Here is a 72,089-nt window from a genome sequence, read left to right as displayed (position 1 = left end):
TCATCTACAGAGTCTCAAAGTTGGAAGCAAGGCAAAACTTGTTTTGGAGCAAAACAAGGGAAAGGAGGAAAGTAACACGGAGTTGTGAAATCCTGGATTGTCACACGGAGTTGTGAGATCCGAAGCAGCAGTGTCGGAAGACATTGGGCGTGATTAGTGCGGGATTTGTGATCAAAGCACTAGATCACGGGATACGTTTCTACCAGATCGTAGAAGACGGGGGGAAAGTAGCACGGAGTTGTGAAATCCTGGGAAAGTAACGTGGCGACGTGAAACCCGAAGCAGCAGTGTTGGAGGCATTGGGCGTGATTAGTGTGGGCTTAGTGATCAAAGCACTAGATCACAGAAATTCATTGTATCTTGGAACCAAGAAGTGGTGGATATAGTGAATTGGCTCTTGGAGATAAGAGCAAGTGGAGTAGGAGGATTACATCACCTCGCGAACCACTATAAATTGCCTTATGTTCTTTACTGCTTTCTTTACTTACTGCTCTTGCTTGCTTCTCACGAGAATAATCTTGACACGATCTACACACACACCGTATCGTTTATTATTTCTGCTGTGCACCGGACTCTAACAATCTAGTTAAGAGTCTTGGTTTATCTCTGGCTTACCAATTGTTATATTGTGCAAAAAGTTTGAAAGTCTATTCACCCCCTCCCCCCCTCTCTAGACTTTCACCTTACCTCTTTTGGGACCAACAATTGGTATCAGAGCAGGCTGTCTATTTAGGCCAATTTGCTATCTAAAGCTCGTTGCCTAATTGGGTCAACTTTGTTTCTAACTGCTAGGCAGATCCATCTTACCCAGTGTGTGTAAATTGGATTATTTATCTCTCGTACCCACCGAGTAGATGAATAAGGATTTAGCTCAAAATTTGTTATTCTCGCTTGATAAATTTGATGATTGGAAAGTGCGTATGCAGGTTCATCTATCCGCTTTACATGATGAAATGTGGGAAGTTATCTCTAACGGTCCGATCGAAATATTGAAAGTAAATACGGCTTTTCTTCTATCTCCGGATGCTCAACAATTTGTACCAAAGCCAAAACCAGAATGGACGTCGGATGATAGAAAGAGGAACAATCTTGACAACATTGCCAAAGATATTCTGTTCAAAGCCATTGATGATACAATATTCCCAAAGGTTCGAAAATGTACAAGTGCAAAAGAAATTTGGGATACTCTCATCAAGATCGGAGAAGGAGATGAACAAGAGAAAGATAATAAGCTCACAATTGCTATGAAGAAGTTCGAGGACTTCAAAATGCTCTCAAACGAATCCATTGTTGATATGGAAGCTCGAATTATCAAAATCCTTGGAGAAATTAATGATCTTGGCAAAAATATTAGCCAAAAGGAAATTAATCTCAAAATCCTACGAGGCTTATGATCTACATGGGACATGAAAGTTACGGCTATGCGAGATCACCGAGATCTAAGAATTTTGTCAACCGACAAATTATTTAGTGATCTAAAAGCATATGAGTTTGAAATGAAGGCCAAAGATGATGAAGTTCATGAAATTCGAAATCCAGCTCTAATGGCCGAACAACCATCAACCTCCAGGTCAGTAGATAATATTGATTTTATAACTGACGAACAATTTGCTCTTTTTGTGAAAAAGTTCAAAAGGTTTATGCCAAAAGGAGACAACAAAAATTCTGCTCGTGGAAAATTCGTCTCTCGCACGACACAAGAAGAGAAAGTCGAAGAAAACAACAATTTATGCTACAATTGCCGCAAACCCGGACATTTCAAAATAAATTGTCCGTATCTGATCGTTAGCAAGTATCAAGGCATAAATGTTGAATCTACACCGAATAAATCCGAAAGCAAAGATCAAAGGTTCAAGCGCGACAAAAGAAAAGATCTCGTTAGCAATGAACCAAATGAAAATGATGAGTCGAATGGATTGTCATCAAGTGATGAAAGTTCAAGTTCGGAAGATGACACGGCTCTAGTATGTAAGTCAATTGAGTTGAGTTCAAGTGAAGATTGCTTTATGGCTCTTGGAGCAGAGGAAGAAGAGGTAACATCTAATTCTTTCAATTCAGTTAAATCCTCTTTTTCTCGTGAATCTATTGACAGCCTAATGCGAGATTGTCAAGAGATTATGCTCACTCATCCTCAACTCAAGGAGCGCAATAATATTCTAATTCTTGAAAAAGAAGAGATGAATAAAAAATTGCAAGATGCTTTACTTGAAGGAGTAACTTGAAGATTGAAAATATTCAACTTCAAGAAGAGTGTAAAGCAAGAGAGGTTAGAGAACATAACCTTCGGGCTACCATTGCTACGTTTACTAATTCATCCAAAATTATGGATAAAATGGTAGACATGCAAAAGCCATCAAGAGATAGAACCGGAATTGGTTATGACTCCACATGTTCTCAAACCCCTCAAAATCTGACTAATCTTACTACTCCTTTAACCAATAAAGTGCAAGTAGTAAAATTTGTTAAAAGTCAGTATAGAACAATGAGACAAGGACTTGGCTATCATGAGAAAGCAAAGTTGAATGTTGATAGGTCGAAACAGTTCAATAATACGGCAAAGCAACAAAAATTCTTCAAGCAAAGATATGCCAAAGAGTCAAGTGCAAAAAGAATTTTTAGAAAAGAGGGAAGCTTTTCTAGAAATAGAGATGGAAGATTTTATTCCACTCAAAAGGATTGGTTGTGTAAATCTTGTTTTAATGCTTCTTATAGACCAAAGCAACAATCCTCTTCCCAGGTGCCTAGATATAAAAATGTTTTTCAAAATCCGGCGCCAAAAATGTTTTCAAGAGTTAATCATGATTATCGTGTTTCAAATGGTTACAAACCACCTTATCTTAATTCAATAGGATCTAGGTGGGTTTGGTTACCAAAAACTACTAACAACAAAGGGCCCAAGCAAGTGTGGGTACCTAAAACCAACTAATCTTTTTTGTAGGATGTGTAGTACATCGATAGTGGTTGCTCACGTCACATGACTAGAAGTAAATCATATCTAGTGAATTTCAAGAAAATCGATGGACCAAAAGTTATATTTGGAGGAAATCAAAATTATGGAACTACAAAAGGAGTTGGCACATTTGAAAGAAATGGTTTGAAGATCGAAGATGTTTCAGTTGTTGAAGGCCTAAAATTCAATTTGTTTAGCACTAGTCAATTTTGTGATAAAGGCTATCTTGTGGAATTTTCCAAAGAAAATTGCCTAATAAAAAATGAGCTCTCAAATGAAGTTGTGCTCACTGGAAAAAGGAGAAAGAACATGTATGTTGTTGATTGGAGCACAAGCAAGGATTCAGTATGCTTAATGGCCAGAAATTCGAATGAAGCAAATTGGGAATGGCATAAAAAGCTCAACCATTTAAACTTCAAGACTATCAATAAGCTTGCAAAGAAAAATCTAGTTGAAGGACTACCAAGTATTATCTTCAAGAAAGACCAAGTGTGTGATGCATGCCAACGCAGAAAGCAAATCAAATCATCATTCAAGTCTAAGATGCACGAATCAACATCAAGACCGCTAAGCTTGTTACACATGGACTTATTTGGACCCGTTGATCCAATAAGTGTAAGTGGTAAGAAATATACTCTTGTTGTTGTTGATGATTTTTCTAGGTACACTTGGACCGTGTTTCTCAAGAAGAAAAATGAAGTTGAACAAGTGTTGCCGAAGCTGTTGAAGCAACTACAAAATGAGAAAGAATTGCAAATATCAAAAATCTGAACCGATCGCGGAACTGAGTTCGTGAATAGCGTGATACAAGCTTTTTGCAATTCACATGGAATTTCTCATCAATTATCTGCCGCTAGAACACCACAACAAAACGGTGTTGCCGAAAGAAGAAACCGGACGCTTAAAGAAGCCGCACGAGTGATGATTAGTGCAGCCGGTCTCCCGAAAAGATATTGGGCGGAAGCTATTAACACTGCCTGTTACACTCAAAATCGAAGCATGATCCACAAGCAGTATAGCAAGATGCCATATGAGCTATATAAAGGCAGAAAACCAAATATTAGTTATTTTCATATTTTTGGATGCAAGTGCTTTATTCATATTAATGACAAATCGCATCTAAAAGCTTTTGATGAGCGTGCAGACGAAGGAATTTTTCTAGGATACTCGACTACCAGCAAAGCATTCAGAGTTTTGAACAAAAGAACAATGGTGGTTGAAGAAACCATACACGTTGTATTTGATGAAAAATCACACGTCAATATTGATGCTCTGGACGAAAATGGCGAAAATATTGAACAAAATGTAAAAAATGTAGTGCGGGATGCAATTGGTATTGAATTGCAAATCAACCCAGGGATGCAGTTGAAATGGAAATTGCAAATCAACCCAGGAATGAAGTTGAAGTGGAAATTGCAAATCAGCCCCTGGATGCAATTACTGGAGAAGTTGAAAATCTACAGAATGAAGCTGAAATTCGAACCACTTCTCAGCCAGTAAATCCACCCAGTACCATGCACCCATTTGAACCAGACTTAAGATGGCTCAAAAATCACCCACCAGAATTAGTGATCGGAAATATTCGAGATGGCGTGAAAACAAGATCATCTACCATGGAAGCATTGTTCACATGTTATCTATCTCAGATTGAACCAAAAGAAGTGGACGAAGCTCTAAATGATCCAAGTTGGATTGACTCCATGCAAGAGGAACTCGATCAATTCAAAAGAAATGACGTTTGGGAACTTGTTCCAAGACCAATGAACCACAATGTTGTAGGAACCAAATGGGTCTTCCGGAACAAAGCAAACGAAGAAGGCGTGATTGTTAGGAATAAAGCAAGGCTCGTTGCAAAATGATACTCTCAAGAAGAAGGAATAGATTTTGATGAAACCTTTGCACCGGTAGCCAGACTCGAAGCTATAAGGATTTTCCTTGCCTACGCCGCACACAAAGATTTCACCGTTTATCAAATGGACGTGAAAAGCGCATTCTTGAATGGACTACTCGAAGAAGAAGTTTTTGTCGAACAACCCCCAGGTTTTGAGGTAAAAGGCGAAGGTGACAAAGTCTACAAACTTAAAAAGGCATTGTATGGGTTGAAACAAGCACCTAGAGCTTGATATGATACCTTGTCAATGTTCTTGATAAGCTGTGGATTCACCAAAGGCCTTGTTGACAAAACTCTCTTTAGAATTCAAGATGGTGATCATATTTTATTAGTGCAAATTTATGTTGATGATATTATCTATGGTAGCACTAATAATTCTCTGTGTGAGAAATTTTTGAAGCTTATGCAGAATAAATTCGAAATGAGCATGATGGGTGAATTGAATTATTTCTTGGGCTTACAAGTCAAACAATTGAAGGAAGGAATATTCATCAATCAAGCAAAGTACACTCGCGACTTGATAAAGAAGTTTGGCCTTGATGGAAAATCATCGATCAAAATTCCAATGAGTACATCAATAAGGCTAGACAAGGACGAAGATGGAAAAGATGTCGACCAAACAAAATATAGAGGAATGATTGGTTCACTACTATACCTCACTGCAAGCAGGCCGGACATTTCTTATGCTGTGGGAGTGTGTGCAAGATTCCAAGCAAATCCAAAAGAAAGCCACCTCACCGCAACAAAGAAAATCATAAGATACTTGAAGGGCACAATCAATGTTGGATTGTGGTATCCTAAAGGTACAGATTTTACTCTAACTGGTTTTTCAGATGCGAATTTTGCAGGTTGCAAAATAGACAGAAAAAGCACCTCCGGAACTTGTCAATTCTTGGGAGGAAGGCTTGTTTCTTGGTTTAGCAAAAAGCAAAATTCCATCGCAACTAGTACCGCCGAGGCCGACTATATTGCTGCAGGAAGTTGTTGTCCTCAAATATTGTGGATGAAGCAACAATTAAAAGATTATGGAGTGAATTGCGACGATGTTAGCATATTTTGTGACAATACAAGTGCGATCTCTATCACTTACAATCCGGTGCTTCACTCAAGAACCAAACATATCGACATACGACATCACTTCATAAGGGATCATGTTGAAAAGAAAGATCTAAAAATTGAATACATCCCTACGGAGAACCAAGTTGCAGATATTCTCACGAAGCCTTTATGCGAAACAAGATTTTCTACATTAAGGCATGAGTTGGGAATGCTTGAAATGAGCTAAGTATCACTGGACTTAATTTCATGATTTAAATTTTATACTTGTGCTCATATATACGTTTATACATTTGTTTGAAAATTGCATGAATAATTTAGTTTAATGTGTTTAGAATCTATTTGTAAAATTGCATGTGAAATTTAACGTGAAAATATGTGCCATGCAATTCATTTTCAAAAATCTGTGGTTATTTGATTTAAATGCTTATCTATGTGTTTTTAATTATAGCTATGGCATAATACGTATGTTATGAATATTTGCTTATGTTAAAATTGCCATGCCAATATGTGTGTTATGATTTAATTGCTAAGTGTTTTTAATTAGTTATTTTAATTGGTATCTAAAATAATTTGGCTAGTTTCTAAATATTTGATTATTTGATTATATGTGTGTTTTAGAAATTACCGTATATGTGTTTGTTTATTTTTGGTGTTTAATTGAAATTTGACTAATTTTCTAAATCTGTGTTTATTTTAATCGGGAGTTTACCGTGTATATGTCTGTTTATATATGGATGTGATTTAATTGCTATATTTAAAATTCCATATATATGTTTCGAATTATGTGAGATATCCGAAATTATGTGTAATTTGTATGATTATATTTGACTAACGTGTACATGTTTTTGAGATGAAAATGGAAGAGATCAGATTGGATTGAAACCTCCACCCCTTAAACCTCTACCCCATAAAACCCAATCCCATTAAAACTCTTCACCTTTCAAACCTATACCTCTTAAACTTCCACCCATAAATTAAATCCCACAAAAATCTCACCCTCTCTCACAAAATCAGATCCCCCTCATTAATCCTAATCGACACCCTCTCTCTCTCGAAGATCTCAATAGTCACCCATGCCTCAAATCTGAGAAAATCTCCTCTTAAACTCCAGTAGTTACTTGTCTAATCTCTACTTAGCACCGTCCTCCTCAACCAATAGAAACTCACCCAAATTTAATGGATGTCAATCATACCTGTTCTGAACCCAACTGTCGTCCATAATCCCTAAAGCCTTAGACGTTTTTCAAGCCTATATATACCGGCAATCCAAACCGTGCAAGTAGTCTATTTTATTTTTTTTGCAGGAGAACAATGGTGTCGAAGAGTGAGAAGAACAATGAAAAAAGAAGAACTTCCAAAAGAATTTGGAATCAGGTGCGACTCCAAAAATTACGGGCAAGAAGGACTGAGGCTGGAGGACATCTTGTTGGAGACACTGCAAACAACCCGCTTGTCGTATCTGAAGAGAAAAGCTTTGATAAATTTACGCCTGTCTCACCACCACGAGAACCAGGGTTCATCTATGCTGAAGAAGGAGATGCCGAAAAGAGTCTGTCACCGCAATGTCAAGGCTTAGCCGAGCAGGAGAAGTTTTCACCTGCTGTCCAACCGGACATCTACCAAGAGATCCTGAACATGAACAACACTGAGTACCTCCACTATCTGAAGCAGCTGACATTTGGACCGGTCTTGCCACCACCTGGCTTTGAAGGGCTCTCTCATGAACCTCTTGCACCACCAGTTCAGTATGATGCACCACCGGCCGCAGAACCTGACCTACCACCAGTGCCACCAGAACTCGTTCTGCAATCTGCTCCTCCACTGGTGAATCCCCGCATCCGTCCACCTGTGGACTACACGAGTTTCTTCAACGCAACGTACTCGTCCTCAAGCTCGAACATGCACAGTGAAGATTCAGGACCAGGGTACTGCCTATCTCCTCCACACACTGCCTCGGACAATAGTGAAGATGAATGTTGTTCCACTAATCGCAGTTGATGTGGTTGTATTGTCAAAGAATGTCTTTTGTGATCCTCTCTTCGTACTCCTGATTAAAGGAGTTTTAAATAAAAATGTTGGGTTGGCTGTGTTTGGAACAAATCGTATCTCCTACCCCATTTAAAAATACCATAAAATGAACAAAACTTCCTCATCACGTTATATGGTTAAAAGTAAAAAAAAAATGGACCCTACAAGGGATGAATTAAGAGACCAAATTGATGGTGAAATCAGACAATCAATTGGGGGGAATACTTATATGAAGCGCCAGTACACGATAACACCCCTATGTTGTCACTTCAAAACACATCTCTGGAAGCTAATTTAAATACAGAAGTTATTTCAAGAACAGAGGTGATTGAAGAAGAAATTGAAAATCATCTTGAAGAAGCCGAATCACCAGAAGAAAATTTGCAACTCACTGAAAATCCAGTTCTTGGTGATTCACGAAGAAATTTATTCAAGAGTTTACACTCTTTGAACATGAGTGGAAGCCGAACCCGAGAAGAAGATGAAGATGATCTGTTGGTTTCTTTGTTTGCAAAAGTCACTGAATCAAGTGATATAGTGTGTCAAAAGATTGGAAATACTCTCACCGAGCAAGGACATCTTTCTTTGCAACATTATGAGGACACACGAACAAATTTGAAGGAGCTTTTGGAGTATCAAAACACTTTGCAGACAAAAATTGACAGAGCCGAACGACATTTGAAAGGAGATCTTACTGAAGGATTATTGGAAATAATCAAGCTTATGAAGAAGGAACGAGAAGCCACCGAAAAGATTAACAGTGAAAAACACTTGAGACAACTTAAGGCCACACAAGATCAAGAGACATGGATAAATCACCTTGAGGTGGAATTATCCTCCATGGCTAATAAATTGTCTGTTTTGCAAGATGTTTCTCTCAAAATACATGATGGTGTTAAAGTTGTAAAAGCCAATCAAGAACAGGATTCTAAATCCCTTAGCTTTTTGGTTGATAATGCCATAAGGGGGGAAGAGATGCTCAATCATCTGGCTTTACAACAACAAGAATTCATTATTGGAAATTAATCACAACAGCCAGTTTTGACCGCCGCACCAACGAAAGGCCGAGGCCGAGGACGTGGTCAACAATCCCAAGTTGGTTTCGCTCAATTTGCAAATCCGAGTCTTGGATCAAGCTCATCGAAAGTGGCCGAAACTCGAGGATGGTTCGAATGCTCAAAGGGAACCGCAACACCACAAAAAAATCTGGACATCCGAAAATGTGCCGAGTATGGTGAAAAGATGGCCAAAAGCTGATCAAGCTCAATGGATTTCGGACAAGAATAAAGAAGAAGAAGCGAAAAGAAAGCGAACCGAGATGTGGTACGAGCTTAGAGATCATACCAACAATAATGGAGAAAATTTGGGACTCCAAAGAAGTTTTGAAGAATGCATAATTTGGTGGGAAGCCGGAGTTCTCCCAGGCATCAACATTAAAGATGCATTTGGACACTATATGGTTGGGAAAGTGACTAAAAGGTTCAAATGTGAAAAATTCGAAAACGATGTCTGCAAGTTGAGAGAACATATCAAGGATATATTGAAAGTAGACATGGGAGTCAAGAAACCCAGAAGGTAATGAAAAATAAATTCCTCACGAATATGATGTTTTGAATTTCTATGATTTTGGCTGGTGATAGGATAATAGGGCTAGCACCCGACCCGGATCATAAGTGTGCATCTGACCCGGCACCATAGTTGACCCGACACCGCATGGATGCTCCAACGGTTAGAATTCCAACAGGTGTCACATCTAATGTCATTGAAGCCACCATTGATGAGAGAGAGTTAAAGCCTCAACGCCTCATTCATGACTCTTCATATTCTTGCCGTTAGCTCAGCTCCCCAAGGATGTCTCTTCATGTTGTTACCGTTAGGACCTAGCATAAATAGAACTTCCCTCAGCTGAGCAGGACATACTGTACTTTCTATACTAAGACAAAAGGCAATACAACTATTGTCACTCTCTTATTCGTTACTCTTATATTATATTTCCGGTAACATTATTACCGTCATTGGTGCTTTCATTGAGAGCCTGAGTCCAATACTCAAGCAGGCTACAACACAACTCTTTTTCTCTTTCAACAGCAAGCTTGAAAGAATGACGTCCCGCAGCTCCCACGGTTCTCGCAACGTGAACAATGGCAACGCCTCAGGTGACCTCCGTGATCAACTCAACAATGGAGGAGACCTTCGAGACCAACTCAACAATGGAGGAGACCTCCGAGACCAACCCCACAATGGAGGGGCGAACCAAGTCATGAACTTCCAGGCGACTGCCGATGTCATTCAGCAAGCAGTGGCGGCGGCGCTAAATCAGGTGGCGGTGGGACTGCAAGGTCAAGTGCCCCCGCCGCGGCCCCAGGAAATAAGGGTGGAGACCCAAAGAAGTGCACCGGCCAGACGACAACTAGGCCCATCCCAATCTGCACAGAACGACTGGGATAAAGGGCGCCCGTGCGGCAAAGATTAGGATCACGGGCCGAGGGATCCTCTACCAGAGGTCCTCGCCAACACGAAAACAGAGAAGCCGAGAGATCACCCACAGAGGAGGTGGGCGAGTCTCGAGAGCCGACCCCACGCCAACACGTTGATGAGTCGGCCTTACGTCGACACTTGGAGGAGCGACACGTCGAAGAGCCGGCTCCGCGACGGCACTCGGCGGGAAAGCGACGCGTTGATGAACTAGCTCCACGACGACACATGGAGGAGCGGCAGCCGGCCCCGCGCCGGCACCCTGACGAGTCGGCCCTGGTCGAGAGGCTGCAGAGAAGAATCGAGGAGTTAGCAAGAAGGGTGGAGGCACGGGAGCAGTCGCCGGAACCCGAGGTACGGATGACAGCACCATTCTCCCCAAGCATCATGGACGTACCTTTGCCGAGGGACTTTAGGTTGCCCGCTATCAAGGAGTACATGGGGGCCACTAACCCACGTGTCCACATGACGAGGTACAAGGCTGCTATGGTAATGATCGAGGCAGGGGACGCCATCATGTGCCGAGCGTTCTTGTCCACCCTGGATGGAGCGGCCCAAGACTGGTTCAACACCATCCCAGATGGGTCGATCCAAAACTTTGGGGAGTTGTCCAAGAGCTTCCTAACATACTTCTCCGGTAGCATACAGCGTAAGAAACCCTTCTCTCACCTCTGTGTAGTGAAGCAAGATAGAGGCGAGAGCCAAAAAAACTTCCTGATCAAATGGAAAAAGGAAGTCAATAATGTCTACGACTTCGACTCCAAGGCGGCGATCCCAATATTTATCCATGCCTTAAGATCAGGGTATTTCCACAAGCAGCTGAACGCCCACCACCCCCGTTCTTACGAAGATTTGATGAGGACAGCTAGCCGCTATGCCGAGGCAGAGGACGTCGACAGGAAAAAGAAAGATGAGGAGGACGACAGGAAAAACGGGAAACCTGGGAAAGCTAGTCCGCCCAGCCAGGCACCACTCTCGAACCACCCGACCGCAGGGAAGGGCCGAGACTACGAACGACCTCGCCTGGTCCCCTTGCGTAATTTAACTCCTCTTACCCATCCCGTCAGTGTCATTCTAAAGCAAGCTGAGGAGATGGGAATGGTAGAATTCCCCGAGGAGTGCTTGAAGGTCTCCCCAAAGGCAGACCAAACAAAGTACTGCAGGTTTCATAGGCATGCCGGACACGATACGGATGAGTGTCACGTTTTGAAGAGACAAATAGAAGACCTCATCCAGCAGGGCTACTTCCGACATTTCGTCAAGCAATCCAAGCAGCAGCAACAGCCGTAACACAATCCACCAAAAAATGTCTGGATGAATGAGGATGGCACCGAGCCGTCCACCTCAAACGCCAAAAAAAGAGACCACGACCAAATATCTGAGCAGAGTGATAGCGAGAAAGAAACCGAGGTGGCGCCCAGACGACAAAAGAAGCACACCATACACTTTATCTATGGTGAACCCGCTGGGGGCGACACGCCCGCAGAAAGAAAGAAGTGGAGCCGACAGATATACGTGGGAGAAGTGGTGAGTCTTCCTAGAGAAAAGAAACAGAGACAGGAGGCCATCACCTTCTCTAATGATGACCTCCCAGAGGGCCCGCTACCCCATCGTGACGCCGTGGTGATTGAGATGGACGTCAACGATGTCATTATCCGTCGCATCTTAGTCGACACGGGAAGCTCAGTCGATGTGATGTATTACGATGCCTTCACCAAGTTAGGGATACCTAGGAACCAGCTCAAAGAAGTACGTACCCCACTCTCTGGATTTACAGGTGATTCAGTGGAGACGGAGGGGTCGGTGGCCTTACCAGTGGAGATAGGCACGAGCCCTAACATTCGCAAACTTGACATGGAATTCATCGTGGTAAGACTCACTTGTGCGCACAACATCATTTTGGCGAGGCCGGCACTGGAGGACCTCAAGGCCATAGTGTCGGTGGAACACTTGTGTATGAAGTTCCCTACTCCGAATGGGATAGGGGTCGTCAGAGGAAACCAGCGAGCAGCCCGCAGTTGTTACGTAAAAGCATGCAAAAAGATTGGCGGAAAGAATCCACAAGTCCACACCATTTGCAAGGATGATCGATCGGGTACGGAACTCAAAAAATTTAATTAGATATTATCAGTAATACGATGTAGTCGTGGCCCGCCCAGACCTGTAAACAATATTTAGTAATCATGGTCATCCCAGGTTACTTCGCTCTCAAATAAAAAGGTTTTCAAAACCACATTCAATCAACCACGGTCGTCACTACACTCTAAAAAAAAAAAAAAAAAAAAAAAAAAAAAAAAAAAAAAAGGCCGAGGCGCGGTGCCTCGGCTATCGGCTGAGGCCGAGGCGCGGCGCCTCGATAAAAAATAAAAAATAAATAAATAAATAAATAAAAAGGGGGCTGGGCAGCGTCTCAGCCACTCCTGGTCGAGGCGATGCCTCGGCCACTCGAAAAAAAAAAAAAAAAAAAAAAAAAAAAAGAGTCGAGGCGCACGCCTCGGTGGTAAGCTGTCGTAGGCTCCCAAATTAAAACCTTACAAACGTAGTAGCGGGAGTAAGGGTCGATCCCACGAGGAGTAACTAGTTTAATTTTTGTGCTCAAAGAAATAGTGGGGGGTTTGGAATATATCGAGAATAAAGATAAAATAAAAGAGAATTTAAATAAACAAGTAATTTAATAGAACGAATAAAGAGATGAAAATAATATATTGAAACGCTTATAATAGAGAACATTGGTTAGTAAAGATCCACCACCGGAGTTTAACGCTGATCATTGATTCATGAAGTAATTAATATGCAATTGAATATTTGTCGTGAAATTATTTCATTTCCGATTTCCCTTAGTTGTAGGTAACTAAAGCACACGCGGTTTAATTACCCCTAACTACTAAATAACCTAAGACAAGCGCTATAGATTTAATTTAATAGCAGCAATAAGAACTAGGAAAACCGACAAACTAAATAACACAAGCACAAGCAGTTGCATTTAACTTAGGAAAATATTCTACCCGAGTCCAATTATCACTAAGCCGTCAATAATTAACCCAGTTGCTACTGAATATTAGAATAATTTGTAGCACAACATTATCTAATATAGCAAATAATTATATCAAATAAATAACTAGTAGGCCTCCCTAGCAATTAAATGACACAATTATTTCAAATAACTTAGAAGAATATTTAATACTCAATTGCATAAAAAAAATATATAATAAAAATAAATAAATAACCTTACAGCGTAATGAACTCCGGGGCTTCAATTCACTAAACCAAACAAGAAATTAGCCGCGAATGGACATTGATAACAACCTTAAAGAATATTCGAGCGGGGAAGAAATGAACATTTTACAATAAGAAACTTCTACTATTTATAGCATTCGAAAAATAAACCTAAACTATTTCCTACCACTTGTTTCCTACTTTTGTGCCATATGTTGAAACTCCTTGTAATAATGCCTTGGAATAGCTCCCATTGACTTTATTTTTGCTGCTGCACCATATGTTTTGTTAGGAAAGCAAACAAATTAAAATATTATATTTATTTAATTTATTTGTTGATTTCTAATATATATATATATATATATATATATATATATATATATATATATATATATATATATATATATATATTTTTATTTATTTATTTATTTATTTATTTACTAGTAGTACGTAATATATATATTATATATTATATATATTATATATTATATATTATATTATATATTATATATAAAAAGAACTAATTATTAGATAATATTAAATAACCAATGCAAAATTATTATAAAAATGTACCTAAAATATGAGTGTAAAATATGCCTATCAAATTCCCCCACACTAAAACGTTTGCTTGTCCCCAAGCAAAAATATTATTTGCGAAGTAAATAGAAATGAAATTCCCAAAACTCATAACATATCATGAACAACAATCTGAAGCACCCTGCAATTAATAAGTTAGCACCCTGTTTGAAAATAGAGAAAACTAAGTAAGTAAGCCTCATAGGAATATCACTCATCACTCAAGTGTTTGATGGGTATAAATTTCACTCAAGTTCATTCCTATAAAATTGATCTACCATAGGCTTGCATATCTTCTCAATCACCACTACAAGAGTCATGCATGACACAAATCATAAGGACTTTTCACAGGTTGTAATGGGGCTAGGGTTAAGGTAGGGAATTTTTAGGAAATTAGCTTAAACAAAAGCTTCAAACTAGAGGAACAAATAAATACAAGTAATCCAACACCCTCAATTTCCAATCAAAAAAACACATCCCATTGAGGTACAGAATGCTTCCTCAGTATTACCAGAATTTCCCCTTACTTCATTTATTTAGAAGTAACTTCAACTCAAAATCAATTGCTGATTCTTTTTCATTTTCTCATAAATTTTCAGCAATATTCTTCTTTTTCAAACGTATATTCTTCATTTTTCCATTTCATTTTTTTTCAATTTTTCATGCTTTTTTTTTTTTTTTGAATCGTGAACTGCTTCCTCTTTTCTTTTTCATAGAAGACCAACGACATATTGGCAACGAAGATACAACTCACCTCACTCTCAATCATATTAATAAGAGTAAGTGATCTCCCCCACACTTATCCTTCCCAACCTCACGTAGATTACAAAAATAATCCAAAATTTGCTCCACTAGTTATTCAGCTGGGTGAAGGCATTATTTTAGATATAAAAGGCTTGTAATGTGGTCCAAAATAAAGAAAGGAATGGCCATAAAGCTCAAAGTGGTTAACAAAGGGAAATAAATCATAGGACAAACCGGTTATTTGGCTAGTGAGGCTCAAAATCAAATAATGGCCTTAATCACACTTGAATCATGCATGGTCTAATTAGCTTTAAAAGAGAATCAAGGCAAGTTCTAGAGAAATAAAATTATGGGAGAAATCACACAATAGAAAGAAAATAGGACCGAAGTGTCAGTCAATGGCTCAAAACACTCACAGGTTTATTGCTTACTTAATCTAGCCACTACACATCGAACAGGAAATGCTAACAAACTAATCACAACTTGCCAAACTATTTATTCAATCATGTTATGAATTTCAGGAAAGGAATTTTTAAACTTTAGATATATTCATATATATATATATATATATATATATATATATATATATATATATATATATATATATATATTGTACTTCCTAACTTGTCGTCTAGGTGGGCGCCTAGTCGCCTAGGCGACAAGACGGTCGAGGGGCGCCGCGACTTAACAGGGCGCCGTGATAACTTAGTTATCATCATCTTCAATGTCCTTTGGTGAATCTAATGATGATGATAAACTTTGGTGACTCAAATAAGCATATCCTTCTTAAACTCTTTTTGTATTTAAATAAGATAACTTAGTTGTTGTTATAGGTGATTAGCCCCATTCGTGGTTTCTTTCTTGCTGTTTGTAACTTTTTAGTTTTCTTCCGGGGTGCATTGAGGTAAGATCTCTCTTCTTTTTTTCTTGCTTTCGGCTTTCGTTTGCGCACCCGGTGATTGCCCACACTGTGGTTTGTATTTAAATTAGTACAATTGTTTTATAAATCTAATGCATATATCTTATTTTATATATATATATATATATATATATATATATTTGTTTTCCAAATAGGCACCACTAATCACATATAACAAAATGAAGAAGGATATGTTTAATTGTTTAGAGTTTAGACTTTAGCATGTTTAAACTTTAGATATATTCATATATATTAATATATATAATTATATATAATATATCTAAGTATATATATATATATATATATATATATATATATATATATATATATATATATATATATATATTGTACTTCCTAACTTGTCGCCTAGGCGGGCGCCTAGTCGCCTAGGCGGCAAGGCGGTCGAGGGGCGCCGCGGCTTAACAGGGTGTCGTGGCTTAACAGGGCGCCGTGATAACTTAGTCATCATCATCTTCAATGTCCTTTGGTGAATCTAATGATGATGATAAACTTTGGTGACTCAAATGAGCATATCCTTCTTAAACTCTTTTTGTATTTAAATAACTTAGTTGTTATAGGTGATTAGCCCCATTCGTGGTTTTTTTCTTGCTGTTTATAACTTTTCAGTTTTCTTCCGGGGTGCATTGAGGTAAGATCTCTCTTCTTTTTTTCTTACTTTCGGCTTTCGCTTGTGCACCCCGTGATTGCCCACACTGTGGTCTGTTTAAATTAGTACAATTGTTCTATAAATCTAATGCATATATCTTATGTTTTTTATATTTGTTTTCCAAATAGGCACATGGAAAATTCAAATGATCCATCTGTTTATACTACTATTCAGGGTAGTGATAGGACTACTTCTCTTTGTAAGAGGAAGAGGGACGTCATGGGCATCACTCAAATGAACAAAATTACTAATAATGATGAAGAAAATGTGCACCCGCATAGTTTGTCACGCGCAGGGTATCAGAAAATGGAGGAAAAATGATGAAAGAGAAATTGAAGCAACAAGAAGAAGCTGCAATGTCTGACCTGTCCATAATAGTTTCAACTTCATCTTCACCACGCAGACACGAAATGTAGAAAAGGGCTAGAATGGATAATTCGGGAAATTTTATCACCGAAGAGAGATTTACTAATTATATATTGAATATGTTATTTGAATCAAGGAATAAGGTTCAAATTGACCACTGAACGTAACCTGAAAATGCAATTAGGTCACTGAACGAAAAAAAAGTGCAATTAGGCCATTGAACACTCAAAAAATGTGCAATTAGGCCACTGAACTCTCCAAACGTATGCAATTTTACCGGATAGCAGGTTACCATCAATTTTAGCAGGTTACCTGCTTACGTGGCAGCTTAGTTGGCATTTTTAATAATTTTTAAATAATTTTTAATAATTAATTTTAATAATAAATTTTATAAAAAATTAGAAAAAATTAAATAAAAAATAAAATAAAGTCGTTTTTATTTTTTAAAAAAAAATTTAATAAAGAGTTATTATTAAAATTTATTAAAAATTAATTAAAATTTATTAAAAATGCCAACTCAGCTGCCACGTAAGCAGATAACCTGCTAAAATTGAGGGTAACCTGCTATCAGGCGAAATTGCACATTTTTGGAGTGTTCAGTGGCCTAATTGCAGTTTTTTTTCGTTCAGTGGCCTAATTGCATTTTCAGGTTACGTTCAGTGGCAAATTTGAACCTTATTCCTTTGAATCAAATACAAATACTTAACATGTGTTTTATATGGTATAGGATTCTCTAAAAGTGGCATCTTCTCTAGGAGAATTCACACAATCCGAACGAATGAACAGATATATTGTCTGCTACATTGGAAAAAGATGAGCATCCGGGTCACAATCGTTATGCTATGGACCCCTGTCCAGCATGCATGCTGGACACGGGTAACAGTGCTGTTAGGAACTGTTATCTCCTTAAAAAAAAAAAAAAAAAAAAAAAAATTCAGACCGCTTCGTTGTAGGAGTATATGTTCATAATTTTATTACTATATGTTAATAACTGTACATTCATAACTCCATAACTGTACATTCATAACTCCATAACTGTACATTCATAACTCCATAATTGTACATTCATAATTTTCGAAGCTCTATGTTCACAATTTTAGAGCTCTATGTTCATAATTTTATCACTATATGTTCATAATTGTAAGTTTATAATGTCAAAGCTCTTTGTTCATAATTCGATCAATAACTGTACATTCATAATTCCATAACTGTAGATTCATAATCTCATAACTGTACATTCATAACTCCATAACTGTACATTCATAATCTTCGAAGCTCTATATTCACAATTTTAAAGCTCCATGGTCATAATTTTATCACTATATGTTCATAATTGTAAGTTCATAATGTTAGAGCTCTGTGTTCATAATTTCATAATTACATAACTGTACATTCATAACGGCATAACTGTACATTCATAATCCAAAAAAAAATAACGCCGTTAACACCGTTAACGGTAAAACACGCGTGAATCTTTTTTTTTTATAACTAAATGACGCATTTTTAAAAAAAAAAAAAAACAACGTCGTTTTGGGCCCGTGTCCACAATTCAATTGTGGACACGGGTCCAGGGCATAATTTGCCATCCGGGTCATGTTAGAGTCGTGGGGCACGGAATTGGAGTAAGGGAGTTCTTTGGGCCTTTACCACGCCATGAAAACTTGGGTTTTTAACTGAAATGAGCATTGGGAAGTGTTTGTGGACAATAATGGGAGGTCAATTTTTTTTGGACAAAAATGGGAAAACCGAGTTTGGGAAACGCGGTTGAGGTCAAACCCGCGTTTCCCAAACTCGGATGGAGGGGTCGCATACGCTACGGACAACCGCATTTGGAAAATGCGGTTGTCGTATAATATACGACAGCCGCATTTCTCAAATGCGGTTGTCGTTTACACATAGCCGCATTTGGGAAATGCGGCTCTCGTATATTACACGATAGCCGCATTTCCCAAATGCGGCTATGGTATTCCTTCATCGCCGGCACTCCACCGGCCGGCGTCCTAGCCGGCGTCATAAACGCGTTTGGGAAATGCGTTTTTCGAAAAAATGCATTTCCCAAACACGTTTATGTCCATGACACGCCGGAGTTGGCTGCTGGCACAACAGGGTGGTTTTTTTATTCTAATATTTTTCTAAATTTTTCTAAATTTCTTTGTTCTGGGCACATAATATTTTTCTAAATTTTGCGACTCTAATGCGCGTGTTAGTATCCGATAGTCTACATTTACATATTTATACTTTTTTTGAAGTTGAGTAGAGTAGACTAGAGTTGTGATTGGAATTTGTGTGTATTAAACTACACTTTACGAAATTTAATTTAAGGACACAATGCAGAACAAGAATTTTGAGGCCGTTTGTAGTATGTAACTGCAACAAAATATATGCATCTAATCGGTGGTTTTTAAGAAAGTCGTAAAAAACAAAGCATAAAATTTTGTATATGCACGTTTCATGATATTGTATTTAATTAAAATTTTATGCGTAATGTTAATAATAAAATTGTCGATTACATGGCATATATAAATCATATAATAAATGATTACAAATTACATAGTTTGGAATATAAAATTGCATAGCTTTTGAAAGACTAATATTACACATTGAATATTATTTTGCATAAATAAACAAATATTCGTTACAAATTTCACAAAGGTAAACCCATGTGGCAGCGTATTACCCGTCAGCTTATAACATGTGGGCGACGCCACGAATGAATAATATCCCATTTGGGCTTAGAATTGAAGGAGTATGTATGCGGAATTGTGAGGCTGCTGTCCCCGACGAATAAATAATGTCCCTCGTGGATTTTGAATTGAAGGAGTATGTCTGCAGAACTGTCAGGCTGCTGTTCTGACAAAAGAATTACCACTCGTTGTCAATGAAACTTTGATTGACGTGCATTTTGTCAACGTAACAACAACCTAGCAATATAAAGTGAGAGTTATAGAAAAAAAAAATTAAGAAGTGGTTGTATTAAAAATTTAGGATAATTACGTCGAAACTCACCGCAAATCCAACCAACAGTTTTGTGCATAACAAGAGCAATCGATTGTGATTGTAATCACAAGCACTTGCTCTAACCTCAAACCCAACGAACAAAAGAATAGCAATGGCGGAAAGAACCTTTCCCTTCCGGATCGCTCGAAACTTTCATCTCTCAGATTTATAGGCATTCGCGAGATTTAATTGCATGACATTCAACATTATCCACCGTTGTATCAGGGTGTGATAAAATTTCAAATATTTTGAGAAATTTCCAATAAAAAAATAGAAATTTACAACTCCGGAATTTAGAAAAATACAGCATGAAATTCAACATGATTAAATATCTTGTTGAAATTCAAGAATACAAAGAGAACAATTTATAGTCCAAGATGTGTAATGCATCCAAAAAAATTTATACTGTATTCTAATTAAATTTACATGGCCTGTCAGCCCTGAGATGACAACCCATGCGTTGTCATCTCACGGCTGACAGCCCATGTGGGCTGTCAGCCGGGCTGACAGCCCATGTGCGATGTCAGCCCGGCTGACAGTCCCGTATGGGCTGGCGCCGAGATGACAGCCCCTTTGGGCTGTCATTTCTTTGGCAGCTCAAGCCCATGTGGGTGCCATAATGAGATGTTATCTCAAACATCTCATTATGACAACCCATGTGGGTTGATTCATGTATTGTTTTTAACCGTGCAGTGTGTTGAGTTTTTTGAAGTGTGGCTTTTACAAAGTGCTCTGTAAAAGTTGGCACTGTGGAACCGGAGTTAATTAAAGGTTAGTGTATTTTAGCATTTTTTATTTTTTAAAGTTGATTTTTGTTAGTTTGTAACGCGTTTTTTATCATAGTTATATCTGATATGTATTTTTTTTTTGCAGGAATTACGTTAAGGATAATGGCAGGCATGAATTTCACTTCTGTATATGAAATTATTTTTTATTGTAATTATAATTTTATCATGTATGAGATTTTATTTTCTATAGGTAACTAGGTGGTTGTGTTGATATGTCGTCATTCCGAACATGATGGGCATAGAGATGATGTGGATTTCAACATTGCTCCTCAAAATGCCGTGTTCGTCTCTGCAACATGTTCATTCGAACAGTTAGTCGCCGAGATTAAGAATTGTTTTCAAATTGGAGACAATGTTGGTGGTATATTGTTATGGGGAAAATTTCAGCCAAATCAATCTCTGAGTGATGTAATATATCCATTTCCAATAACCGATAATCAGACATGGTCATATTTTTTGGGGGTTATGTCAACGTTTGGGGCGCTAGTGGTTTTTGTGAAACTTACACTGCCTTTCCATTCAACATTGAACATGAACATTGTTCAAGGGGGTTCTAGCGTTGACCGCACGCCCATTAGAACATGTGAAACACGAAGGCGTAGTGTTGGTCGATCACGACAAAGCACGCAGGCAGAGCACATACAGATAGTACCAATGGATCATCTTATTTGTGACGCGAATAATGTCATTTTAGACGAAGAAACAAACACAAGTGGGGATGAATGTTTGTTTCCTTCCGATGATGATGACGACCCTGATTATGAGCCCGTTGAAGAGGTTGAATCGTCTGCCAACACGTCCATACATGATACGGGTGCTCGTCCGCCAACACATGATCCGGATTGGTACAATGATTATACATCATACGGGAATTCTTTTCAAACTGCTAGTTCGTCCATTGGAGTTGGAATGGTGTTCGACAACTACCGACAGTTAAAGAATATGGTGACACAACACAATCTTGACCAACATACGCAGTTTAAAATGGCGACCAAGAAGAGCAAATATTGGAAGGCTACCTGTTTATATCCCCAACAGTGTGCGTGGATGATTAGTGCTGCGCAGATCCAAGATTCCGATGCATGGAAAGTTAAAAAGTTTCATAATATCCACGGATGCCGTGTGGACTATACGGAGGGCGGAGATGACTACAACCTTACCAGTAAAGTGATTGCGGAACTAATTTTGCAAAAAATTGCAGATGATCCGCGATACCAAATTAAATACGTCATCGAAGATGTCAAGGCAAAATGGGGTATTCGGGTTGATTACAAGAAGGCTTGGTACGCAAAGGTCATCGCGTTGGAGACGCTGTATGGAAAGTGGGATGAGTCCTACAACATATTGCCACAGACGTTAATGGCCATACAGCAAACAAATCCAGATTCCGTTGTTGATACTGTGTACACGGAAACGGGAGTCCCGAATGAGTTTCGATTTAAGTATGTGTTTTGGGCATTCAAACCGGCAATTGAAGGGTTTAAACACTGTTTACCCGTACTTACGGTCGATGGGACGCATTTGTACGGAAAGTATAAAGGACACCTTCTATTAGCAGTAGCTATAAATGCCAACAAAGAAATACATCCAGTTGCATACTCAATTGTTGACGCTGAAACAGGAGATAGTTGGAGTTGGTTCCTGAGATTGCTGGCTGAAAATGTTTTTGGCGATTTGGAACACATTTGTATTATCTCGGATAGGCATGGTGGCATCGACCATGCATTTCGGGAAGTACCTGAACTGGCCGAGCCGCGGGTCCAGCGTCGATACTGCCTCCGACATTTGTGGTCAAATTTGATGACCAAGTTTAAGAACAAGGAATTAAAAAATCTATTTTGGCAGGCTGGTTGTGCTATGGATGTTCGGGGGTTTGAGGCGGTAATGAGTATAATTCGGGCAACTGATGAGGCGGCATATAATTACTTGATGGCAATCCCTGCCCGGTTTTGGGCCCTAAGTCACGATGGGGGATTTAGACATGGATTGATGACGACCAACAGCTCGGAATCTTTCAACAACAGCCTAAAGTGTTGCCGTCTTCTGCCCGTCTCGGCTATAGTGAAGCTAACGTACGAAAAAGCTGCTTTAATGTTCGCCGAGAGGCGTACAGCTGGAATGGTAATGCAACAAGGGGGGTTGCAATGGCCACGTAATATTCTTGATGAGATGTTGAAAAGGGAAAGCCACAAGTACCGCGCCATTGTAAAACGCCATGACGACCTTGACGGTATTTATTCGGTTGCGATTGAAGGTGATATAAATCGGTACGGGAGACCGAACTTCGTGGCGATTAACATCAACGAACAGGTTTGTAACTGTGGCCAGTGGTCTGTGGACGGACTGCCATGCATTCATGCACATGCGGCGTGTCATTACGTTGGTAGAGTCCCTGATGCTATGGTTCCGGATAAATATTCTCTTGCTAAGTATCTCCTAACTTATGAAGGAACCATCATGCCTTTATTGTCTGAAAATTATTGGCCAGTCCCATCTTTTACGACGTTGCCCCCAACAGTTCGACCTGCTGCTGGTCGACCAGGTCGTCGTGCGAGCACAAGAATTCCGAACGAAATGGATTTGAGGGGAAAGCGTTGTAGTGTTTGTGGTTCAGCCAACCACGATATTAGACGATGTCCACGATTGCAAAGGGATTAATGTGTAATATTAATGTACGATATGAGTTCACATTAGTGTTTTTCGTTGTTATGTTTAAATACTAAAAATTGGCACCCAAAAAAAAAATAATTAATTAACTCAAAAGAAAAAAAAAATAAGTGACTAGTCATTCGGACTAGTCACTTTGCTTGCTGTCAGTGTACAACTGACAGCAACGTGATTACTCACGTCGTTGGCTGTCAGTTGTACACTGACAGCAAGCAACAGGGCCGGACTGTCACAATTGTCACCAATTGTGACAGCCCGGCCTTTATTTAGTTTTACCTTAGTTTTATTTTTAGTTGGCCCCCAATTGAAGGGGGGCATTTTTTAATAAGGTGTAAAAAAAAATTTATACTAATTTCATCAAATATAGATATTGATAAGTGCAATATTAAATTAGAAATTCAATAATACATTACAACTAGTAGTAGAAAAGTATTTACACATTGATTATGTGCCACAAGGTGGTCGTCTGATATTACGCGCTGGACGACGACGTTGGTAGTGGTGTACTTGAATTCTGGACTGTTGCTGTTCTTGGGTATTGTTCACCACTTGAGATGTATTTATTGTAGCATCTTCGTCATAATAATTCTGAATTGCATGTTCAAACGGCTCATTAGGCCGGAGATGCGAAGCGCTTCGAATTCGTCGTTCGTCATGCACCGGAGGGGCTTGCGATGACGACCCAACCGCATACGAATTTGTTTGGTCCGCACACGCTTGTGGGGTCATGAATGATGCACCGGCCATTGTTGATTGGTTGAGATCTAATTGAGTGATATCGCCCATATCATATGCAGTATGAAATCCCTGCTCCTCAAAATTAGGACCTCGGCCGTCGGGTTCATCATCGTCTCCTTCAAAATGTACGTCATCATTAAGATTCAACTGCGGAATACGGCGGCGGCGTCGACCGCCTTGGGCACGACGACCCCGGCGATTATCATCGCGACGCCGATCCGGGGGGCGCACTTGATCGGTGGGGACATAAAGAAAATTGTCATTGTCCCTAGGAAAATCCATAACATAACCATAATTTAGCCGAATAAGTTCATGTCTTGCAATCTGTTGCATTGCATTGGTACGACTGTTGCTTTCTCCATGTTCGACTGCAAGTTCCCCGTGGATGTTAATATGTCGTAACGCTTCTACCTATACAATTTATAAATTGTTAACAAAAACAATAGTGCAATTATTACAGGTCTTTAAATAATTTCGCGAATTGATCAATTTTTTTAATATGTATTATTCGAAATGTTTGACATATTTCCGAAAATTCTTCATTTTTTCGTATATTATTTTTTGAATTATTTTAAATATTTTTGGAAATTCTTCCAAATTTTACAAACTTATTTTTCGAATTATTTTACATATTTCCGGAAGTATTTAAATTTTGTACTATTCGAAAAAGTTTGAAAATGAATCATTTTAAAGTTGTAATTCATATAAAACATTATTACCGTTTCAATGTATGATGGCGTCGTCTGCATGTACCCCTCGGAGTGACGATGTTGGGGATTACCGATAACTCGTCGACCAACTAGGTAGAACCAATGCACATAAGCCTGGCTTACATATGGGCCAAGTGGTGCATGTGGTGGCATATGAATTACGTACTGTGCTCGGTCTTCCCACATAGCAACATATACGTGATGGCGAACATCCCATTGTTCATTCCTAGTACGACCATCTAATCTGTGTTGTTCGGGGTCATACTCTACGTGTGTTGGAATGTCTTGGTAACCACCAAATTACCGACAAACTCGGTCCGGATAGTGCCACTCTATGGCATAAAAAAACAGTAACGGAACACGTGCAGTCCAAACATCTCGCCCTTCCCGACAAAAAATTGGCAACGCATCAACGTTGTATGGCGCCCACACAAACTGCAATTATAAATTTGAAGCTATTTCTAAATTAAATTATATCTCATCCGTAATATAAAATAATAAAATTTAAAATAATTAAATTTTTAAAATAATAATTTAAAAAAAAAATCGTCTCCGCCGGAGACGAAGTTAGCTTCTTCGTCTCCAGCCATGGAGACGAAGATAACCTCTTCGTCTCTGGCCGGAGACGAAGGAACCTTCTTCGTCTCCACGGCCGGAGACGAAGGGGTTATCTTCGTCTCCGTGGCCGGAGACGAAGAAGCTAACTTCGTCACCATGGCCGGAGACGAAGTTAGCTTTTTCGTCTCCGGCCATGGAGACGAAGATAACCTCTTCGTCTCCGGCCATGGAGACGAAGAAGGTTCCTTCGTCTCCGGCCACAGACGAAGAGGTTATCTTCGTCTCCATGGCCGGAGACGAAGGAACCTTCTTCGTCTCCAAGGCCGGAGACGAAGATACCTTTGCTTCGTCTCCAGCCAGAGACGAAGAAGGTTATCTTCGTCTCCATGGCCGGAGACGAAGAAGCTAACTTCGTCTCCGGCCATGGTGACGAAGTTAGCTTCTTCGTCTCTGGCCATGGAGACGAAGATAACCCCTTCGTCTCCGGCCATGGAAACGAAGAAGGTTCCTTCGTCTCCGGCCAGAGACGAAGAGGTTATCTTCGTCTCCATGGCCGGAGACGAAGATAACCCCTTCGTCTCCGGCCATGGAGACGAAGAAGGTTCCTTCGTCTCCGGCAGAGACGAAGAGGTTATCTTCGTCTCCATGGCCGGAGACGAAGGAACCTTCTCCGTCTCCAAGGCCGAAGACGAAGATACCTTTGCTTCGTTTCCAGCCGGAGACGAAGAAGGTGGAGACGTCTCCGGACGTGGAGACGTCTCCATCGCCGGAGACCGGCGTAAATTTTTTTTTTTTTTTTTTTTTTATTATTATTAAGTAAAAATTTGAAATAATAATTTGAAAAAACAAAATGTTAAAAGGGTGTGCCCGGTTAACGAATTTACTATACTCACGTTATCCACTTGACATCTATCTAGTTCATCACGATATGCTGCATACGTGTGATTAGAGGTAGATTCCCATGTGTGCGGACAATGCCATCTACATTCAAAATATCCATGCGTTACAAAACATTGTGCATTTACGGTTAAACAATGTCATAATGTAGATAAAAATTACCGGGCACCATAAGGTCTGGACAAATTATTTAATGGGAGTACTCTGGCGGGTCTAGTGCAAGGCAAGTGCTCCCATGCCCATAATTGAACCAAAAATTAGACATCCTCCAATAACAGATTGGTCAAAATTTGCAGCCCGACAAAGACATCTGTATAAGTATGCTAGCACACCCGAACCCCAGCTATATTGACCAGACATTGTAAAATCCTCAATACAATCCAACAGACATAATTTAATACTATTTCGACTCGTTTATGGAAACAATAATCCACCCAGAAATAATAAAATTATGCCACGCACGTACTGTTCCAGTTCTTCATCATTGACATAGTCGATATTAATAGTATTCACGTGTTCATTTAACACAGTAATATTTAAAGATGATTTGGTATACGCACCATTTCTTGGAGTAAATCCTAAAAAGTTCTGAATTTGCAATAAACGTTCTTCTTAATTTTTTTCAATTTGTCCAATCAACGGCCTACCGTCAGTTTTTAACCCGAGCAAAACTTCTACATCTTGGAGAGTAATGGTTACCTCACCGAACGGCAAGTGAAATGCATGTACTTCGGGCCTCCACCGTTCAACCAATGCTGTGATCAAATGATGATCAAGTTTCAAATCACAACCTAATCGTGTAAGTGCTAAAAATCCTGCCCGGCGTAACAATTCCTCCACACGATCGGTCACACGGAGGCTTCTAAAAGCATTACGAGCATAATGCACACATGATAACAACGCGTCAAAATCTTCGTAGGCCCACACAGACTCTGATCGATGGAGCTTTTGAAATGTTAACAGACTTGGATCGATTGGACCGGGATGTAAATAATTTTCACTCATTTTTTTTTTCAAAAGAAAAAAAATAATATATAAATTCAGCAAATTGCCAATTTTCGTGTATGATACTTTGGAGAAATTAACTTGCACAATAATTTTTCAAGACATGGTGGTTTTACATAAAGATCTTCTATTTATAGGATGTTTTATTTTTTTTTAAAGCTTTCTACACACCATATTTCTGACTGACGCGTCAGTAGGTAGCCTGACGCGTCAGCCAGAAATGGCTCGTGCATGGGCGGTGGTGACATGGCACGTCAGCCTAGACTGACGTGACATGTCACGTCAATGGGCGGTGGTGACATGGCACGTCAGCCTAGACTGACGTGACATGTCACGTCAATCAACGGAAGGGACTTCACTCTCAGTTTGACTGCAAACTGAGAGTGAAATCCCGAAACTGAAAATACCCTTTTATTTTTTATTTTTTTTTTTTATTTTTGAGGATTAATATGCCTCTATCTAACATAATATTGCAAGTAATAAAAAAGGAATAATAATACATTCACAAATAGAAGTCGATAGAAGTCAGTAACTAAGAAGATAAATTATTTTTGCATTCAATTAAATTCCACAACATATTAATACATCATTTTAACGTATCCATATACATATAGATATCTATGTATCTATATGTAGATACTACTAATTCTATTACAGAATTTTAAATATATAGATAGTCATACGAACAACAACTGCAGTTTCCAATATCGGTGACTTGCATTAAATGCACCGCACATTGACACTGTTATAGAAATAAACCAAGTTCGGGTTGGGGTGGCAGTGAGCGATATTATACTTGAATACTTGGCCAACACAACCGCGTTATATATAATAAAAATATATCATTTTCAATTAAATTTCAACAACATATTTTTTTTAAAAAAATATGTCGCGAGATTTAATCGTATGACGTTGGTTAATCGTGAGACTTAATCGGATGACTTTGACTAACAACTGTCTGAGAGCTGCATGATTTGATCCTGAACGATTGAAAATACAAATTCATTACATTCAAAAACAAAAAAAAAAAAAAAAAAAAAAAAAAAAGTGACAATTAATTAACATTAAACATTTACTATTATGGACTACATATATTTTCTACTTAAACAAACATACATAAAAATTTATTTATTCTACTTACCATTTCTTTTTCTTGTTTCTCATAGCTAGAATATATAGGGAGCTCCCTGAGTTTATCATGGACATTTGCTTTGCTACACACCTCAATTTATAGAGTTGGACTAGTTGTAGTCTTATTATATAATATAAATTTTGTCAGAATTTAAAAACCAAAAAAAAAAATAAGGATAAAAGAAGGGTGAGACGCGCTAGGGCGTCTCACCCTTCAGCATGGCGGGCGCGTGTAACACACACGCCCGCCAAGGCGTGGGGCGATGATAATGGGCAACGGCCTTCTGGTCGTTGCCTATTATTGTTTTATTTTTTTTTAAAAAAAATATAATATTATAATGTTTTGAATATAATAATTTTTAAATGATTTTTTCAATTAATAATTTTAGTTATATTTGCTCAAATTTGTACCTTATAATAATTTGCAGAAGTCAATAGTTATATTCAAAACTGTCCACTTGTACCCCGGTTCACATGTTTTTGATATAGATACATTTGTCCGGACATCTAGCAACCCTACAACCCTGCATATTATATATACCTCCCCTTCTTGCTACTATATGTTAAACAATGGATCTATTCGATGATTTCGAAATAATTCCAAGTCTCACTACGCTACTTTGTCATCGACTGTTGTATCAGGCAAAGACCATCCACGGAAGAAAAGTAATGTTTGCAAGGGTAGATCAAAGACCCTCCGATACATTTGTATCTTATCCCACTCGGGGTTGGCAGCGATATCTACTGATGCTAGGTATACCCGTGCCCGAATCAAGGAATTTCACAAATATAGAAGATGCCAAACGATATGCTCTAGTCATATTTCAATGTCTTCGACAAATTTGTTTCCCACCATGTAAGTTTAACCACAATTTCTATTTTTTCTTAGTGTGTATATCATTCATTTGTGTTTTCTCATTCCGTTACTAGCATGCAACGATCTCCTGCATATGCCAGATGCGAGTGAATACGCTACGACATGGTTCACTATTCTGGTTACCGAAGACCTTAACATGGTAATTATTTACCTATATATTTTCATTAACACCATAAATTCAAAAGAACTCTACAATTGATATTCTATATACACTTGCAAAACAGAGAATTCCAAATTGTATGCACCGCCATCTGATGCAACATCTGACGACAAAAGCAATACTGTGGCATCATAGCGCATGGATAGAAGTTTGTGTCGAAGATATGCAATTTACAACGGGAATTAGTGAATTCAAGATCGAAAATGATTTATATCCCGAAGACATTGTCCTATTTCGACATACCGGATTCTTCATTTTCGAATGTTATTTTTTTAGCGTAGACTCTTACAGTCCAAAGAGAGAATTTAATCAATTTGGTGACATGAGAAATACCCGACAATTTGATCCAGGTAACAATACATTTACACTGTATAAGGTTAACTGTATATTTGACTTCGTACATACTAATTCAGTTATATATTATAGCGTACATCACTGTGCCAGCAAGGTCTGCGATTGAACCAACAGTTGATTTTATACAACTGGAGAGATGTAGATCGTTATATCACAATTTCGGTATGCTATTCGCGGTAAGGACTATTTAATCATTCAACTTTTCATTAAATACATGTCATTTCTTACGAAACTCCTCTTACTTATATATAGCGTGAACAATTGAGTGAATTTCTCCGCGACTCCATCGAAGTCGATGAACCTTTAATTTTCAAGTTGGACATAGGAAACTAGAACTCTATTTCGACTACACATTAATATTTTATGACGAACAATGGGAGCAAATATACGATCATTTTCAATTTGACGGATGTGACCGTGTGGTATTCTTCAATGTCGCGCAACACGTTATACTAATGCTACCAATTGCTATCTCCTGTAACGTCGAGAAAATTTATCCGTGGTCCGTCAATTATCATCTATTGGAGAATGAATACGGCGAAATCCACCGATTATCGACGTCGATGACATAATTTTGCGTTTTGAAAGTTCAATTAATGTAATGATTTAAATATTTGTTCCTTTCATTGTGATTTCCGTAGTTAAATGTTGTATTTTTAGTACCGCCGAATATGAGTCCTCAATAATACTTACTATCACCTATAATTAAAACAAAAAAAAAAAAAAAGGTTCATATTTCGTTACTGTTGATATCATTTGTGTTCTAATATAAAATTTCGAATTTAAAAAAAAAAAAAAAAAAAATTCGGAACAATAATCTATACATTAAATGCAATCTATTATATCAAATATGCAATCTATTATATCAAATATGATATTATAATTTAAAAACGCGAACAACACCTTAACAAAACTAAAAATTTATTTCCAACGTCTTACAACGCAGCTTTTTTTGAATACTACTGACTCTATTACAAATTTATAACATATATTCTAATCATACGAACAACAACTCCAATTCTAACATCAATGTTGTTGCTGTTGGCAGAAATCGCATAAAATGCACATCTTTGTCTTTTACGATCCTTTTAGGCAGCAACAATCTTCACGGGAAGAAACACAAAGTCTGTAGGATCAGTCTTTCTGCTACTCCGAGCCAAGAAGACCCACTGCCTCCTTGTAACCATGAAGATAAAATATATATTTATTAAAATATTTATATATTAATATATATATATATATATATATATATATATATATATATATATATATATATATATATATATATATATATATATATATATTAATACATATATTTTAATAAACGCTGAGCCTATCATGGTGTTATACGCACTGCCTCAGGGATATCCTACAACCTTCAAGTAGAATGATGGCTGTGGGAGAGAGGAGTGTTCAACCCAATCAATACGCCCAGCGCAGATAGTATCAACTTTTCAATTAAAATCCACAACATATTTTCATTAAGAATAAAAATATGTCGCGAGAATTAATTGAAAGTTGTTTTCTAATCGCGAGAATTAATTGAAAGTTACTCAAAAACACAAACTTATACACGTTTGTATATTCTAATCATAGTAAGCCAATTACATGCAAGAGTTCCCCTTATTTATAACCATGAAGTTCTCATTAACACCTTTTGTGCTGAGCAACTCACTCCGGATGAGAACTCCACAATCCACATTGCCATATAAGGACAAATGTGGGGCTGTCAACGAGACATCATTTCTCGCCTGACAGCCCACATGCTAGCTGTCAGCACTGCCCTTCTTGGGGCAGTGTACCGAGACAAGATGTCTCGGCCAACAGTAGCGTACTCGGAACGACCACAGTTGGAGGCCGATTCAGACTACTCTTGGTGATGTGTCCCTCGGGTTGCACCTATGGGCTGGGTTGCACCCATCATGTTCATTGTTTTTCCTATGGAAGTGCAAATGGAAAGACTGAATATGGCCAGACTATCAGTCCAAATATATTAACGGTCTACCCCTTTACTCTTGAGTTTTTGATCCATATCGGGATTTCCTGATACTTGAGCTCGAAGTCGAAGTCTAGAGGTTCACCGTATAAATTCCTTATTTATTAATGTCAAATATTTTTTTCCCTTACATTACTTATCCTTAAAAAATGATGTATCGTGTATTTTGTAAATTTCGGACATGTAAAGTTCAATATAATATTAAAAAAATATATTATTATAAGGTTTTTACTTCTAATATTTTGTATTACGTGAATTAATTACTCACACTCAATACTGTTGAAATATCACAATATCATACACAAAGGTGCATATTCAAATCCGATGTACATGGAGAAATATAACTCGTAAATGTATATTGTGTTTTCATTATTCTAAAACTAACAACATTCAAATTCATAGTTACTTATGACTCTTCCTCACAAATTAAATTTCACAATGTTTACTTAATTACACATTAGTCTACTCAAAAACAGTATGGATATGTAAGAGTAGACTACCGGATACCAACAAAGGCATTTGCGTAAAAAAACCATTAGAATAATATCCGGCGGCCCGCCATGGACACAAATTCCAATCACAACTCTAGTCTACTCTACTCAACTTCAAAAAAAGTATAAATATGTAAATGTAGACTATCGGATACTAACACGCGCATTAGAGTCGCAAAATTTAGAAAAATATTATGTGCCCAGAACAAAGAAATTTAGAAAAATTTAGAAAAATATTAGAATAAAAAAACCACCCTGTTGTGCCAGCAGCCAACTCCGGCGTGTCATGGACATAAACGCGTTTGGGAAATGCGAAAAAACGCATTTCCCAAACGCGTTTATGACGCCGGCTAGGACGCCGGCCGGTGGAGTGCCGGCGATGAAGGAATACCATAGCCGCATTTGGGAAATGCGGCTATCGTGTAATATACGAGAGCCGCATTTCCCAAATGCGGCTATGTGTAAACGACAACCGCATTTGAGAAATGCGGTTGTCGTATATTATACGACAGCCGCATTTTCCAAATGCGGTTGTCCGTAGCGTATGTGACCCCTCTATCTGAGTTTGGGAAACGCGAGTTTGACCTCAACCGCGTTTCCCAAACTCGGTTTTCCCATTTTTGTCCAAAAAAAATTGACCTCCCATTATTGTCCACAAACACTTCCCAATGCCCATTTCAGTCAAAAACCCTGAAAACTTAGTACCAATTGACAAAGTCCAACATATGATTAATAATGCCTTAGTTGAACAAAAGGAGGAGTTTAGAATTCAAATGAGTGCAGAAACAAATGATTTGAGAAAAACCTTAGCTGCGATCAACTCTCAAATTCTAAAGCTTATGAAGACATGTAAGCAACTGCAATTGTAAGATATATATAATAAATATAATATATTTTTATAATATATTTATTATATATAATATAACTATATATGTATATATATAAATGAGAAGAGAGAGAGGAATAGAAGTAAATGTTTATTACTTCACTTGATGATTAGAAAGCTTAATAAAACAAACTATTTATACTAAACTAATACAACCAAAATGCTAAAATGAAGGAAAAGAGTTAATGCTCCATGCTGCATGCACTCCCCACGTATTGCACTTCCATGTTAACACACACGTATCCACGTCCCACATATGTTTATTGACTTGGTTTAACTAACAATAATATTATTAATATTATTATTATAACATTGCCTCCTTTAAACCAAGTTGAGTATATTGGTCATTCCAATTTCCTTCTTCAATTTGAGAAATGTCTCTGTCTTCAACGGCTTCGTAAAGATATCTGCAACTTGACATTCACTTGAACAATACTCAATGTTGATTTGCTTTTCAGCAACCAACTCTCTGATTTTGTGATACTTGATATCAATGTGTTTGCTACGACCATGAAAGACTGGATTTTTGGACAACGAAATTGCTGACTTGTTGTCACAAAAAATAGTCGTAGGTGCTTCCTGCTCGTGTTGTAAGAACTCCAAAATTCTCCTCAGCCAAACTGCTTGAGTAGCACAGTTTGCTGCTGCAACATATTCTGCTTCTGCGGTTGAAAGTGCTACAATCTGCTGCTTCTTTGAAGACCAAGAAAATATGGCTGAACCAAGATAGAACGCATATCCTGATGTGCTTTTTCTAGTCTCAACATCTCCAGCCCAATCACTGTCTGTGTACCCAACAAGTTCCACAGCTTCATTAGTAGAGTAAAAAATTTCATCATTACTTGTACCTTTGACATATCTCAGAATTCGCTTTGCTGCAGCCCAATGTGATTCTTTTGGTTCCTCCATGAATCTGCTAAGTATTCCAACTCCAAAAGAAATATCTGGCCTTGTTGCCATCAGATACCTCAAACTCCCAATTAAGCTTTTATAAGACGTAACATTCACATTCTTACCACACTCATCTTTGGACACCTTTAACTTTTCAGCTACCGGAGTTGAAGCTGGTTTGGAGTTTTCCATTTTGAACTTTTTCAAAATATCAGCAGCATACTTCTTTTGTGAAATAAAGATTCCACCATCCATCTGAACAACCTCAAGGCCAAGAAAGTAAGACATAAGGCCCATATCGGTCATTTCAAACCTCTTAATGAGTGTCTCCCTGAATTCTGAGATTAACTTCAAGTTATTTCCAGTAAAAACCAGATCATCAACATACAGACAGATTAGAACAATATCACTAGAATCCGTGCATTTGACATACAAAGTGTGCTCATGAGGACATCTCATAAAACCACTTTCAACAAAATATGAGTCAATGCAACCATACCACGCCCTAGGCGCTTGCTTTAAGCCATACAAGGCTTTTCTCAACCTGTACACTTTATTTTCCTCCCCTTTCTTCAGAAATCCCGCAGGTTGCTCAACATATATTTCTTCTTCAAGAAAACCATTCAAAAAAGCAGACTTGACATCCATTTGATGCAATTTCCAATCATTTTGAGCAGCAAGAGAAATAACCATTCGAACTGTATCAAGTCTACTTACAGGAGCAAAAACCTCAAAATAATCAATACCTGGTTTTTGCTTGTAACCCTTTGCTACTAACCGTGCCTTAAAACGGTCAATTTCTCCATTTGACTTGTACTTCGTTCTGTAAACCCACTTCACTCCAATTGGCTTCTTTCCAGGAGGTAAATCTGTTAACTCCCAGGTACCATTCTTCTCAATGGCACGTATCTCCTCATCCATCGCCTTAAGCCAATGAGTTTCTGTAGCAGCCTCCTCAAAAGTTAAAGGATCACAATCTGCAAAGAGAGCAAATTGAACAATCTCTTCATCAAACAGGTCATTATCATGACCCAAAACATAATCCTGCAAGCGAGCTGGTAAGTGGCGCTCGCGCTGAGATCGCCGAACTGACGACTCTGGCTGTGAAGGAGACTGGACATTATCTGGAATCGGTTGCTCTTCAACAATATTTTCAACAGCAGGAATAACAACTGAACTTTCATCTTTAGCTAACCAATCCCAAGCACCATATTCATCAAAAGTGACATCACGGCTTATAACAACCTTTTTAGTTTCAGGATTGTATAGTTTATAAGCCTTGGAAGCGTCACTATAACCAATGAATATACACTTCTCTCCTTTATCATCCAACTTCTTTCTCAATGGATCTGGCACATGTGCATATGCCAAACATCCAAAAACCTTGAGATATTTGATAGAGGGTTTTCTCCCACTCCAAGCTTCTTCGGGTGTCTTATCACGGACACTTTTAGTTGGACACCTATTCAGCACATAGACAGCACAAGCAACAGCTTCTGCCCAAAAAGGCTTAGGCAGATTCTTAGATTTCAACATGCACCTCACCATATCCATGATAGACCTATTCTTCCTCTCAGCCACTCCATTTTGTTGTGGAGTGTATCTAGCTGTCATTTGGTGCTGAATACCCTTTTCTTTTAGAAAATCATCAAAGTAATATATTCTGTACCTCTATCAGTTCTCAAGATTTTAATTTCATAACCACTTTGCTTCTCAACAAAAGCCTTAAATTGTTTGAAAACATCACATGCTTTAGACTTTTGCTTCAGAAAGTAAACCCATGTTTTTCTACTGAAATCATCAATGAAAGTAATAAAGTACTTACAACCTCCATGTGAGGGAACCTCCAACGAACACAGGTCTGAGTGAACAATCTCCAACTGTTTTGTAGCTCTCCTTGACTTGCCTACAGGGAAGGGATCTCTATGCTTCTTCCCAATCACACAAATCTCACATATACGATCAGGGACATTCACAACAGGTAAATCAGAAACAAGTTCCTTTCTCGCAAGATAGTGTAATCCAGAGAAATGGAAATGCCCAAATCGCATATGCCATAACCAATTTTCATCACAAACTTCAGAATTAAAGCAAGCAAGGAGAGTATGCTTAATTTTCAAAGGAAATAGTCGATTCTGAGACGTATTTACCTTTGCAATCAAAACTCCTTTAGCATCAGCAATGGTACAACACCCCTGAGCAATATGTATCTTATATTCTTTTTCTGAACAACTGACCCATACTCAACAAATTTTGGTGTAGTTCAGAACATAGAACACATCGGATATAAAATTTTGAGTACCATCTTTCAACTGAATAGAGATTTTACCTTTTCCCAGAATTGGCACCTTTGACTTATTGCCAAATGTCACTTCAGACCGGACTGATTCATCCAGTTCAGAAAACAATTCTTTCTTCCCACACATATGGTTACTACACCCAGTATCCAAGAACCATATGTTCTTATCTGCAGAAAAACTATCACTGGCTAAAAGTAAAGTTTCAGAACTCTCACCAAACTTTTCAGCAGTATTTTCAGCAATGTTTGCTTGATTTCCACGATTGTTGTCCTCATTATACCAACAATCTGCAATCTTGTGTCCATGTTTGCCACAATTGTAGCAATGAAATGGAAATTTACCTTGTTTGGTATTACCTCCACCTCTTCCTTGGTTGGAGTTACCACGTCCTCCTCATTGGTTGAAGTTACCACGACCTCTTCCCCCAGAACCTCCTCTTCCTCTTCCACGACCTCTACCAGATCCTCCACCTCTTTGATTAGTGCCAGTCACATTAAGGGTGACTTGACTCTTCAAAGCTTCTTCTGCTAGTGGTTCCGATTTTGACGCAATCCTGTCAATATGACTTTCTACCATACCTTTCAGCTCTGCAATTGATAAGAGCTCAGTTTTGTGTGACTCTGTGATCGAAGCCACCACATGGTCATACTTCATCGGCATAGTTCGAAGAACTTTTTCAACCACTGCACCATCTTCAATCGTATCTCCATATAGCCTCATCTTATTCACCATATCAATAAGACGAGTGAAATACGCATCTACTGTTTCTGTAGAGGTCATCTCACAATTATCGTACAACCTTCTCAACGACTGCAACTTAGACTTCTGTGCCCGATCGACTCCTTTGTTTGACACCTTTAAGATGTCCCAAGCTTGTTTTGCTATTTGAGCACGAGCTAATTGCCCAAAAATGGAATAATGAACACCTTGGTGAATCTGACCCAAGGCCAATTTATCTCGCCGTATAGCGGCTGCATCAGCTCCTTCGGGTAGACCGGGATCAACAAAGCTCCAAAGATTTTGAGCTTGCAAATGTGTGGACATCATAATTTGCCAATAATTGTAATCGAATTTCCCGTCCAATTTGGGACCCGTCCATACAATATTGAAATTTGCAGCCATATTTCACTACGAAAAATATCTCGGGGTTGAAAGGTTGACTGGCTCTGATACCAAATGTAAGATATATATAATAAATATAATATATTTTTATAATATATTTATTATATATAATATAACTATATACGTATATATATAAATGAGAAGAGAGAGAGGAATAGAAGTAAATGTTTATTACTTCACTTGATGATTAGAAAGCTTAATAAGACAAACTATTTATACTAAACTAATACAACCAAAATGCTAAAATGAAGGAAAAGAGTTAATGCTCCATGCTGCATGCACTCCCCACGTATTGCACTTCCATGTTAACACACACGTATCCACGTTCCACATATGTTTATTGACTTGGTTCCACTAAATTGATAGTTTTTAAAGTCGAGTATGAAATTAACAAGGCATCAATAGTCACAGGACTAAAAGTGCAATTTTCTCTTTAAATTTATAAATTCTAAATCTTTTTCATTATTGTAGGTGATAAACATTTACTTGAAGTTACTCCAGAAAGAATATAAGGATTATGCATTTGTTAATTGTCAACTCTGGGTAAGTTATAGTATTCTTGAATTACTTATTTTCTTTTATGATCATTTTTCCCTTTGTGATTGCCTGGCGACTAAAACAAAAATACAAAAATTGAGGGATAGGGAGAAGAAATTCAACACGGAGTTGTAAGAATTTCAAATAAGGGCAAATATTCCTCCAGCCACCATAGCTTGCCGCACCATTTCAAGCTCACTGCTTGCAGACAAGCAGGGTAAGATGGGAATTTATTTGGCATAAGCTACTTTGTGATGGCCTGGAGACTAAAATAGAAATACAAAATAGAGGAATAGGGAAACGAAACGAAATTCAGCAGGTAGTTTGGGAAGAACTCATGCTTCAAGCAGTGTCGTTTTAGTGCCCTATCCCTTAAGCTGCAACTTTCTTACTCTGTACTTTAGAACTTTGGCCCTGCTTCTTCACTACTTGAATTAATCTCTCCTCCTTGTTCATTACACCCTTGAGGCTAACAAAATTATTTGTGCCTTGCAGTTAGACCATGAGCTTCTATAAGCATCCCAAGACAAATGCGTTGTTCCTTGATGAATTTCCTAAGGAGAACTTCAAAGCAGCAAAAAAGGTAACCACATGTATTATCTAAGTTTATGCCATTATTAAGTTTGAGTCTAAACCTTTTCTTTGCAGATTTTTGTACCAATAAATTTTGAGGATCACTGGTTCTGCGTTTTTGCTGATGTTGAAGAGGAGAAAATTTATGTCTTGGATACTATAGGGAGATCCGAATGTTCCTATACTCCAATTAAGGAACTTGCAGTACGTACAGTCTTAGTTACTATGTATAACTTATCTTAGTATTTTTATTTATTTATTTATTTATTGGGTGTAGGGATGGAATGTTAATGAGCTGACTAGCAAAAATATACAATGGACATATTATTATGTCAATGGATACCCAAAGCAGAATGATGCTGTCAGTTGTGGACCACTAATGCTAAAATTTATGCAGAGCTGGGTAATGGGATGCCAACCTTCCATTCCATATCCAGTATGAAGCCTAAAACGCATCTTGTATGATAGTTCTTTTTCCCCTTTAATATATATCACAGGGTTAAAGTTTTGTATTTACAGGGTTATAATTTCATAGCAAAAGAACTTCTTATTTTGGAGATTGCAATGCAGCGGTTATTAAGTCCCTTTGAGCTTGAAAAGGAACTTTCTGATCTGGAAGCGCAATATAAACCACCTAAGAAGCTTCTAATTTTTTATTTGAATGGAGTGCTTGTTTTAACAGGTTGACTAAAAATTCTAAGCTAATATATATATATATATATATATATATATATATATATATATTTATCTGGCAAACTGATTAGATTTGTTTTGTAAAATGAATCAGTATATAGAAACATGCCTGTGTGTCGACCATTTTATAAGGAGTTTTTGAAATTTTGCTCAAGACACTTCACTCTTGCTGTTTGGTCGTCCAAACAAAATATCAATGGTATATGTCGAAAACTGTTGTCTGATGTGGAGGGTCTTTCTTTCCTGTTTCAGTGGGTAAGTTCCTCTTTTAACCTAAAAAAAATATCTATCTCTTGGTAAAAATTTTGAGTAATATTTTCCTTTTTATTATGCAGAATCAGAGTTATTGCTCCATTTCAACTGAGGGTGTCAAGGGCAATTCCAAAAAAAAAATAATGTTTAAAGATTTAAATAAAGTTTGGAAAGAGTATAAAGAATTCAATCCATCAAACACTGTACTCATTGATGATTCTCAGTACAAATCTTTTTTAAATCCTGTAAGTATAGCAACTTTGTTTTCATTATGTGATGTAATATTCTAATTTGGTCTAGCTAATGATACTCTTTTTATCTTTTCTTTCTCCATCTAGGATCATAATTTGATCATCCCTATGACGTATAAAGGAGGTCCAGATAACTATTTGGGTAAGAATAATTGTTCTAGTTCTGTATTATTTATATTGCTAGTATATTACTCCATATGGTTTAAGTAACAAGAAAATCAAACACTTGCAGATCAAAACAATAAATTTGTTAGTTACTTGGAGACGTTGGCTGCAGCAAAAGATGTTCAAGAACACATCAAAAGCATTCCTTTTGGTGAGATTGACCTTGAAACTAAAGCAGATGAAGAGTGCTACAGAAATTCTGCCAAAAAAATGAAACAGATCTTGAATTGATATAAAAAATATTAATAGCAGTCATGATGAATTGGTCAAAAAGTAAAGTTTGTCTGTTGAATCACACCTAAAAGTAAAGAGAGGCATGTTATCTCCTGCATTAGTGTCTATTAACCTGAAATTCCCAACTTTTATCCACATTTCTCTGAATTTGATTGATGTACAGGTATATAAGCTGCCTAGTGATCAGATTTATGCCCACTTATTTTGGGGGTTATGAGAAGTCTGGTCTTCCAGCTGACACTGAGGCTAAAGAACTCTGGCTCAAGCTTCTTCCTTTTGCCTTTTGGTTGCTGTTGTAGTCTCCGTTGAAACCATAGGAACCTATTCTAATAGCATATGAAACCATATACATAGGGATTTGAGTAGTATGTATATATATAGGGCAGTATATTCCTAAGTAAACTATTGAGTTTGCTGATATTCTTCCAGTTAATGCAAGAATTACAAAACACAAACTCAAAGGTTCCAATCATCTAGAATGGAAACATATATCTGCGTAGTATTCACACTGCGTAGTATTCACAAAGATGCCCATATGACTAATAAGTAATAACCCACCTGAGGATGAAACAGTTGCTATATTGTGGACCATGGTCTGAAAACGGCACCGTTTCTTTAAGTAAAAGAAATGGTTGCCGTTAAATTTTAACAAATTTTGTATTTTTGGTGTGTTTATAATAAAATGAACTATAGTGTATCTAAAATGAAACTTGATAACTTGTCTCGCACATATTATGTTTATATTATCAAATGAAACTGTAATTGAATTGAAATGATACTTTAGTTGTGTTGAAATGAAACTGCCGTATGTGTAAAATGAAACTGAATAACATGTCTCACATATTGAGTGTATATTGCCAAATAGAACTATGGTTGAATTAAAATGATACTTTAGTTTTGCTGAAATGAAACTACAGTATATATAAAAAGAAACTGAATAACATGTCTCACATATTGAGAGTTTATTGTCAAATGAAATTGTAGTTAAATCAAAATGATACTTTAGTTGTGTTGTAATGAAACTATATTGTATATAAAATGAAACTGAATAACAGTTTCACATATTTGAAGTGTATATTGTCCAATGAAACTGTAGTTGAATTAGAATTAGAATTTAGTAGTGTTAATAAGACTATATTGTGTATGAAATGAAATTCAATAACATGTCTCACTATAATAATACTATTGTATGAATAGTGTCGAATGAAATTATAGTTGAAACAAAATGAAACTTTAGTTGTGTTGAAATGAAACTACAATGTATATAGAGTTAATACCCATTTGGTCCCTTGACTATTAGGTAATGTGCAATTTAGTCCCAAACTATTAAAAGTACCCAATTTAGTCCTCTAAGTTGTAAAATCATACCCAATTTAGTCCTCTAAGTTGTAAACGTCATTTTATCTAAAGTCGAGAGAACAAAATGGGTAATAGTTGAGGGATCAAAATGTCTTCCGACACTGCTGCTTCGGATCTCACAACTCCGTGTGACAATCCAAGATTTCACAACTCCGTGTTACTTTCCTCCTCCTCCGCCCTTCTCGCACGCATTCTTGTTCATATCAAACCGCGCGCAGAAATCGAGCGGAATCCGCTCCTCCGCCAACGGAAAATTTGTTTTCGCCTTGGCGCCGCGGAACTCCCGCGCGGCATTATCGTAAGCCCTAGCCGCCTCCTCCGCCGTATCAAACGTCCCGAGCCAAACGCGGCTTTTCTTCCCGGGATCTCTGATCTCCGCCGCGTACCTCCCCCACGGCCTCTTCCTCACTCCCCTCTAATGCACCTGCTCTTTCCGCACTCCATTCACGTTGCAGTCCACCGCTGGAACCGCCACCGCCACCGCCACCGCCGCCCCCTTATTAAATAGGGCAAAAAGAATAAGACCAAAATGCAAAATGACAAATTTACCCATGCCAAATCGGAGCAGTCGCCGTATTTTCAACGGGCTACGGTCGGAGGGGCCAAATCAACTAAAAACAGTTATTTCCAAGGACTAAATCGATGATTTCGCGATTAAGGGACTACATTGATATTTCGCTAACAATTGAGGGAACAAATCGTTGATTTTCCCTAATAATAATAATAATAATAATAATAATAATAATAATAATAATAATAATAATAATAATAATAATAATAATAATAATAATAATAATAATAATAATAATAATAATAATAATAATAATAATAATAATAATCATAATAAAAATCATAATAATAATCATAATAATAATAATAATAATAATAATAATAATAATAATAATAATAATAATAATAATAATAATAATAATAATATTTGCGGTGAAAGTTGCGGATAAAGGAGAAGAGAAAAGGGTTTTAATTGGGAAGAGTAAATTATGTTATTTCTTTAAAATAATAAGGATAAAGATGGAAAAAAATGTTAGGAAACTAGGAACTTATTTTGAAACGCTACCTAAAGTGACCGGCGATCGGCGCTGGTAGCCGATCGATTTGTGATCGAAAATAGTGCTAAAGTGTTGTCGGGGGTTGTGGGAATCCTTGTGACCTACTATCACAGGTCACTAGTTAGTTTTTAGACTTTCGTGCATCAAATTAAAATGTTGATAGGTTTAATATTTTTAAAATGCTTATTTTATTAAAATTACTATTTTTTAATATTTACTTTTAACATATCATATACTCCGTAATAAATATTGTCGTGGAAAAAATTAAATTAAAATTTATCCTTTTTATTTATAGTACTAATAAATATGACGCATTTAGTAACTAAAAGTTATAAGTTCAACTCTAAAATGAGTTTAGCCTATTCATTTTTTTAATTTGAGTTGTTCAATTGTAGAAAATTTAAACTGATTTATCTCAAATTATAATTTTTTGTTAGTTAAGATCATAATAGCAAGCAGAGTATACCTTCCAGTAGAGATTATTAACTTTTTAGTAATAATTCAAAATGTGATGCATTTTTTATTTTATTATTTTGTACTTGTAAAATATTTGAGTTTCTTGCACTTTTGGACCCACGACTATAGTGACACTAGCAGAATTGATCCATGACTTTCGAACCTTGCAATTTTAGTCCACGACTATTGAATTTTTTGCAAAAATGGTCCTTCCGGCCACTTTTCCGTCAAAATTTCGCCGGAAGAAAAATTCTTCATTTTTAACAGGGCTAAAATTGACATTTGACTTATCTAAAAAAAATTAAAAGAAAAAAATTGACATTTGACTACATACAATATTACTGGGCTCAAATTTGGGAAGTTATGGTGTATGATTAAGATTCCAAATTTATGGACTTAGACCTTTGGTTTATTGTCTAAGTTATTGGAATGCTTCTGTGACTTGACTATCTTTTGGCTATTTTTGATGAGTGGGAGTAATAGACGTGTTAACTCCAAGCTCTTAGCCGTTAGAGATAGTACTTAAAGTTAACTTATACAGAAGTCATGGAATATAGTTTAGTATTATGCTAACATTAAGAGATCTCTACTTAAGGCATGCTTATAAAGATTTAGAGATCATTCAGTGTACTCTTTTGTACAATTTGGATGTGTTTTCTCCTTCAGTTGTGCACATAATGTATTTTGAGAAACATCCCTTAAGGTACCGAGAATAAACATAGGGTTTGTTCATAAAGGACCTAAGTTGGAGAATTAAAATGCATGTGACCACAACAGATATTACTCTGATTAAATAGAGGACATGTCACTATGATTCGTGTGTTTTGTTCTTTGATGAAGGTTGTGCTGGTACTTGCACCAAGTGGGAGAATGTAAGATTTTCCCTAATAATATATATTATATATTATATTTTAAGACCTTAATTAAGTGGTGCAAGTTGACTAGGCTTATTAAGTGGTCTGGTTGGACTTAATAACTAGTAGTTGTTAGTCAACCAAACTCTGTGCCTAATATAAACCTAGATTGATGGGATACAGGATTATGGATTAGATAGCACATTCAGTTATGGTACTCAGACTGCTCAATAGACACCAATACACCATCTAGGGTTCTGAGTCAGGTCTGAGGCAAAACATGGCTAACGGTCTACCGTTAAGAGGCAACACAACAGGAACATCAACTATGGTTGGAGATCAACACGGCTACGCTTCCGCTATCATACGAGGTCAGGTTTCTCGTATATTATGGTTCAGTATAGTTAGACTAGTGTATATATAACACCTCGCCGTCGCGATTGAAGCCACCCGATTGGTCATGATCCAGATCTTGCTCACTTCAAAGGGAATCAGCTTAAACCCCATTACTTCCTTGTACTATGTCGCCCCGAGTTGTCTCCTTTTCCTCTCCATTCCATGGCTCCTCGTTGAATTCCCCGTCTTGAGACAGAGTTCCAGTTTCCGATTAGATTTCACCGTCTTCGGGACCAATTCCCTCTGCGCATTCGCCCTCAATCTCGCCGTTTTCCTGCTCGTCGGCAAGACTTCGGCTCTGACAATGAATGTTGCCGGCGTGGTCAAAGATTGGCTCCTACTAAATTTTAATTAATTATTTATTTATTATTATTGTAAAAATTATAATTATAATTATTATTTTTATTATATTTAAATTACACATATCAAAATTAAAATAAATTTATAATTATAAATATTTACAAATTTTTAAAAAATATAATTTTACTATGTACAAATTTAATAACAAAATAAAAAAAAAAACTTTAAAAAAATAAAAACAAGTTGACCGTTTCCGGCTAGAAATATTAAAAAAAAAATAAAATGAAAGCAGCTGGCCGTTAGCCCGCTTAAAAAATAAAAACAACAAAAGCTAAATTAAATGTCCAATGAGTGTGAATCCCAAGCAGCCATGAGCGCGTATCCCTAACAGTCAGTTTTTCTTTTTTACTTTTCACCTGCAAAATCCCATATTTTGCAGGAGAAAGATGTTACCAAGATTTAGGGTCGTTTACTTCATTTCTCTGTTTTTCTATTTCCAATTTTCCATTTCTCCATTTCTCCAGTTTTCCTTTTCCATTTCTCCAGTTTTTCATTTCTCCATTCTTCCAATTTTTCATTTCTCAGATTTTCTATTTTGTTAAATACAATCATTCTATATAGAATTTGTACATTTCTACAACAAAGATAATAATAATAATAATAATAATAATAATAATAATAATAATAATAATAATAATAACAATAATAACAATAATAACAATAATAACAATAATAACAATAATAACAATAATAACAATAATAACAATAATAACAATAATAACAATAATAACAATAATAACAATAATAACAATAATAACAATAATAACAATAATAACAATAATAACAATAATAACAATAATAACAATAATAACAATAATAACAATAATAACAATAATAACAATAATAACAATAATAACAATAATAATAATAATAATAATAATAATAATAATAATAATAATAATAATATAATAATAATAATAATAATAATAATAATAATAATAATAATAATAATAATAATAATAATAATAATAATAATAATAATAATAATAATAATAATAATAATAATAATAATATAATAATAATAATAATAATAATAATAATAATAATAATAATAATAATAATAATAATAATAATAATAATAATAATAATAATAATAATAATAATAATAATAATAATAATAATAATAATAATAATAATAATAATAATAATAATAATAATAATAATAATAATAATAATAATAATAATAATAATAATAATAATAATAATAATAATAATAATAATAATAATAATAATAATAATAATAATAATAATAATAATAATAATAATAATAATAATAATAATAATAATAATAATAATAATAATAATAATAATAATAATAATAATAATAATAATAATAATAATAATAATAATAAGAAGAAGAAGAAGAAGTTAAACGAAAACAAAGGAAAAGAAAGAAGGAAACAAAACTACTCAGTAATGAGTATAGCATGAATCAAACGCCCCCCCTGGGGCGTTCATTTCTGTACAGAAGTTAGTAGGCATATTATGCGCTCAAATGTACATGTGCTCTTTTAATTAGCCTAGTATATTATTATGATTGTCTTCCATGCTCATTGAAAATATGAACCACATTCATCGCAATTATGCCATTATGATATATACATATGCTTAAAATAAAATAAAATGTTAGTCAAATTTCATGAGTTCATTCAAAGTGACATTCCTTCCAGAGGAGCCATAGTAATAATAATAACAATAATTTAATAATAATAATAATAATAATAATAATAATAATGATAATAATAATAATAATTTAATAATAATAATAACAATAATAATAATAATAATAATAACAAATTTGTGTGCATAAAGAGGAGGAAAAATGAAAATAGAAAATAATAATAATAATTATTATTATATAATAATAATTATATAATAATAATAATAATAATAATAATAATAATAATAATAATAATAATAATCTTATCTATAATAAAGCCAGATGTATTGGCCACAAAAAATGGCTCCAATTCCCGCCCAAGCAATACGACACCGTTTGGTAAATGTGATATTTGAGCAAAATCTCAGAATGACCAGGGATCGAGTCTCACCAGCGGCAGTGTGGGAGCAACCTCTCAAAGTGAGGGGGGCTCCTTGTGCGCAGTGAGCACCGGTCTAGCCTCTGTGATTAATGTTCAGTTGAGTCACCATCGGTCTAGCCTCTGTGATTAATGTTCAGTTGAGTCACCATGATTTACAACCTCCCACCGCTCTGTTGGGCCGAGGTGTGGGCCCTTTTGGAAGAATTATTCCGTATAAAAGATGTTATTAATGGTGTATGTTCCTGGATTAGATTTCCTAGGCAAGCAACTCATTTATCCATATGTCTTTTCCTATTTCTAGAAAACATTTCTAGAAAACATTTATTGATAAAGAGTAATGATCTATTGTTATGCTCAAGGTACCTGTTCAATTCTCGATATCATCTTTGCATTAATATATATATATATATATATATATATATATATATATATATATATATAGGCATAGTGGTTGCAAGATTGGGTCCATGGATTTCACGTAGGTCTCAGATTGCGGGAAGGAAATGGACCAGGTTCGGATTCCGATCCCATTCAGGCGAAAAAGAAAAGAAGAAGTAGCAGATTAGGTACTGTGACAACTCAGATAATAAATTTATCACTTGATATTTTAAATGAGGTGTGTTCTTTGATAGGAAAATGCAAGGGATTGGGCTGTTAGTCGAAGTAAGTTCTGGGGAACTCCACGTTCTGTATGGATTAGTGAGGATGGCGAGGAGATTGTTGTTATGGATCCATTGATAAACTGGAAAAGCTTTCTGGTGAAAAGGTTTGCATTGTTCATGTGGCTATTTTTGTTCTATCTTGAATGATGGCTATTTTTGTATATATATATATATATATATATATATATATATATATATATATATATATATATATATATATATAGCAGAGGCATAGTGGTCGCAGGATTGGGTTCTTGGATTTCGCGTAGGTGTTAAATGCGTTGCAGTCGCGGTCGATCAATGACCACACAAGGAAAACTGCGGCTGGCCATGGTGGAGAAACCGTACATGGCGGAGGCGAGGCAACATGCGAAGAAGAGGCAAGGATTTGGATGTTTCAATTACTTGCACAGGGTAGAGGTTGAAGATGGTGACGACTCAATGAGCGTTTGGGTAGCTGCAGCGCCTCTGCTGGTTGGAAGTGGTATAGATAATGCCTACATTATGCAGGGTTTTTTTTTTTTTTTTTTTTTTTTTGAAGAGAATGCTTATTCAGGGTTGTTCTTATGCAGGGTTTTGTATTTTCTTATTTCCTTTATTTTGCAAAGAGTTTATGTTTTTTTTTTTTTATTTTATTTGCTTCCTCAATGGTTATATGATGATCCTTAACAAATCTAGTGGAAGTGGACCAATGTGCATATCTAAACGAAAGATTTGTGAATGACTGAATATGATGAAAGATTTGACAAAACCTCATTGTAGAAGGTTCTTCAATGTGTGTAGAAATTGCAAAAAAAAAAAAAAAAACATTGAGTTTATTTTGTATATTTCTTTTTCAAAAGGAATTTCTTTTTCATTTGATCTTCTATTATAAATGTGTTGTTTAGAATTTTAATATTCTAAATATTTAATCCATGCATTATCATACTAACTACACACCTTGATATAAATAAATAAATAAATAAATAAATAAATAAATAAATATATATATATATATATATATATATATATATATATATATATATACATACTTGAAAATTTACTTCGTCGTATGAGATTAATTATATTCTTTTCATGTAATTCTTCTAATATTTTATTAACATAATATAACATTTATTTTACAAATTATTCCACGTGCATCGCACGGGTATCATAATAATAATAATAATAATAATAATAATAATAATAATAATAATAATAATAATAATAATAATAATAAGTTTCGAAAACAAAGGAAAAAGAAGGAACGGAAAGGAACAAACAAAACCACTCCATAATGCATGTAATAGGAATCGAACACCCACCCTCCCAATCATAAGCACTGTTCACGCGCATCTTCTCCCATTTCTCCATTTGGAGAAGTCCAAATTGGATCTCTCCAAAATTATACATAGACTTGGAAAATGGAGAAGAGTTGGACAATTGGAAGGATGATTTTAGTAAACAAGTTTTCCATTTTCCATTTTTCCACTTCTCAATTTCTCCAATTTTTTGGAAAATCCTCCATTTTTCCAAGTTAGTAAACGACCCCTTAGCCTTCTCATTTGTTAAAAATTTTGTTCCTAGTTTTTTACTGTTCCAAAATCCTTTTAAAATATGCTATTGGGATGCCCTAATCGCGTTCTCGTGGTCCGTAATCAAAGACACTGTAACTCCGGTCAATCTTCTCGAGTATGGATTGGCTTTCTTGGGAGTTGCGTTCTATAACCACTCAAAACTACAGGCATTGAAGGCGAAAGAAGCTCAGAAGAAAGCTCAGCAGCAGACAGACGAAGAAAGCGGGAAGCTATTGGGCGAGAGCGGCGGCGGAGGCGATTCGCTGGGGAAGAAGGGCGATGCACAGGCCTAATTTCGTAATTTCGCTCGGAGAAATTCAAGAAAAAAAATAAGTGTATTGTGGAAGAAGTACAAAGATTGAGGAGGGATTCCGGCGTTGACTGTCGGTTCTATGTATTTTAGTAGAGTTTTAAACTTTTAATCTAAATCAGCCTTTTAGGCTGCAGATAAGCTTATTTTCATCTTCCACAATTTTTGTTTATTTTGTTTTCTTTCTTTTTTTTTTTTTTTTTTCCCTTCTGCCTGTGTATTAGGAACTGTTTATGATTATGAATTTATGATTTATACAGTTGATTAATAAAATAAAATTATACCCTTCAGAAGATCTTTTCAGTTTTCTGCAATTTTATGTGGGATATATTTTCAGGCATAAACTTCAAAGTTGACTTAAAGAAATGCATAAATAATGCATTTTTTTTGGTACATGAGGAAAGGTTAGAAATCAAGGCCTTTTGGTACATATGAGGAAAGGTTAGAAATCAAGGCCCTAGCTCTTTGGTTGCAATCGTTATGCCATACAACCGTGTTCACCATCCACGTTGAATACGGTCCCAACGGTGTTAGTGCACCGTTATCTTCTTTTTTCTTTATTTTTAATTAATCGCGTGACTTTTTTTTTTCATTTTTAAATTTTGCGGTTTCACTTTAATTTGAGGTGAGCAATGATTTCGGACATTCATAAATTATGAATCCATGTCTGCACATTCACTTTGGAACCATGCCTACACATTTCCGTCCGAAACCATGGCTGCTCCTCTGTAGCACAAGCTTCTTCAACATTCATAAATTATGAATTTTCTGTTATGAAATTATGAATTTTCTGTTTTGAGATTATGAATTTTCTGTTTTGAGATTATGAATTTTCTGTTATGAGATTATGAATTTACAGTAAATTCATAATCTCATAACAGAAAATTCATAATTTAATAAATTTTTTTTTTTATGCGATTATGAATTTTCTGTTATGAGATTATGAATTTACAGTACATTCATAATCTCATAACAGAAAATTCATAATCTGACCAAACGCGCGTTGTTAACATCACATTAGTGATTTTTTATTTATTTTTTTTTACGTAAAAACGGCGCCGTTTGGACCCGTGTTCACCATGAATGGTGAACACGTTTCCAGGGCATAATTTACCATTTGGTTGGAAGAATGAATTATGATGGAAAAGAATTGTAATTTGGTGGGAAAAGAATAAGGTGCACTACAAGAAAAATCATGAATCGCGATGGAAACATCGCGACGAAATGTAATCCGTTGTTGATTCGTGACGGTTTTTGCTACGGAACGTGTTTCGTCACAATTTTGCGTCGAAAATGGTGATGGAATTCAATTCCGTAGCGATTTTTGGCACAAAGTGAGGAAAAAACAAGGGAAATTTTGGCCCCAACATTTTGATGACGGATTTTGCGACAGAATTAAGTTCTGTCACCACAACGGCGACAGAAAAGACAACGACTGATGGTTCCATCGCGGTTTTGCGACAAAATCAGCGACGATAATAAATTCCGTTGCGATATTTTTGGCGAAGTGGTAAATATTCTCACGTAATCTATGCACCAATGAATTGACGACAGAAGCTGATGACGGAAATTGCGACAGGCATTTTTTCTGTCGCAAAAATAATTAAATTTTGTAGTAAAGTTTATTTTTGCTACAGAAAGGGACGATAGAATTATTTCCGTCGCCAATATGTTGACACATTGGCGAATAAAATACGACACCCTACATGTTTGTCGCACTATGGCGATGGAATCGACAACAAAAATTAATTTTGTTGCAATGTTTGGCTAAAAGATAGATTTGACGTTTAATTTGAGGTTGGCGAAAGAACTTGCGACGATCGTTCTTTCCATCACTAAAATATTTAATTTTTTAAGCCAAAGTTTATTTTTGCTATAGAATGAGATGACGAAATCGATTCAGTCGCAAATATGTTAATACACAGGCGATAGAAAATCTGACACCCCACACATGTGGCGCGCTATGGCGATGTAATCAGCAACGAAAATTAATTTTGTTGCGATGTTTGACACAAAGATAGATTTGACGTTTGAGGTTGGCGACATAACTTGCGACGATCGTTCTTTCCGTCACTAAAATATTCATTTTTTAAGTAAAGTTTATTTTTCCTACAGAATGAGACGACAGAATCGATTCCGTCGCCAATATGTTAATACATTGGCGACAGAAAATGCAACGCCCCACATGTCCGTCGTATTACGACGATGGAATCAATAACGGAAATTAATTCTGTTGCGATGTTTGGCGCAAAGATAGATTTGACTTTTGAGTTTGGCGATTGAACATGTGACTATCGTTCTTTTCTGTCGCGAGAATATTTAATTGTTAAAGTAAAATTTATAAATTTTTAATGGTCGAATTTTGCACTAGGCTTGGTATTACAATTTACAAGTGGAAAATTTTCAAAATTTAATGTAAAATTGAAATTGCATATGAGTTATTAAAAATTATTAATGTTATTAAATTATATATATATATATATATATATATATATATATATATATATATATATATATATATATATATATATATATATATATATATATATAGGGTTGCATTCACATGCAAACACCCTTAAAATTCAAACGTGTGGACAAAATGGGACCATAGGATTATGTATTTTGGGCTACAGAGATTGACCCACGATTCATCTACTAATTAGGATCAGAATTTAAAATAGGGGTAAAAATGGTAAAGTCTACGTAATACAAATCTGGTTAATATAATTAAAGAAAATCACGCATGATCTAGGGAGTTTTAATTAAGGCAGGATTCAAATTAGCATCAGTATTTCCCTTCACCGCGAGCGAGGGCGTCGACAAATCATACTCTGCATCTGTAATACCCTTCAGAGCGAGCGCAAAAGTACGACAATATCGGCCAGAAGCGAGAGAAGAGAAGATGAATAAACATGTAAGCACTCCTGAAACCGAAGTGATGTGTTGTAATGACTGCATGAATTATTTTATTTCATAGCAATCCATGAAAGGGGTATAAGGGTTTCCAAAACACATTCATGAACACATGTTAACGAATTGATGGATGGGGGAACGAAAACAAACCGAGTGCGCATATGTAGAAAAGGGACTACGCAGAAGTGAGTGTGATTATGGTTTAACACTCAATAAACGAATGCAAACTAGATTCCCACAATCTGGGCTCTATAGTGCACCCACTTACACGGGGGCATGCACATATATACACCCAGGTGAACCCGAAACGAACCATGTGCATGCTAAAATGTTTGTGGGAAAAAAGGATAGCCTACGGATTAGGGTGTAACAAGCCATGTAGTAAATGGACTTATTACAGATGGGTGTGAGGCTGCATGAGTTTGCCAGAGAATATACATCGCGGGAAAGGCCGATCTGATAGACTAGGGTTAATGTTGTGCAGACGCCTTAAAGGCGGGGTGCGCACATGATGAAACACTTATCAACCCCCACGAAGGAGATATTTCAATGTTAAAGTGTTATGCAGAAAATGTGATATTTTACAGTAAGAGAATGATGATCATTTGGCTTTTTGTTGTGCTTCATAGGTGGCGACAAGAATGATGGTGAGCTAGATGAATGTCTAATGGAAGTGTCCGCTGATGGTACAAAGCATTGGAGACCTGAATTCGATAAAGAAACGCAAGAAACGCAACCTTACACTGGGCAGCGTTTCAAAACAGTAGAAGAAGGGATATAGTTCTACAGAGCATATGCTAAAGTGGTTGAGTTTGATGTTAGAAACAGTACGATGCGAAAAAACAGGGACGGCCAAGTTGGAATATATGCGTACTGAATATACTATAAAACTGTTTGTTTATTAGTGAATTAATTAGATGTGATATCGTGCGAAACTGTATGTTTATTAGTGAATTAATTAGATGTGATATCGTGCGAAACTGTTTATTTGTTAATGAATTAATTAGATTTGAAGGATGCAGTACGTGGATGTGATAACTAATTAGATTTAACTAATTTGAATGATGCAGTACGTGGATGTGATAATATGGTGCATGAACGGAATTGAGCGTTAGTATTGTTGTGTGCACACACACTAGTCACACGGTGCACACATGCACCTACGGAAATCAACAGCATGCACGGTTGGTTCATCCCCGACAACACCCCAACTACTAGTTTAAAACAAAAATTGGAAACGCACCACCACCAAACTCATACTCTGACAATTCCGATAGATTTCTTATACTCAAATCGCCACATGTTTGGAGCAATGTTCAAGATTGAAACATGATATAATTAGAACGGTGTTAACCATTGGGCTGCACATGCACACACGAATGTGTGCACATCGCGTAACGCAGATGGTTGGGAATTCAAGTAATATCAAATGTATGCATACACCTGTGTGCTAATGTGCACACGGGCATGACATAACGAACATAGTGTGCAAACTCCAAAACTAGTTGTTGCACCCCTAACTATTAGTGGACACCACATACGTGTACAGAAGAAGATTAAATGACTAAGCAAAAGCCATGTACAGAAGAAGATTAAATGACTGAGCAAAAACAATGGGGAATATCATTGAGTAATAAATACGGCAGCCAAAAACCAAATAGATACAGCAGGAGGAATGCCATTCTAACTGTGTAATAGTAAGTAGTAAACATCAATTAAAACCAAAGTAGTAAACATTAATTAAATAAGCCATGCATTCTTGCTATAGCTCATTACATTCCAGATCTTCCAAACAGTCAACATATTTATGTTGTTTTGAAGGTTGGGCAGTGGAACACATGCCCTACATAAGACCTAGAAAAGAATGAGGCAAATGATAGAACATCGGGTGTGTGCATTTCAGCATAGCAGTCTGTGAACAGCGAACTCAGAAAACAAGGAATACAAAGTACCAACCACAACCGAATACATGCCAAATCAAGTTTAGAGATGTCATGGTACGCCGTCAACTGTAAGTCCTCCATCAGTCTATCCGTTTGTTCCCGGGGTTGAGAAGTATCCACAACCGTATGAAGCTGCAACAACAAAGGATATAAATATAGAGCGACAACACACTTAATACTGATCATGATTATAAGTGGATGAAAAGAAAGTAAGAAACAGAAACAAACCGTGGTAAGAGTAGACACAAATAACCTAGAAGGGAGTGACAAGTCCCTGCACCACCACACACCTCCTAAAAGACCTAAAATTGAGCAAAAATATACTACACCAGTACATAAAAAGGAAAAAAAAAAAAAAACCCTAAATCTATTACAACGGCCGTGAACCACCGTAAGCCCCCCCCCCCCCCCCCCCCCCCTCCCCCCCAACTCACACACAAATCGCCTGATGATGGAAACACACATGAATAATCACACTCCCCCACCAAACAACAAACAAACCCGAGGTTAAAAACAAGAAAAAAAAAAACAAAGAACAAATGGGCATGAGAAGTTACCTCGACCTACACGGCTACACCCCAAGATTGTGGTCCGGCTGCTGATGAAGAACGTGAATCAATGGCGTGGGAGAGCCTTCGCAGACGTACGGACACGAGAGCGAAAGAGAGACCCGAAAAGACGTGGAATGATGGTGATTGAATTTGCCTAGGATTTGATCCGGATTTGATCTAATTAAACAATAATAAAAACCCCAAAATACCCCCCTAACATAAAACATGCGAACGATTATTTTTAAATCACCATAAATAATTAAATAAATCCTAGACATCCAATCCCAAAATCCAACGATCCAAATCAGTCCACACGTTTGTATTTTAAGAACTGTTTGTATTTGAATATAATCCTATATATATATATATATATATATATATATATATATATATATATATATATATATATATATATATATATATATATATCTACTATCTACTATACTAATAAGAGCCCAAGAGAGTTAGGCCTATAATGGGTAGAAAAAATGGCGGTCACAGATTTTAATCAAATGAATGGCTCAGATTAATTAAAAGATTGATCAGATTTAAATTTTACACTAAGATTTCCTAAAATACCCACACACCGTTACTAATTCCGTTAAAATTTTAAGAATTGCCGTTAGTTCACCGTTAACTTACTCATTGATTTCAATAAAAAAAAAAAAAAAAAAGTCTTAGGTTCGAACCTCATCCCAATCAAAGTTGGCATAATTAGTACTCTATTTTACTCTTATTAAATTACTAGTTTTTCTACGCGCTTTGCGCGAATAGGATAATGCCCAATACTTATTTTTAAATAAGTATTTCAAAGTATATTAATGAAATATTATATAGAAGATGTTCATGCATAAGTAAATAAATGTTGATTTTGTTTATTTAAATCGGTAATTTAAAGTATATAAATGCAAGATAATATATGAGAGGTTGATTATATATAACTGTCACAAAAATAAATGTTTGCAACTTTGTAATAACGCTAATCTAAGTACTAAGTCTAAAAGCGATAGTCTAAATAAATACTCTTTTTGGTTTAAATTTTTCTAATTCTCTTTTGGGTAGCATTGTTATTGTTTTCATCTTCAGTACATGTCTTTATTTTATTTATTTATTTATTTTTGTTATTGGTAGTGTGTCATGTGCAATTGGGTTATTGGTGGTATCATAGAAGGATTCATCATGCAATGAGATTATGGAGTATGAAGTTTTAGATTTGTTTTGTTGTGTATATGACTGAGATCTTAGTTGTGCTATGAACAATTTATCTCACAAACACATGTTGATATGTGTTGTGAGACATCTAATTCTAAATTAATTAAATGCGTATGTATTTTTTTTTGTTGTAGTTACTAATTTATTTTTTAATTTAAGTAATAAGAGCAATAAAGTGGGCAAATTATGTTGTGGAACCGTGTCCACCTTGCAAGGTGGACACGGTTCTAAAATTGTCCATAATTATGAATATATAGTTCAAAAATTATAAACATATAGTTCTATAATTATGAACATAGAGTTGTGAACATAATTATGAACATATAGTTTTGTAATTATGAATATAGAGATTCAATACTTGTGAATATGAAGTTAAAAAATTATGAATATATACCTTTACAATTATAACATATAGTTCAGTAATTATGAACATAGAGTTTTGTAATTGTGAATATAGAATTCAATAATTATGAATATGAAGTTCAGTAATTATGAACATAGAGTTCAGTACATGTCTTCTTCTTCTTTTTTTTTCTTTTTTTTTTTTTATTGGTAGTGTGTCATGTGCAATTAGGTCACTGGTAGAAGCATAGAGGGATTCATCATGCAATGAGATTAGGGTGTATGAAGTTTTAGATTTGTCTTGCTGTGTATATGACTGAGATTTTAGTTGTAATATGAACTCTTTAACGTACAAACACCTATTGATATTTAGTAGTGATAGTTTTTTCCCTACATGTTTCATGTGTTGTGAGATTTGTGTCGTAGGTAATCATGTGAAAGTATTGAACAAAATATTAATATTTATTATATTTGTATAAAATACTTGATAAATAAATAAATAAATAACATATTTATTTATCAAGTATTTTATACAAATATAATATTCATAATTCATAATATATGTTTAACAATTATGCCAACTCTACTTGGGATGGGGTTCGAACCTAAAACCTTATATAAATTAAGAGTATGTTAAGAATAATAAATAGTTAACGGAATATTCCGTTACTAAAGTTTAAACTAACGGAATTTAGGGTTATTTAAGGGAAGAAAATAATATAATAGAGGGTAAATAAGGAAAATCATTAAAAGATACTAAAATCAAAATAATATGAACCATTCATTTTAAGAAACAATGAGTACCGACATTTTTTTTTTGTTCCAGTTAAGGGCCTAACATTATTCGCTCTTATTAAATTTGTAGATATAAATAATAATTTAGTAGTTACAACAAAAAATAATACATATGTATTTCTTTAATTTAGAATTATGTCTCCACAATGTCTTTATTAAAAAAAATTTATTCATTATCAATAAATTAAATAAGATAAATAATTTTATTAGTTATATTGTCTTTATTTTTCTTCAATATAAAAATTCTTTATATTCAAATTTATTAATTGATTATATTCGCTGCATTGTCCTTACAATGTCTTTATTCAGTGAAAAAAAAATATTATTAATTATCAATAAATTAATTAAAAGAAATATTTTCATTAGTTATATTGTCTTTATTTTTCTCAAATGTGAAAATTTTTACATTCAAATTCATCAATTGATTATATTCACTACATTATCTATTATCTTTTTTGTGCACTATTTTTCTAATTAAATATCAAATTTATAACATAAAATAATGCTATATATTTATTTACCAAGTATTTTATTAATACCATGAAAAAATAAAAAAATATAATTAATAAAGCCAACCATATTAACTACTTGAGAGATTTTGTGACAAAGAGAGTATTCAAATCACACAACAAATTGAAGTGAGAACTACCTCGCAATGTCCTTGTTTGACAATCAGCAGTTAGCGGTTAGCGTTAGCGGATTATACTAGCGGATTTGACCAGCGAATTTATTTAATTATTAACATTGGGTAGAAAAAATGACCGCCAAATTATTAAATCAAATGAATGGTTCATATTGTTCAGGTTTTAATTTTTTTCTTTTAAGATTTTCTAATTTATCCTTAATTATATGATTATCCATTTAACTTTTCCGTTAATTCACCGTTAGTCTAATTCTAATATTAAAGTCTAATATAGAATTATAACTACACCATTAATCTAATTCTAACATTAAAGTCTTGATAGAACTTAACCACAAATCCTATTGTCGGAATCTCCTCAAACAATATTAGTATATATTTAATATTTTATGCCCTAATTTTTATTTGTTCTCCCTTATGTCCCGTATTTGGTTTCAACCATACCTATACAATTATTTTATTGACAATTATAATCAATATTGACTATATTATCTTGCATTTGTAAACTTAGAATTACCTATTTAACCCGCACGGGCTTAGCTCAATGGTTTAGTGGGTAGTATTTGGGAGAAGAGACCAAGGTTTGAACCTCGGTGGCGGCAATGCGGGAATTATGTCCAAAGTGGACAGATTCCTTGTGCGTATCAGCATTTGGCCCTGTCTGCTGAACCATTGAGTCACCGTGATTTACAACTTCCCACAATGCTCTGTCGGGTCGGAGTGTGGGGGGCCCTTGGGGTTGGGGACTCAACCTTTGGGAGAAGAATTACCTATTTAAATACGCAAATTCAACCTTCAATTATCTATGCATGAACAATTTCAATATAATCTTGCCTTAATATACTTTAAAGTACTTATTTTTTTAAAAAAAAATCATTGGGCATTATCCCAATCGCGCAATGCGCGTAAAAAACTAGTATATATATATATATATATATATATATATATATATATATATATATATATATATATATATATATATATATATATATATATATAGGATTCTATTCAGATAAAATCAGTGCTTAAAATACAAACAGTGTGGATTCATCCAGGTCGTTGATTTTTTAAGTTGGATGTACAGGATTTTGTTGATTATTTATGGTAGTTTTTAATTAGTTGGTTATTTATGGTAGTTTTTAATTAGAAGTTAGCAATCCGTGTGCCCATTGAGGGAATGCATCTAATCCGTTCATCTTAACAAATCTAATGGTTATTTTTTGTCCGCACGTTTGTATTTTAAGGTAGTTTGCATGTGAATGCAACCCTATATATATATATATATATATATATATATATATATATATATATATATATATATATATATATATATATATATATATATATATATATATATATATGAAGTTAATTTTATGATGTCATTTTCTCGGATTTTGTTGTAATAATATTCCTCCCCTAAAATGAGGCAAAGTATCCTTATAAGATATTTTACCTTTACTGATATAGAGATCACAACAAAAATTTGTTTTCAGACGATAATTTTTTTTTTATTCAGTAGTTAACTAATACGCCAGTAACATAAATCTCAATAGTCAAGTCTAATGGCCCGTTTGGTTCACGGAATAGACCGGGAATGGCATAGCATTCCCAGTAATAAGCCTATTCCTTTGTTTGGTAACCATTTCTATTACCAGGAATAATATTCCTGGTAATAGCCTATTAACTCAAATATGGCATGTTTGGTTCATGGAATAGGCCAGGAATGGCATAGCATTCCCAGTAATAGGCCTATTCCTTTGTTTGGTAACCATTTCTATTACCAGGAATAATATTCCTGGTAATAGCCTATTACCTCAAATAAGGTAATAGCTATTACTAGGGCTCCCCCTGGTATTAGCCTATTACTGAACGCTCAGGAATAGATTTTAGAATCTATTTTCTTTTTTACCCCTTTCTTTAACCTAATCTTTTTTATCCTATATATAAATTTATCCTATTTCACCACCGTCGTCGTCGCCACCACCATCACCGCCGCCGTCGCCGCCGCTACCACCACCACCACCATCGCCGACGCCGCTACCACCACCACCATTGCCACAACCGTCGCCGCCCCCACCACTGCTACCGCCACCACCATTACCACCCCAGCACCACCACCACCACTGCCACCACCATCGCCGCCGCCGTCACCACCACCACCGCCACCAGAACCACCACCCAGCAGCACCACCGCCACCACCACCACCACCGCCACAATCGTCGCTGCCCCCACCACCACCACCACCACCGCCACAACCGTCGCCGCCCCCACCACCACTGCCACAACCGTCACCGTCACCACCACCACCGTCGCCCCTACCACTGCCACCGCCACCACCATCACTACCACCCCAGCACCACCACCACCACCGCCACCGCCACCACCATCACCACCACCACCGCCACCACCACCACCACCACCGCCGCCGCCACCACCACCACCACCACCGCCACCATCGCCACCATTACATATTTTTATAAGGGTATTTATGTCTTTTAAAACATATTTCATTTCTATTCCTTAAATCAACCAAATACTGTAATATAATTCCTAAAGTCTATTCCTTCCGCGAACCAAACAATAGAATACAATTCATATTCTATTCCTTGCCTATTCCATTCCTTATGGAATAGCATTCCTATTACCTCAAAATTCATTCCGTGAACCAAACGTGCTGATAAGGTAATAGCTATTACTAGGGCCCCCTGGTATTATCCTATTACTGAACGCTCAGGAATAGATTTTAGAATCTATTTCCTTTTTTACCCCTTTCTTTAACTTAATTTTTGTTCCTATATATAAATTTATCCTATTTCACCACCGTCGTCGCCATCACTGCCACCACCGCCGTCGCCACCACCACCACCATCGTCGTCGCCGCCGCTACCACCACCACCACCACCACCACCATCGCCGCCGCCGCCACCACCACCACTATTGCCACAACCGTCGCCGCCCCCACCACTGCTACCGCCAATCCTATATAAATTTATCTTATATCACCACCGTCGTCGTCGCCACCACCATCACCACCGCCGTCGCCGCCGCTACCACCACCACCACCACCACCATCGCCACCACCATCGCCGTCGCCGCCACCACCACCACCATTGCCACAACCGTCGCCGCCCCCACCACTGCTACCGCCACCACCATTACCACCCCAGCACCACCACCACCATCACCACCACTGCCACCACCATCGCCGCCGCCGTCACCACCACCACCGCCACCAGAACCACCACCCAGCAGCACCACCGCCGCCACCACCACCACCACCGCCACAATCGTCGCTGCCCGCACCACCACCACCACCACCGCCACAACCGTCGTCGTCCCCACCACCACTGCCACAACCGTCACCGTCACCACCACCACCGTCGCCCCTACCACTGCCACCGCCACCACCATCACTACCACCCCAGCACCACCACCACCACCGCCACCGCCACCACCATCACCACCACCACCACCACCACCGCCGCTGCCACCACCACCACCACCACCGCCACCATCGCCACCATTACATATTTTTATAAGGGTATTTATGTCTTTTAAAACATATTTCATTTCTATTCCTTAAATCAACCAAACACTGTAATATAATTCCTAAAGTCTATTCCTTCCGCGAACCAAACAATAGAATACAATTCATATTCTATTCCTTGCCTATTCCATTCCTTATGGAATAGCATTCCTATTACCTCAAAATTCATTCCGTGAACCAAACATGCTGATAAGGTAATAGCTATTACTAGGGCCCCATGGTATTAGCCTATTACTGAACGCTCAGGAATAGATTTTAGAATCTATTTCCTTTTTTACCCCTTTCTTTAACTTAATTTTTGTTCCTATATATAAATTTATCCTATTTCACCACCGTCGTCGCCACCACCGCCGTCGCCACCACCGCCGTTGCCACCACCACCACCATCGTCGTCGCCGCCACCACCACCACCGCCACAACTGTCGCCGCCCCCACCACTGCCACCATCACCACTACCACCCCAGCACCACCACCGCCGCCACCGCCACCACCACCGCCACCAGAACCGCCACCCAGCAACACCACCGCCGCCACCACCACCACCGCCACAACTGTCGCCGCCCCCACCACCACTGCCACAACCGTCACCGTCGCCACCACCACCGCCACCACCACCACAGCCACCGCCACCACCACCACAGCCACCCTAACACCACTACCACCCCAGCACCACCACCATCGCCACCACCGCCGCCGCCGCCACCGTCGCCGCCGCCACCACCGCCACCACCATCGCCACCACCCCCACCACTGCTACCGCCACCAACACCACTGCCACCCCAGCACCACCACCACCGCCGCCACCATCACCACCACCGCCACCACCATCACCACCACCGCCACCGCCATCGCCACCACCGTCGCCGCCACCACCACCATCGCCACCATCACATATTTTTATAGGGGTATTTATGTCTTTTAAAACATATTTCATTTCTATTCCTTAAATCAACCAAACACTGTAATATAATTCTAAAGTCTATTCCTTCAGCGAACCAAACAATAGAATACAATTCCTATTCTATTCCTTGCATATTCCATTCCTTATGGAATAGCATTCCTATTACCTCTAAATTCATTCCGTGAACCAAACATGCTGTAAGTGTCTAACAGAAGTCTACCAATCTAAATTTAAACTATAGTGTCACTTGTTGCGCAAGTAATAGAAGTATCAATTACCCGTGCATATTTTATAAATTACGGAATATAACTTTTGGTATAGTAATATATATAACCAAATGTTAAAATTGAAAACTTGAAGGCCTCCATAAGTATTATATATATAGTGTAGTTGCAGAGCTGGTTTTTAGATTTTTGTGGCCCTGTTTAGATAAATAAATAAGGCCCTACCAAAATTAAAATCTTTGAAACTAATACCGTAATTTTATTATCTAAATATCTAAATATATAACAAAAAAAAAAAAAATTATCCGTGCATCGCATGAACATCGCACGCGCACTGCACGGATAATTGGACAATTATTTGCTCGAATTCAAGCAAGGATAACATAAAAAACATAATCGATACAATTCATTTTATCAATTGCACTATATAATATTCGTTGTTATAATTTAAAGATTATAACAAATCTTTTCCGTGCAACGCACATGTAAAAATAGACATATTATGGAATAATAATAATAGTGTGCACAAGTTTTGAACCTTAGACCTCAAAGTTAAAATACAATAAATATATGTTCCTACCATTTCTTTATAAAGTTTTTTAAGTTTAATTAAAAAATTTTAATTTTTATTTCTAAACTAACTAGGTAAAAATAAAATATTGAGCTTCTAAAATTTGGGGCCCTGTGCGGTAGCCCAGCTTGCACAGCCCAAAATCCGGGCTTGAGGACATAATTCCCCACCATAGTTGGACATACTATAATAATAAAATACACTTTCCAAAACCAATTTGGAATTTGGCTCAAAAGGTATATTTTATTCTTGGAATCCAATAGAATTATATCAAATCACGTAACTTACTACAGTTAGTCCGAACAACCGAGCATGTTTCGTGGATCAATTAATAAAAGTGGCTAAATTTTGGGAAGTGACTGAATACATGTTTTGCCAATGCAAACCATGAAACTTAGAATTATAACTGAACTAAATTTATAAATTCTAAGAAATTGTGATAAAATTATTATCTAGTGGGTTGAGAGATTTATTGACATATAAAGTTTTAATTCTATTAAATCCAACTAAACCCTTATGATAATATTTTATCTCAATTACTAAATAGACAGAAGAATCTAGTGACATAAAACTTGCATGTGGGCTAATGTTTTACTCAATTAGATCCAACTGAAATTTTATGATGAAACAATTATCAAATAAGTTGAAGAATCAAGTGACATAAAACTTGCCTGTAAGCTAAAGTTTTAGTCAATAAGATTCATTACAACTATTATGATAAAAACTTAAGAAATCATGTTCCTTTCCTTAATCCCTGTGGGTAAGTTAAGAAATATGATCTAAAGTTTATATCATAAAATTAAACTTTATGATAGAGATGACAATTATTTACAAATAACCATAAAGTAAATAAAATTGAATTATTTCTATCATCACCGATAAAACTACTAAACTACATTCCGATACATAATTGTCTGTGGGCTAAATTATGACTGTAGTCAAGTATTTCATCCTGATTAACTATACAAATATAACGAAATTGCCTGTGGGCTAAATTCCATCATATTATATATAATTAATCACAAATGATATGTCCAAAACTGTATGTGATCAAGATAAACTTCTTAATATATAATTTTAACTGATTAAGGATGCTGTGTCTACTCCCTAACTCATTAAAATTATAAGATCACTAGACAATTATCATTGCCATCTTTATGTAATTTAAACCTTAGAAAATTTTAGTAAATTAAAGATGTTATGGCTACTCTTTAATTAATCTAAAATTGTAATCACTTGGCAAAAGGGGATTTTAAAGCCTAACAAACAAATTAAACCAACACATGATAGACCATTATTAGGTATACTCCCAGGAAAGTTGGTCAGGACGAAGCTCAGTTAAATACCAACTCCTTAGACAGAGTAACGTCGCAAGGGAACTAGTAGCAACAAGGCTTTTAAGCCAGGGCCATAGAACTAGTATTCCTCCCCAAGAAACTTCCCTAAGTCAAACGTTTTCATGTTTGAAGTAAAATCGTTTGGGAGATCTATAAGATTGTAGATTCACATATGGATAATGCTTTAAATTGTTGGACTAAATTAACGGACTAAACATGCTTAAATTCAGGCACTACCACAACTAAAGTTTATGCATTAGTCCAACTTAAGTAGGAACTAATATAATTTCATCCTAAATTTATACATTTCTAAAGGCATAATAAGCATATTGCATAATTTTAAATGAAATATTATGCTTAGGACAAATATGCATAAAATTAAACATTAAACTTATATATTCCAAACAAATTGCATAACTTAAAGCAATTTTAAATATGAGATTTCAATAATCTTTGAAATTTTAAACTGTAAGCCCATGACATTATGTTTTAATGCATAAAGATTAAATTTATGAGAAATAACTGAATTCACAAATTATAACAATATCAAACCAAAAGGATATGTTGTCATTTGTAAATCAAAATCTCACAAAATATAATTGCATAATTACACTCAATATTTTGCACTTAATGTGATCAAATGCATAAAACAATCTAAATAGTATGAAATTACACCAAATATGGGCAAAAACATTAATCATAATTCAAAGACTGAATGAATTATGGAATAAATGTACAGTAATGGCAATAGTCAGTTGCCTAAAAAAAATTCTTATCTTAAAGTATTGCCACATAAACATAATTGGAAACAATTTAGGATTCATAAATAAACCATAATAATAATGTTATCATTAAAATATTAATGGTAATAAATAACATTATAATCACCATTAATATTTGGTAATAACAAGTAACAACCAAAGTATGGTAATATACCTTCTTTAATGTTTCCATTTTTCTTAAGGAAATAAAATGTGGCAATTTCAAAATTATAGCAGTCAAACTATTATAACTATAGCACTAATTACCAAAAAATTAATGATAAAACTTAATGACTAACCTTAATGATGCAAATTGCATCTTTCATAGTGCTAAAATTCTCCTATCTTCACCGTCAATAACCTCAATGCAACGTCACGTAACAATAATAACCAAATAGGTAATCTTTCCAATTATAATAGATTACCAAGCAATAATCTAAATCTAAAAATCTAATAAGTGTGAATGAAGGTTGGTACCCCTCATTTATGTCCGTTTTTCTGTTATCTTTTTTGATACATTAAGCTATAAATGTTGTACTATATAATATTTTGGACAACAATGCCCCTACCGTTATAACTTCCGTTATCTATTTCCATTACTGTTATCATGCACTTGCATCCATCATATAATTTCTTACATTCTTTAATTGTTTTAATTGTAATAATATATGTAGATATTATATTAGAATATGTAATAAATAAATTATTAATCATACCATAATATTAATATACTTTTTAATATATAGTATGAATTCTACAACTATAAATTTTATGAATTTTTAAAAACAATTATAAAATTTTATTTTTAAAAAAATTATAACTATGATTTTAACATTGAATACTAATGTTGGGCACTTAGTTTTGCGCATCGCGTATAAAAAAAAAAACTAGTAATTATTATAAAATGTAATAAATGAGATTAGCCCCTAAACTTAATATTGCCAATTAACTATAATAAAGGCAAAACAGTAATTAAGGGGATACTGAATACCAATCTCATATCACCACATAATAATTAAACAAGACTATAATGTCTTTGGGAGACTAAAATTAAGGTAATAACCAAATTACCATTTCAAAGTCAATATACCAACTATATTGCTTTTGCCATTAACTTAAAGACTTATTATTATTATTAAGGCCCTGAAAACTATTGATAGATTAAAAATAATCAACTTAAACAATAGTTATAATCTTTAATGGCCAAAATAATAATTTCAACCTTTCAAAAATAAGCCTAATACAATAATTATAGAACTTAATCACTCAATTAGACCTATAAACTCAATGGCCCAAGTGAATTATGACATAAATTGAAAATGATCTTGTACTGAAATAGATCTAAACTTAATATTATTACCGACAATGAATATCATTAACAAAATATGGTATTCAGTAATAATTAAGACTTAATGAACATGTTATGCATAATAATTAATATTATTACCATAATAAACATGTTATAAGTCAAAAGAAATAGCGATAATTATTATTAAAATATCAATCGAAATGGTGGGATTCATACTTTAATGACCCAAGATATGTCCCAAATAGCTTGTTTAAAATAGGGTTTAAAGTCCCAAGTGAAATATAGGACTAAAATATGTCCAAAATTAAATGGAAAACCAAAACAAGACTTTAGTAGGTCATAATGTCCAAAATTGATCTAATGATCCAAAGTTGAATGATATTTAATGCATAGACTATAAGTTAATAATATATTAATCCAACTTTAATGCATGCTTTTATAAATGTACAATTATAATAAAATGATTTACGAATATACATATCATGCTTGAATTTTTACATATTGACTCATAAATCCTTAATAAATTGCAATACTTTAGGCAATTAAATATGCACCTTAACATTAAATTAAAATTCAAATAACAAATTTAAGAAACTTAATATTTGTCCTGGTAGGATATATCCCGACCGTCATAAGATGGCTCTTCTTGTAGTTTGCTCAGGATCCTCGGGTCGGGCGTTGTTGAGACAAGGTGGTCGGACCCGACCGATAGACCTCCCGACCGGTGTTATCACTCGGTCATCGTGCCTTTACTTTACGAAGAGACAGAGATGTTGGAGAAAGACACGTGGCAGTGTTATGCATTGACAGAGAAGGCTTGCCAGGTGAAGACGCGTGGATTTTATGTGGATTACATGCCGGTAGGCTGGAGGTTTGTCTCCGGCCAAAGGCTATAAATATCCACGGCGGCTATAGTGAGGGGGACTTTGGGAATGATCAATAGGCTATTTACAGAGCTGCCCGACCGCAGTTAGTCGGCCCTCGGGATAACCATTTAGATTGTATTAGGTCACCTTCATAATAATAAAATACCCTTTATTATTGCTATTTGTTCTCATTTAGTACTTAGACCGCTACTCGTGGGTATTAGTACTATCATTTTGGCGCCGTCCGTGGGGACCGGTACGAAAAGTCATTGTTGACGCGTATCAGACCTCGATCATCATGTATCCTTTCAAGTACCAAACGGAGGATGAAGAAGCTAGCTCATCCGATCATCATTACACACAGCAACCGGGTCAGACAGTCGACCTGAATCTCAATCTTTCACCCTTTCGATCGGTGGCTCCCAACCCTGTAACACCCCCCCCCCTCCCCCCCCCCCCCCAAAACACATGCTATAAAAAGCCTTAACACATGCAGATAACACAACTAAACAACTAGCACAGCGGAAGATTAAAAGATAACTGGATAAACATAAATCCAAGTCATGGGGTGTTATGCCACGTTCACCAACAAAGATGAACGCTACGGAAAAATCTGCATGGTTCACAACTATCCCAAATCTCACAAGTCTACAACTAGATCGGCACACAGGCCATAAAACAAACGGAAGGAGCTATGCTATCGGGCACTAGACAGCGCACTCGTCTAGACATCACCTGAAAGAACACAATAAAAACATGGGACGACGCCCGGTCAACGAATAATGCTGGTAACCCTCCAATACCTGTTAAGTATCATACATAGATAGGATATATATACAAAATCATTTCGAAACGGAATACATATATATAAGTGTAAAACCAAGAGTAATAGCCAACACAAGACTCAGCACTCTCAACAATAACACGGGAACACATCCCAAGACCACAAAGGACAACAACAACTCAAAGGATAAAGACACGACCAATGACAACACATGCCTTTGTGACTACACACGTCACAAGAAGAGAACACACAACCACGGCTACATGATGGACAATTTTTATGTCCTCGCAAGTGCACGAGTCAATTGTAATTTTAGCAAGGGTCGATCTCACAGGGAATTGTACGATGCAATTTAATTATAATTACTTAAATTTAAGAAATAATTGACTTGATAGTGTAAAGTGCTAGACAAATGCCAAAGATAACAATCAATAATAAAACTCAGGTAGTTAAGTAATAAAATTAAACCAGAAAGCAGAATAACAAATAGATTAAACTAAACGACAATCAACATTGATTTAACTAAATGAAATTGTAAGACAAGAAAAACACTTGAATAACTATGGAACAAAATAACAAGAAATTAAAGACTAGAACATAAATCAATTACCATTGATCATTGCAATTAACAAAATACTTAAATCTTTAAGCATTATAATTAGCATTAAGCATTGTGATTAAGATTTGTCATTAAATCTGCAATTAAACTCTACTGAAGCAATCTTTTCACGAGTAAACAAATTGCAATTGAAATTGAGGAATTAACAATTAAATAAAGTGAATTGAGAAATTAAAGAGTTAAACAAAGTGCATGAAGGAATTAACAATTAAACAAAGTGAATTGAGGAATTAAATAATTAAACAAGGTGCATGAAGAATTAAAGAAGAAAAAGAACCAAAAAACTGTCGAATGGAATTAAGGAAATTGGAACTGTTGCTGCTGAATCGTACAGCTACGAACAAAAGTTTGGATGCCGAATCAGGTTCGCCGCCGAGTTAGAAAGATAATCGAAGTTTCCGAAATGGCCTCCGGAATTGGTCCGGAGTGGAGATTGATCGTCCAGCTTTCCTTGAACTCGCCTGTATTTATACTGCTTGAAATCCAACAATTTCTCAAATTTTGCGCTCCTCTATAACCATCAAAGCTATGCAAGCGTCTGCAATGGCCGAAGAAAACTTCAAGATCTTCTTTTCCGTTCGATCGTTGCTGACTGGCTTTGTTCGCGATCCGGAGCTTTTGGCGCACAAAGGCCTGGGATGAAGAACGCATACTAAATCTTTTGTTAAATAAATTATAATTAAAAGCTTATTAGAGTCCCAATATTACTGATCTACCATTATTAAACTTATGTTAATCAAGTACTATTAGAACTAATGTTATTATAAATAAATTATGATCAAAGAATTATTGGACTGGCAGAAATCAACAAAATAAAACGAATTTAATAAGTAAAACAACCTAAAAATAAACAATATTAATAAAAATTACTTGTAGCAATAATAAATAAAAATAGTTATAAAATTAATTAATTATTGCAAATTAACTATAAAAAGATTATTTAAAATAACGCTAAAAATAATGTTTATCAAACTTTCCCACACTTATTTATTTGCTTGTCCTCAAGCAAAAACATTATTAAAAAGAAAAGAAATTAAAATAAAAACAAAATCAAACATTAAACTGAGCTTTACCCAAATAGACTTTCAAATTTATTGTCACCAATGCAAAGTTAGTGCCAACTCAAAGAGTGCATAAAACAGTCGACTAGAAATTAAAAACTTTAACAACTAAAATAAATATAAAACGGGTGCTCTTGTGCTGACACCCCTTATATGAACTATACAAAAACTCAATAGAAAAATTTGAAAATTTCACCAAATTCAACCTAAACCAAATTCCCTAAGTCAAGCGTTTTCATGTTTGAAGTAAAATCGTTTGGGAGATCTATAAAATTGTAAATTCACCTATGGATAAGGCTTTAAATTGATGAACTAAATTGACGGACTAAACGTGCGTAAATTCAGGCACTACCGCAACTAAAATTTATGCATAGGTCCAACTTAATAAGGAACTAATATAATTCCATCCTAAAGTATGCATTTCTAAAGGCATAATAAAATTGCATAATTAAAAAAAAAACATAATATTATGCGGTGGACAAGTATGCATAAAATCAAACATTAAACTCATATATTCTAAATAATTTGCATAAACCAAAACAATTTTAAATATGAGCAATAACCTCAAAGTATACAATTAATATTCAAAACTAGTATGATTTCTAACCAAAAGAAATCCAAAATTTGAATAATAATGTAATAGATATATACTTGAAAGGTTAAAAACTATAAGCCCACGTGAAAAAGTTTTAATTGCATAAAATCAACTTTGTGAGAAACAGGCTAAATTCACAAATATCACGCCATAGTATATGTTTTATTCATAAATAAAAATCTCACAAATTCTAATTGCATAATTAAACTTAATATTATGCACTTAATGTGATTGAATGCATAAAACAATTTAAAGAGTATGAAAAACACCAAATGTGTATTCAATTATTCATACTTAACTAAATGTGGGCAATGACATCTAAAATCATAATTCAAATACTAAATAAATTATGTGATAGATTGCCAAGAAAACATGTTTTTTCCAAAATCTGAATTGATTAAAAAAATCACTCTCCAAAACTCAATTAATAATATTATTAATGGCAGAAAATCGCAAATAAACCAAAAAAGCAATAAATAGCCATAATAATAGTATTATGTTAATTTGGAGACTAAATATGAAAAAACAATAGTTAAAACTGTTAAACTTTAAAACATTTTTGGATATAAATTTAAAATAAAACTTAAGTCCGAAAATAAATGTCACATAAATCAATTTGGAAACAATTCATGACTTAATACCATAAAAATAATGTTATCATTAATTAAAATATTAATAGTAATAAGGAACATTATAATCACTATGAACATTTTAATAATGACAAACATGGTAATATATATCTTAATGTTTTCATATTCTTAAGGATAAAATGTGACTAGTTCAAAATGGTTAACAGCTATAACAGTAGTTACTAATAATAATAAACTGTAATTAATGATTTGCGTACCTTAATGATGCAAACTGCATCTATCGATAACACTAACAGCGATAGCGAAGAAAGCCTCCAAAATCTCCCATCTTCACGGAGAGTTCAGTTGAATCGCCCAATGGTACGTAACAGTTTAATGGTAACACTTAATTACCATTATTAATAATAATGGAAAAATGAAGTGACATGAGTAATCTTACCAATGTACCAAATATAGTAGATTACCATGAATGAATAATTATTATGAAAGATAATAAATGAGATTAGCCTCTAAACTTAATAACATTAATTAATAATGTAAATTAATAATAATTACAATAAATGTAAAACTGTAATTAAGGGATGCTAAATACTAATCTCAATTTACCACATAATAATTTATCAAGACTGTAATGAGTTGGAGACTAAAATCTATATCTATCTATATATCTATATATCTATATATATATATATAAAAGTAAAATCTTCCTAACAAATTTTCCCCCCAAAACTTTTATTGTAAAACTTATTTGGTAAGTAAATGTCAAATGCAAAATAAATAAATAAATAAATAAATAAATAAATAAATAAATAATAATAATAATAATAATAATAATAATAATAATGTTATTACCTTAAATAAATAAATTATTATACTTTCCCTAAATTAAATAAATTATTATATACTTTCCTTTTGAATTAGTATTTTCTACCTATAAATACAATGGCTTCTTCAATCAAAGAATCCCAGACTCATCTCTCTGCTTTCTTTTTGTATGAATTTTCTACATTTTTCTAACTATATTCTCATGTACTTCAATATGTTTTGCAGTTTATATCATCTGGTATGAGTTTGAAGATACTTAAGGAGGCTCTGCTTCAACAAAAGGAAATTGAGGAGGAAGAGCATTTGTAACAGAACCCTATTGGTTTAGTTTTTATGAAAGATTGTAGAGATGCGATCGAGGATGATAAAGACGGTAATTTTGATAATTTTGTAAGATTTTCTGAAATTTAGAGTTAGTATGTTGACTTCGAGATTTGTACATGCCATTCAAGTTTCTATGATTTTTTTTACCAAGC

General features: G+C 35.7%; 1 protein-coding gene and 3 long non-coding RNA genes across 5 annotated transcripts; all 4 read left to right on the top strand.

The window, feature by feature from the left end:
- The first annotated feature begins 37,934 nt into the window (after nucleotides 1–37,934).
- Nucleotides 37,935–38,536, top strand: LOC109178872. Of its 2 annotated transcripts, none has more exons than XR_002053776.1 (3): nucleotides 37,935–38,002; nucleotides 38,104–38,315; nucleotides 38,496–38,536. It is a non-coding gene; the product is annotated as an uncharacterized LOC109178872 (long non-coding RNA). The 2 variants fall into 2 exon arrangements; XR_002053777.1 differs by having other exon boundaries at nucleotides 38,104–38,213; nucleotides 38,496–38,523.
- Nucleotides 38,537–39,442: 906 nt separating this feature from the next.
- Nucleotides 39,443–39,642, top strand: LOC109178881. Its single transcript, XR_002053786.1, has 2 exons — nucleotides 39,443–39,517; nucleotides 39,598–39,642. It is a non-coding gene; the product is annotated as an uncharacterized LOC109178881 (long non-coding RNA).
- A 43-nt stretch (nucleotides 39,643–39,685) lies between these two features.
- LOC109178873 lies at nucleotides 39,686–40,242 on the top strand. The gene is made up of 3 exons (XR_002053778.1): nucleotides 39,686–39,759; nucleotides 39,853–39,907; nucleotides 39,998–40,242. It is a non-coding gene; the product is annotated as an uncharacterized LOC109178873 (long non-coding RNA).
- Nucleotides 40,243–44,332: 4,090 nt separating this feature from the next.
- Nucleotides 44,333–49,249, top strand: LOC109178863 (probable sugar phosphate/phosphate translocator At5g25400). Its single transcript, XM_019328415.1, has 2 exons — nucleotides 44,333–44,633; nucleotides 48,973–49,249. The coding sequence occupies exons 1-2, from the start codon at nucleotides 44,361–44,363 to the stop codon at nucleotides 49,207–49,209; spliced, it is 510 nt and encodes a 169-aa protein (XP_019183960.1). The 5' UTR covers nucleotides 44,333–44,360; the 3' UTR covers nucleotides 49,210–49,249.
- Nucleotides 49,250–72,089: the final 22,840 nt, after the last annotated feature.

Source organism: Ipomoea nil, unplaced genomic scaffold (genome assembly GCF_001879475.1).
Source record: "Ipomoea nil cultivar Tokyo-kokei standard unplaced genomic scaffold, Asagao_1.1 scaffold0873, whole genome shotgun sequence".
Lineage (NCBI taxonomy): Eukaryota > Viridiplantae > Streptophyta > Magnoliopsida > Solanales > Convolvulaceae > Ipomoea > Ipomoea nil.
The sequence above is the reverse complement of the archived record's forward strand: the minus strand, read 5'-3'. Positions and strand labels throughout refer to the sequence as shown.

Coding starts and splice junctions, on each gene's coding strand:
- LOC109178863 (XM_019328415.1), top strand. CDS start 44,361: ATGATCCAGATCTTGCTCACTTCAAAGGGAATCAGCTTAAACCCCATT. Junction 44,634..48,972: donor GCGTGGTCAAAGATTGGCTC/CTACTAAATTTT, acceptor TATTGGGATGCC/CTAATCGCGTTCTCGTGGTC.